We start from the raw sequence: 69,177 nt of genomic DNA on the forward strand, positions 1-69,177 counted from the left end.
GATGGCTTAGACCAGGGGTGCCCAATACGTCGATCGCGATCGACCGGTCGATCGCGGAGGTAGTGCGAGTAGATCGCATACCATTAAAAAAAAAGAAGAGATGTCCTCATGGCATTTGCCACTTGATTTTCTAACACACGGGTCACCACGTATGCGCGGTCAACCGCGCGAGCTACTGCAAAACTCCGGCGAGCTAATTAGTCAGCCTTCCAATTTATTTCCACTAAAGAAGCTAAATCTGCAGCGCCATGATTTGGGAAACGTCCAAAACCTGGCGTCAGAACTGGAGACTCAGCGGAAGGCGTGTGTGTAACTTGACAGTGCGCGCTACACAGAGCAGATTGACAAGTGTCTGTCAGGGTTTGACAAACGCTTTCCAGACTTTGCTTTACTCGAGCCAGTTGCTACACTTATGTGCTGCACATTTCGGGAAGATATTGAGGTTGATTCACTCGCATCAAAAATTGCAACATTGTTTCACCTGAACTCGTCTGGAGTGGAGGATGAGATTCTGACACTGAAGTCCAGGGCTCATGGACAGTTTCCTCACAGAGGAAAAGTATCCAAACATGAGGAAATATGATACCTTCTTGACTGCATTATTCGGCTCTACTCATTTATGTGAGTCAGCCTTTTCATACATGAAGAACATTAAGTCCATACACCGTTCCACCATGACTGATGATCATTTGAAGTCTGCTTGAGGCGGCTACCAGCAGCTACTGTCCGGACTATGCAACTCTGGCCAATCCCATTCAGTGCAAGTCATCAGAGTAAGGGAACGACCAAAAATATACAGAATATATGTATATATATATATATAAATAGATATTCGGCATTTTTAATGTAGGTAGATCATTTTGACTTGGTCATTTTAAAAGTAGCTCGCAAGCCGAAAAAGTGTGGGCACTCCTGGCTTAGACTGACGCGAAACAACTGTACTATGTCAGTTGATTTAAGTTGGGCAAACAGTTAATATACAAACAGTGGTCCCCAAATACATTGTATCTATTTTGCGCTCTCGGATGTTGACAGTGATTTGCCTTCATAGGTAAACTGCTTTATAGACCCGCCTCCTGTGGGCGATTTCTGCAGCGCTGCTGAGACATGCAGACAGGCGGAGGGGACGTGCAGGAAAAGCATATCTTTTGGGCACATATCATATTTTACACATATTACTGGGTGCATTCCATATTTCAAAAATAAAAATATTGACAATTGGTATAATTTATGATTATTTTTAATTTTTTAATTTTGTGGCTCAAGGGGGGGGGGGGGGGGGGGGGTGCGGCGCCCTCTATTGACCAGCCGCCACTGGTAGAATCGTCTCTCTCTGTATGTCCTTTATCAGTACAGCCTTGATGTGGCCAAACATTAGCCATTATAACCAGCTGTAACCTCACACCCGGATGCCTAAAACTCTGGGTTATTCAGGGTTATTCAACTGACACAACTGGTCCCACAGAGCAGACAACAAGAAAACAACCTAGTTGCATGACTGGACAAACTGAGTTTGCATCTGGGAGGCCAATCAGATTTCAAGGCTGGAACTCTTTAGACACACCCAAGTCTCAAACAGCAAAGTCCACAGGCACTGAACACTCAACACAAGTCAAAGGGTCAGTCACAGCTGAGAGAGAGGTGAGTCATTCATTAGTTATACGGAACTAAATATTGGCATTAAAAATGTTGTAAATAAAATATATTCATTCAATGTTAAATAATATGCGCTATACTTGTAAGCTTATATTGCGGAGTTGTGAGGTCACTGTAAGTCGGTCAAATACTCCGAGCAGGGCATTCCTGCGCCTGTTCGCACGATAGAAACAGATACAGTGGCCCTGAAAGAAACACTTGCTTAAACCACCAGATTAGGGTGGAAACTGCCATCTTAGAGTAGGAGAAGAGCTCTCTTTATCTATTCACACAGAGACTTCGAAATATCTTAGAACTGCACCCTTTCCGGCACCTTGAGTGTTAACAACATGCACACACACTGATGAGCCAGAGAAGTGTGGGTGGAGATGCCCAGTGCTCCAACCAGGCTGCTGTTCTGCTAAACACAGCCCGGCCTGCAACTTTGCTTTAACCAATAGGCTTCCATCAGAAGAACCTACAACACGCATGCACACTCTGCTTAAGCGCCTTTTAGCTTTCACTTTTCTAGGTCCGTGCACGTTGAACTGCTGGACATAATACTTCTGTTACAAACAAATGTTATTGCTTGAATTGAGCTAAACGCCTCGATCTCAGTCTGTTCACTCGAGTTACATCCTCAACAATGTGCAAAGTAAAAATTACATTTAAATAAAAGGAGGTATTTTATTCTGAAAGGGTCAAGCAGCTTTATTGCATTTATGTAAGAATATGGCATGATGATATCTATGAAGGTATATTTGTGTGGCTGTTTGGGAGGAAGGCCTTCTGCCTTCAAACACACACACACACACACACACACACAAGTTATTTTATTTATGTCACAGAAATACGCCTGTACATATCAAAACTATCATCTTATGACCACATTCATGAGACCTTGTTCTATAAATCTATAAAGAATGTTTAAGTTTGTGGTTAACACCGTTTATATTTCGGTGATGTTTTTTTCCCACCGGGACGGAAACGCAACATCAGAACAGCGAAGGCGGCTGTTGAATTGCGTGTTTGTGCGTGCGTGCGGAAATGCGTGTGCGCGCGCTTGTTTGCGTGCGTGTGTGTGTGTGTGCGTGTGTGCGTGTGTGTGAGAGCGAGAGAAGAGAGAGACCGGACTTCCTTGTCTCTCACGAGGAGCGCCCTGCGCGTTCATGAAGCCGAGAGGGATTTGCGTGCCCGCGTCTGAGTACCGGTTAGAGCCGGTAAAGAGCTGTGAAACCAGACCGAAAACAATCCGGTGGAGACAAATCATGCGGCTGGCTGTAGCAACATCGGCTTTACTATTGGTCTTTTTTATTTATTCATTATACTGAGCAACAGGGTTAGTTTTTAAATTAATATTTAAAAATAGATGTTGGCTTTGTGAATTGTCACGTTACATCAGCGTATGACTTTAAAGACACAACGGAATAAGGACGAGAGAGGCTGCTCCGGTCAGCTGCCGGTAAGTACCGTTAACGTGACGGTAGCCTCACCTTACAGCGGAGCGCAGCGGCACACTGACAGCCCTCCTCTGCATTGCGGTCCACAGTGTCTACGTGTATTTAATCACCCTGGCAAAGAGGAGTCACAATAAAACCCTTCCGTGTCAAAATGAGAGTGTATCTCATTCTAAAGTTAGCCGGAGGCCACATGTTCTGCGGGTTTTAACAAGTAAGAGGTTAAAAAGCATACAACTTAATAAATATCTAGCAGAACCTGTTCTCCAGCTGAGAGGAACAGATCATGTAGTTTGTGGGCGGGTCAATGACATGACGTTCATATTTTAGTGTCCAAGTCCATTATTTCCTTTTAAAATAATTTGATCAATTTATGACGTGCCATTTCATTCAATAAAAGATATTGAGTTTGAATACATTTTCAGTACATTCAAATAATATTCATTCTTTTATGTTTTGGCATCTCAAACCATGAAAATATCTAGAAATGTGCAGACTAAGAAAACATTTTTATTTTATTGATAATAAATTCAAAATGAAGTGCGAAGATGGGACTTTTATTATAAAATGAAAGTGCAGAACAGTAAACAGGATATTGCATCATCAAGAAGACCTCAACTGACCTTTATGGCAGAGTACACACTGTGTACAGTGTAGCTTTATGATTGTTCATGAATAAACACTGTGCAGTGTAGCTTTATGATTGTTCATGAATAAACACTTCAGTGTAGCTTTATGATTGTTCATGAATAAACACTGTACAGTGTAGCTTTATGATTGTTCATGAATAATCAATGTGTGCAGTGTAGCTTTATGATTGTTCATGAATAATCACTGTACAGTGTAGCTTTATGATTGTTCATGAATAAACACTGTGCAGTGTAGCTTTATGATTGTTCATGAATAAACACTTCAGTGTAGCTTTATGATTGTTCATGAATAAACACTTCAGTGTAGCTTTATGATTGTTCATGAATAAACACTGTGTACAGTGTAGCTTTTTATGATTGTTCATGAATAAACACTGTGTGCAGTGTAACTTTATGATTGTTCATGAATAATCAATGTGTGCAGTGTAGCTTTATGATTGGTCATGAATAAACACTGTGCAGTGTAGCTTTATGATTGTTCATGAATCATGAATAAACACTGTACATTGTAGCTTTATCATTGTTCATGAATAAACACTGTACATTGTAGCTTTATGATTGTTCATGAATAAACACTGTGTACAGTGTAGCTTTATGATTGTTCATGAATAAACACTGCAGTGTAGCTTTATGATTGTTCATGAATAATCACTGTGCAGTGTAGCTTTATGATTGTTCATGAATAAACACTGCAGTGTAGCTTTATGATTGTTCATGAATAATCACTGTGTGCAGTGTAGCTTTATGATTGTTCATGAATAATCAATGTGTGCACTGTAGCTTTATGATTGTTCATGAATAAACACTGTGCAGTGTAGCTTTATGATTGTTCATGAATAAACACTGTGTACAGTGTAGCTTTATGATTGTTCATGAATAAACACTGTACAGTGTAGCTTTATGATTGTTCATGAATAATCAATGTGTGCAGTGTAACTTTATGATTGCTCATGAATAAACACTGTGTACAGTGTAGCTTTATGATTGTTCATGAATAAACACTGTGCAGTGTAGCTTTATGATTGTTCATGAATAAACACTGTACAGTGTAGCTTTATGATTGTTCATGAATAAACACTGTGTACAGTGTAGCTTTATGATTGTTCATGAATAAACACTGTGTGCAGTGTAGCTTTATGATTGTTCATGAATGAACACTGTGCAGTGTAGCTTCATGATTGTTCATGAATAAACACTGTACACAGTAGCTTTATGATTGTTCATGAATAAACACTGTACACAGTAGCTTTATGATTGTTCATGAATAAACACTGTACACAGTAGCTTTATGATTGTCTATAAATAAACAATGTGTACAGTGTAGCTTTATAATTGTTCATGAATAAACACTGCAGTGTAGCTTTATGATTGTCCATAAATAAACACTGTGTACAGTGTAGCTTTATGATTGTTCATGAATAATCAATGTGTGCAGTGTAACTTTATGATTGCTCATGAATAAACACTGTGCAGTGTAGCTTTATGATTGTTCATGAATAAACACTGTGTGCAGTGTAGCTTTATGATTGTCCATAAATAAACACTGTGTACAGTGTAGCTTTATGATTGTTCATGAATAAACACTGTGTGCAGTGTAGCTTTATGATTGTCCATAAATAAACACTGTGTACAGTGTAGCTTTATGATTGTTCATGAATAAACACTGTGTGCAGTGTAGCTTTATGATTGTCCATGAATAAACACTGCAGTGTAGCTTTATGATTGTTCATGAATAATCACTGTGTGCAGTGTAGCTTTATGATTGTTCATGAATAATCATTGTGTGCAGTGTAGCTTTATGATTGTTCATGAATAAACACTGTGCAGTGTAGCTTTATGATTGTTCATGAATAAACACTGTGTACAGTGTAGCTTTATGATTGTTCATGAATAAACACTGTACAGTGTAGCTTTATGATTGTTCATGAATAATCAATGTGTGCAGTGTAACTTTATGATTGCTCATGAATAAACACTGTGTACAGTGTAGCTTTATGATTGTTCATGAATAAACACTGTGCAGTGTAGCTTTATGATTGTTCATGAATAAACACTGTACAGTGTAGCTTTATGATTGTTCATGAATAAACACTGTGTACAGTGTAGCTTTATGATTGTTCATGAATAAACACTGTACAGTGTAGCTTTATGATTGTTCATGAATAAACACTGTGTACAGTGTAGCTTTATGATTGTTCATGAATAAACACTGTGTGCAGTGTAGCTTTATGATTGTTCATGAATGAACACTGTGCAGTGTAGCTTCATGATTGTTCATGAATAAACACTGTACACAGTAGCTTTATGATTGTTCATGAATAAACACTGTACACAGTAGCTTTATGATTGTCTATAAATAAACAATGTGTACAGTGTAGCTTTATAATTGTTCATGAATAAACACTGCAGTGTAGCTTTATGATTGTCCATAAATAAACACTGTGTACAGTGTAGCTTTATGATTGTTCATGAATAAACAGTGTACAGTGTAGCTTTATGATTGTTCATGAATAAACACTGTGCAGTGTAGCTTTATGATTGTTCATGAATAAACACTGTGCAGTGTAGCTTTATGATTGTTCATGAATAAACACTGTGCAGTGTAGCTTTATCATTGTCCATAAATAAACACTGTGTACAGTGTAGCTTTATGATTGTTCATGAATAAACACTGTGTGCAGTGTAGCTTTATGATTGTCCATAAATAAACACTGTGTACAGTGTAGCTTTATGATTGTTTATGAATAAACACTGCAGCCTCTAAAGAGCCAAGTCAACTTCTTGTGTTTGCAGCTGAAGCAGGAACCGGCTTTGTTTCTACGTTGCAATTCACTTTTGAAAATAAAGCCACGCCTCCTTCTACTTGATTCAACATTGTCTTTAACAACGTTTTCATTAAGTTGGCCTACACAACCCTTTTAGAACAAGCTATTTAAAATGGATCTGTGCAGCAGAAAGAGACGTGAAACATTGTGTCAATGGACAATCCTTAATATGGCGTAAAGCAGAAAACCAAACTATTCTATCAAATTTCAGTCCCAACTCTGTTTCCAGCCGCAAAGAGCTGTTTCCACAGACAGAAGTGTGTGTCTGTCAGTGAGGGCTGGAGTTCTTCTGCCCCCAGATATCATAAATTCATGGTCAAGTAGGACTTCAGAATGAGCTCACTGATGACATCTGTTTCTTCCTCCAGGTGGCCTGCTGCAGCCATGAGGACGCCCAATTTCCAGCGGTGTTTGGGTCCAAATGTTTACCCAGAGGTGCCCGAAGGCGGCTGGGGCTGGGCTGTGGCTGCGGCCTTCTTCTGGGTGGAGGTCTGTACCTATGGGACCCTCAAGAGTCTGGGTGTCTTCCTCCAGGACCTGATGGAAGAGTTTGGGGAGAGCAACAGCCGAGTGTCATGGGTTTTCTCCATCTGTGTCTTCATCTTTAGCTTCACAGGTCAGTCACTCGGCCTCTACTCATCTGTTTCTCCTTTGTCTGTAATCGTCCTGTTACAGTGTGACAGACATGGAGGACGTCACGCTGTGGCAGCAGAGCAGCAAGAGGAGAGGAGAGACTATTATACATAGAACGAGTTGTAGGGCTGCAGCTAATGATTGTCTATTAAATATTATAGACTAAACAATGAATGCATACATGTCGTTTTACAGAGTCCCAAGTCGCTTCTTCCAGTTGTGTTTTTTTTTCAAGCAGTCCAAAACACAAAAATGTTGAGTTTACTAAAACATTAAACGATAAACAAAACCAAAAATGCCTTGAAATGTTGGAAACATCATTTTTTTTGTGAACGGCCGTATAGTATATAGCTTTAAATGTTGCCGCCGTAAGGAATTGTGGGGCGGAATTATGGTAAAGGAAGGCCCAGGTTTTCCTATGCTAAAGGAGCTGATAAAGGAAGCATCGAAGCACCTTTCCTTCGCATTTAGAGAGTTCGAACAGCTCTCATCATGGAGGACACTGAGATACTTCCGGTTCATTTCACGCAGTGAGGAACCTTCCGCAGCCCATCTCTTTGTTGGTATACAAACAAAGGTGACTCGTTAAAGATTTGGGCCAACTCAAATATATATAATTTACTTATTATTTCTTTCACCCCCACTCCAGCCCCCCTGTCCACGATGCTGAGCAACCGCTTCGGCTTTCGACCAGTGGTGATGATGGGAGGCTTCCTCATGAGCCTGGGAACCATCACCTCCGCCTTCAGCAGCTCCATCAACGACATGTACATCACCATGGGTATTGTCTCAGGTACTTATCATTTATCATACTCACACTACCAGCTATATATCTGTCAGTCGGTCTGTCTGTCTGTGTCTTTGTGTGTGTCTTCGTGTGTGTCTGTCTGTTTGTGTGTGTCTGTCTGTCTGTCTTTGTGTGTGTCTGTCTTTGTGTGTGTGTCTGTCTTTGTGTGTGTCTGTGTGTGTGTCTGTCCATCTGTCCGTCTGTGTCTGTGTGTGTGTCTGTCTTTGTGTGTGTCTGTCTTTGTGTGTGTGTGTCTGTCTGTCTGTGTGTGTGTGTGTGTGTGTCTGTCCATCTGTCCGTCTGTGTCTGTGTGTCTGTGTGTGTGTCTGTCTGTCTGTGTGTCCGTCTGTCTGTGTGTGTCTGTGTGTGTGTCCGTCTGTCCGGCTGTCTGTCTTTGTGTGTGTGTCCGTCTGTCTGTGTGTGTCTGTGTGTGTGTCTGTGTGTCTGTGTGTGTGTCCGGCTGTCTGTCTTTGTGTGTGTGTAATAGTAACCTGCTGTTCACAGAGTGACTGTATACCTCTTGTAGATGTGTTTGTCTTGTTTACAGTCCCATCCTGTAATGAATGAACTCCAGCAGTGTCAACAACAGAATCTCAATCAGTTTGTTTCTTCCAGAAGAGGCCGATGACTGAGAGGTGATCAGCCTCTAAACACCATACAGCTGTGTTTAGTCTCTAGGAAGGAGCAGAGCAGGGAAACCGGAGCAGCCAAATAGTCCACAAAAAACACTCAATTCTCTTTCAGAGCAAGATTGACAGAACAGGAAGTAGAGGAAGGAATAAATGGACTGAATGAAAGTAATGAATTGTATGATGATGATGATGACGATGATGACGATGATGATGACATTGGTGAAATATGTTTTGGTTAGCTCTCTTACTGGGATTACCATGTGTGCCTCTCAGATGGACCACAGCTAACTGGACAACCCCTCCCCTCTCTCCCCCTGTCTCTTCATTTTGTCTTTACATGCCTTTTGACAGGAGTGACCTGACGCCTTGATCTTTGACCCAGCCCACTAGCCATGCGGTGCTCCTACCATGTGAGCCAGTGGCGGTCATGTCCCCCTTTTCTCCTCTCCTTTGTTTACAGGCCTGGGCTACAGCTTCACCTTCCTGCCCACCGTCACCATCCTAGCCCAGTACTTCTCCAGACGGCGAGCCCTCGTTACCTCTGTCGCTTCCTCCGGAGAATCTTTCGCCATGTTTGCATTTGCTCCAGGTGAGTGTTCAGTCTCAGAGGGGCAGTTAGCTAAAGTGGAACTATTTTCACCTACTCGTTTTTTCCCCAGTGGATGGAGTTTTCTCGGTTGTCATGGTGATGGCTCAGCTGTCACTGTGTTGGTCATGTGATATTGGTAGAACGGGTTAGCTTGCTGACTGTTCCCTGACTCCTTCAGCATCTACAGCTGGGCGTCTGTCAATAAATGACTTGTAGACCCATCTTTGGAGAATGATGGTGACCCAGACGTCTCTGAGAACGCTCTAAACGCTAGGAAAGGTGCTTCAATGCTTCCTTTCTGAGCTCCTTTAGCATAGGATACACTGGACCATCCTTTATGAAAGGGAAGGAGATAATGCCACCCCACAATTCCTTGCGACAGCAACATTTAAAGCTGTATACTACGGTCGTTCATAAAAAAGTGATATGACTATCATGCACTGATTCAACAATTATTGTCATACAGTCATATACTAATAGGATTCATGTTAAATACGAGTGGACAACCATTTCAACATGACAAATACAAGGAGAAAAAATAAAGTGTAAACATTTGTTATGTAACGTCACTGCCTGCCATATTTAATGTAGTAATCTCCTTTTTTACTGTAAGGTTTTTATTTATGTGAATTCTTCAGCACATTTAAATATAAAAATAACTATCTCTGTTAATGACCAAAGACATTTGATTTATTTTAATCGAACCATTCGACAGTACCAGCGTGTCCCCCTAGATGGCGCTCTGAGGCCCTCCAGTGGTTGACAATAAGTGGTTTCGGTGAAACTCCTGTCAAGTATGAAGTACTGAGAACAGTGAGTGGACCTTGAGTATTGAATAGCAATATAACGGCTGCTGTCCTCTCTCCACAGCGCTCTCTACACTGAAGGAACACATCGGCTGGCGCTACTGTCTGGTTGTCCTCGGCATCTTTCAGGCTTCTGCGATTGGCTGTGGGCTTCTCCTCCGTCCAATCATTATTGATACGGAGCCTGTGAAGGAGGGCAAAGAATCAGAGTCTCTGCATTTGAAACAGCTGCAGACTGCTTTGGAGCTGGAGAACGAACAAACCGGGATCTCCATCAGTTCAGAGGACTCGGGTGTCACCTCCCTCTCTACTTCCAACAGAGACCTGAGGACTGCAGGAGCTGAAAACAAGGCTCTGATGGAGTGGGGGGTGCAGGACAAACAGAGCATGTCCACCCCCCCCAGCCCAGTCAAGGTAGAGGCGGGTCCTCTCCATGCGTCCAGCTCTAAACTTCTGGACTTTTCTGTGCTCAAAGACGGTGCCTTCATCTGGTACTCCCTCTTTGGCTTGTTCGCCACGCTGGGCTTCTTCGCCCCGCAGCTCTACATCATCGAACTGAGCAAGAGCCGGGGCGTGGAGCCCAGCTGGGCCTCCTACATGCTCTCTGTGATGGCTGCGGCCGAGATCTTCGGCCGCTTGTCCATCGGAGTGGTGTTGAATAAAGTCCACTGCAGGAAGACCCTGGTGCTGCTGGGCTGTGTGGTTCTGCTGTGCCTGGTGCTGGTGGCCTTCACTGTTGTGTGGGAGTTCTGGGGCCTAGTGGTCTGCTGCGCCCTCTACGGCTACTTCATGGGCACCGTCGGCTCTACTCACATCCCAATGCTGGCTGAGGAGGACGTTGTGGGCATCCAGAAGATGGCATCGTCTGTGGGAGTTTACATCTTCATCCAGAGCTTTGCTGGTCTGGCAGGGCCACCACTAGGAGGTACAGGATCTCTGCTTCTTTTACTGCTGGCCTTCTCTCTGCTTGCACTCATCAGTTAACCTCTCTGTAGCACATTCTAATCGCTGTCTCTTCTTTTAGGTGTGTTGGTAGATGTCACGCAGAACTACGGCGCTGCCTTCTACTCATGTGCCGTGGGAATGGGCCTCAGTGCCATTTGCCTGGCTCTGGTTGGCCCGACCAAGTCCGGCATGTGCCAGAGACAGAGCAGACACGAAGAGGCAGGCAGGAGTGCAGAGGAAGAGGAGGAAATGTCTGAGGATAGCGGCCAGTCTGACTTTTTGGAGGTGGACTTGGTCAGACAGGCTGCGGACCAGGACAACGTCTCTGTAATATGAAACCGACTCCAGCATGACATCACCAGTGTCACTAACACACCAGCAGCATCTTTGAAGATGCCGCCCACAGAGAGCATCTCTGTGGGCGGCATCTTCAAAGATGCTGCTGGTGTCTTTGGTCTCACAGCCGTCCCTTCTGTGAGACCAAAGACGTATCCATGTTGAGCACACGGAGTCACACCTTTAGCTGCTTCACTACATCTCTGCTCCAGCTGCTCAGGGCAAGAGCTCGCTCTCACAATCCTCTGTGCATCAGTCTCACTCCCTTTATCTCAGGAAAGAAGTGTTGTTGTCATGTATACGGAAGCACGAGGTGGACAAAACAGTCATGATGTCTGTGAGAAGCCTCTGTGACATCACCCCTGTGTTGAGCTTGTTGATTGGAGCTCATGTCCTCATGAGAGCTCTGCTGAACACCTGCATGTTGTGTTTGTCACCCCATGATGGCAGCACGCTGAGCAGCCGCTGCTTCACGCTGTAATGTAATTCTTCTTGCAAAATGAACCTGAATCAATCTAGCTGTATACATGTGATGCACGGACGAGGATTTAACTGCTGCTAAAGCTGGACGAGAGATGTTCATACAGTTTGTCCGTTTACGCACATTCATGGAGTGGACGTTGATGTTCTATCACCATGGTAACTGAAGCCATATTGCAGCAGTGTATTCTACAGAGTGGAGTTTGTGGGATTCACTGTGCATGAGCCTCAGAACCTTTTTATCCTTCATTGTGTCGGCTCTGTTATCACGCTCTGATGCACTGGAGGACAGAGAAGAACTCGTGGTTCACAGGGAGTTATTATCAGTTAGCCATCGCTGACTGTTGTACGTCATACAGCATGTTTAAGTGTACAACTAGAGGCGGTCACATACAGTATAGCCAGTGGTGTTTTGACAGATGAAAAACCTAGAAATATATACAACTTCACATTTTGTACACATTTAACACAGGTGATAATGAGAGGGTATTTCAGCTGCTCTTCCTCTTTTGTTCTCCACACGGACCATTTACCTGCATTCAACCAAAGTCTGCTCCAACGTGTTGGTCAACACGACTCAGAACGTGAACCAGGACACTTCAGATACCAAAGCCTTCTGCATGTGACTGCAGGATCTGTGTGTAGAGACCAGAATGCTCTTGACCAGGCACCATCCCTCCGACTAACACACACAGAGGAGGCACAAACGTTTCTTCTTTGACAAGCTAGTGAGGCTTTTTGCTGGAGAACCACTCCATTCAACACAACATCCCGCGGTTGCTGGGCGTTGTAGTTTTCCCACACTTGATGCAAACTTCATACATTTAAATATCACCTTTCTAGTCTTCCACTCAGAGCACTGCCCGTCATTCACCCATCCACTCACATCCACACACTGATGGCAGAGGCTGCCATACGAGGTACCACCATCTGAACTAATTCTCTCTCTCTCACACACACACACACACACACACACACACACACACACACACACACGAGAAGCTGAGCTGGTATGTGGTGCTGACTGTTTGGAATGTCAAACAGTTTCTTTAAGTGTCTCTCAAATGCTTGAGACGAACATGTGGAATGATATGAGGCAGATGGAACTAAAACACGAAGTGATTGATCATGTAGGACTCATACATATGTTCCTATAATGCAACATTTCATACATACATTATATTTAACATCAGCAAAGTTAATGTTACCATGCAAACATACAATAATAACAAACACTAATACATTTTTGAAAGTTCTGGAAACATGCTAGTCAGTGGCGCATATAGGAAGTTTCACACTTTACATTTCAAAAATTAAATCAGATGTTCTGCCTCCAGAAGATCAATAACTAGATGATTTTCTCTCTTGTACTATATTTGGTATGTTTCTTTAAAAAGACACAAAAATTGATTTAAATTAATGTGGAATACTATTCAGCCTGAAAGCAGCTGTACAATGTCTGCTGTGGCTCTGGAGGAGATCATGACGTCATCAGGATAAGTTAACCTTGAGACTTCAAAAATATAAGAAGGGGGGGGGGGGGGGGGTATGGAGTTGGGCATTCAACATGTAGAGAAGTTGTGACGAAATAAACTGTTGCATTGCATTATGGGAAACGCAGGATTCTGCGTTTTTGAAGTTTTGTGGAGGGATTAAAGTCAGGATATCTATTTTGACCGACCCTTTTAAAAGTGTTGCTTAAGTCTCCATACCCTTAAGGATGTAATACTGAATCACTGGAGCAGCCTTTCAAGCTCCCCAGCTGTAGTGGAACAGCATCCTCTGCTGGCTGAACAGCAGCTGTGTCTCTCTATCAACACATACCATGATGTCTGAATAATAAGCAGCACCTCAAACAATGACCAAAAGGCTCAACGTATGTCGACTCCTGAACTTTTACCTGGTGTGATAGTATAACACGTGAATCCAAAAGTTCTGAGAGGGGAGTCTTCTATGTTTGCCAGTAGAATGTCATCATATAATCAAAGACATTGGAAGCTCTCTTGACGCTGCTCATCAGAAGGACACAAGTTGACTTCATACCTCAGTAAGATTCAATTATAGTATAGAGAACATGGAACATCATAAACTCATAACCACTAATGAAACAGATATTATCTATCTGTGCGGTCAGAGGAAGAACCAAAAGACTTTCCGCTTGTTGGAGTGAACGCAGTGACGCACTGGTGGAGGCATCGACATGGTCTCTGACATCATTGGGGTTCAGACGCCGTGTCTCCCAAACACTGGATTGCTGAATGATGATTCATCTCTTAATTGATCTAATAACAGGAAAAGAAATGTGGCTTAACTACAGCCAACCGCAAGCAGGACACCCCCCACACTCCTGTATCAATCAATAGATGTCTTGCATCATGTAGTATTCCTCCGTCAGAACGCTGAGAGGAACATTAGAGGCCATTAAAGAGCTGCTATGGAGCTCCTTGCTTTTCTCATTATGTTACATAACATTGTTAATGCTTGCGACGGCCCCTGCTTGAGTGACGGAGTAAAAAACGGATAAAAAGTTTGTCTTAAAACTAAAAAAGTAAAGCTTATCGTTACCAAAGTCTTCTCTGGCTCGTGTCTATATCACTCAAATCCTCACAGCTTTCCTATGCTGTTGTGTACTACTACCTGCACACCTGAGACCCCTCCACTCATCAGCTGCTGGGTATCTGAAGCGCCTCTACACTCCAGTTCTTTTCCTAGTTTGTCTCTAATCCTTGTGATCCCGAGGACTCCTGTGTCTCAGGTACTCTGCCTTCCAGCTCCAGCTGTGCTCCTCTGCATCTGCTCCACCATTTACACTCTGTTCAAACCTGCATCCAAGATCTGCTCGAAAGACAAAATAAGAAACGTCCTAATCAGGGCTGCAACTCCATCATTACAAATGTTTCTATGAGAAATCAGAAACATGGCAATCCTCCCCATGAGTCATAGATCATCAATACAAATATTGTCACAGAATTTAATTTTTGCTCGAAAAATGACTGAATGTTTTACTGATCAAAATAGTTGCGTATTTCTCAAGAAGCAGAAATTCAATAAGACGGACAGAGACAGAGATGTTCTTTAGAAACACTTTATTTAGGTTTGATTTGTTTAAGAGTAGAAGAGTAAGACAGCATGAGTTAGACTGCACATTGAGAGCTGGTCGATCTGAAGTAGGAGAGGCTTCATCTGAATGACGTGATGCGAGGGCTTCATGAAAAACAGCTAGAGCAGTATAAAAGCTGTGACGGTGATCGGACAGTAGAGGCACTAAACGTCAGATGTTTCTCCTGACATTACACTTAGATTTCTATAAGACACTGGCATTAAGAGAATCAGGATTATTGAACCAATGATACCAAGTCATGGCTGTGCATAGCTGTTGCATAGCTTGGACTATGTAAGGTGACACTGGTGTCCTCTCACAGCGGTTCACAACCAAACACGTAAGAAAAGAGCAGAAACACGACATACGTTAGTCAGAGGTCATTCTGAAACACATGCAGCTCCGGGAGCAACACTCAAACCAGGTCCTCTCTGCTCCCAGATCACCACCAGGTCCCTGGGCAGGATGCCACCATCCAGCTCTGGGGGATTAAATCATGCGACTGCACTGACTGATACGAAACAATAAGTGTCCTCCATCAAAGCTGCACCACAAGAGCTCATCAGATCAGCATGTGAAACCCTTTCAGACGGCACCATTAGAAGACACATCCAACGGGCGTGTGGAGGTGCAAGTTATCACGGCTCTCTCTTTACGCTCACTTAGTTCATAGTGTTGAGACCGCAAAGACACAGAACACAGAGCTCTTGGCTCTCCAGCTGGAGGAGGTGTGATGAGGCTTTACCCCGACTCTGTATTCGAGAGCACTTTTGCTTTGACATGTTGTACAAGCCTGTCTGTTAAAAGCCTACTGACCGTCTGAGGTTCTGACCTTTTCTTTACAAATGAAAATCTACACTCGAATGAAGCCTTTCTAGCCGCTTGTAGCTAATTTCGCAGGAGGGCTTCTCATACAAGGAATTTTCTTTCAAGTGCATCTCCTCCTCAGCAAATAGAGCCGGCTCAGGTGTGAGCTGGGTCCCACGTTAGCAGGTGCTCTGTCTTCAGCGTCACACCTCAAGGACACCCTGAGCTCGCTCCACCAGCAGAACACTGTGATGAGCAGCTGAGAGCTCTGAAACAGGCGTACCTTTGAGCTCACATTAGGCTGCAGATACTGTTCCACAAGGTCTAAAATGTACTAATGCAGACTTTCTCTTGAGAACTCTGATAAATGTCAGAAGTGATTTCTTCTGCCTCCTCTCTGCTGCAGGATACAACTGTACTGTGAGAGCCTGACAGACTGTGGAGCCCTGCTCTCATATGATGGTGAAACGTGACATCACAGAGGCTCCATTAAAGAGCTGAGGCAGTGGGGCACATCTGTCCATGCAACCCAAACCAAGTAGACAGAGGCCACGCCAGAGAACAGGGCGTCATCACATGACAGCAGTCTGGATCCAGACGAGGCCTCTGCTGGGCTTTAGGACACGTTAGTGTCACACACTCACACACACACTCACACGCACACAGAGCTTCATCCAGATGGACAGACGAAGGGAGAATCATGCCGACTTCACTGAGCTTTTGTGTGTCTCGTTGGTCGTCTTCCTTTACGAGTAGGGAACACACACTGTTAGCCGCTTCATACTAACACACACGTTGAGTGACAGGAAGGACTACACTGATGCAGCTTGGGGACACAAATGAGGTCCATTACCCTTCACGCCACCCATGAAAGCAATCACTGATTCTAATCTAAATCCTGAACAAATATCAGAGCTCAGTCTCAAACTCACTCATCCCGCAAATCAAAAAGAAAGTAAGAAGCCGAGTGAACAGAAGTAGTGACCCAACGAGGCCGCTAGTCCTGGACCGAGGGTGTCATGGAGGAACAGAACAGCAGCGGATACATTTGGCTTCTTTGACTTCTACCTGATGAGCTGCAGTAAATAAAGTGATCAGCAAGTTGTAGTCCAAATACTGCAAGCCGTGCATCGGAGACTCTTCAAGCTAACCGTGACAGATGACATCACTTCGGCCAGTTCATGTCATAGTATACACAGCTGGATGGAAACCAACGCATGTCTGAAACATTCCTAGAAACCTATTCTTTTCTATCGTGCATTAACTGAACACAAGTAGAAATGATTTGTAGTTAAGGAGTTACAACTTACGATACTGCGTTCTTTAAAACAAGAGTTTCTAACACTACAGAGTTTATAAATCACAAGTAGTCACTTCATTGGAGATCCAGGTATTACATACCATTCAGAATCCATAGAACCAGAGTTACATGAAAGGTGATTCGGAAGAGTAGTTCGGTTGCTGATGGTCACCAGATGGTTTATAGTTTTCACTGAGAACGTCAGCTGTTAGACAGCTGTTCTCATGAAAGTGGAGACAGAAGACCAAAAAGGTAGGCAGAAACATCCAGTGTAGACAAGGGGGGGGGGGGGGGGGGGGCAGGGTGTTATTCAGTCACGATAGTGATTAGCTGCCAGTAGCAATTACAACACAACTATAGAGACAGGAGTACAAAAAGAATGCAATACGCTGATGTGTGTTGGATGTCTGTGTTCACACTCAAACACAAGATGTTGCTTTCTGTAAATCTGGTTTGAAGTCTGGGAATTGTAACGCCTCAATAAAAAGGCCATTACTTTTGAAATGTGTTTATCCTGCGATAGTGTGAAGCAGTGGAGCCAGTTGTCTGCTGGGGCCTCCACACATCTGGAGGAAGCAGAGTAATGTGACGTCTGCTGTCGTTTTGAAATAAACACCATCCACAATAAAACAACACCCGTAGTCACACATACTAATCTGTGTGGGAGGTTACATCAGCTGGAATGAGAGCGAGGTTGGATACTGATACATTAGACACTAAAGTGAGATGGGCCAGCAGACATCATCTGCTCCGGTCCCTCCAGTGACATACAGGCTGGCTATGTCCCTTTAGAACTAAAGATGAAACAGGAAGACACACTGAAGGAGGTGAGAAAAGAAGAACATTCCCTTCTTTCCAGTCTCTCATAAAGAGAAGAACCCTGCAGGTGTAGATGACACAGGGACCACAGCATAGTCTCCTACTAAGACCACTTGAAGAGTTCACTGTGTACGACTGAAACAATAGTTCCTACACTAAAGCTCCATGATGGCTACACTGAAGGACAAGCTCAAACTACAGCCAGCGTTTTCTGTGCAGTGTTTTACACATTCACTCAGGCACATCTGCTATTTTTGGAAATATTTTTTGGCAATGATCGCTTCATCAGGATTGAAGAGATTAAGGGTCTTTCCTACCGCAGCGTGCAGCTTTGCACTGCTGCACAGCGGACATGGCCATGGCTTCTGTTGACTGTTTGTTTGCACGGCTAACACTACGGGCTGCTGGGAACTTTTCATGGACGTCTTTCTGCTGTTTTGGAGGGTTGATTTTTGATAAGAGTAAAATAAGAATAAAAAAATGAAATAAGATAAAAACATGATGAATAGAAGCCCATCATGGACCCAATGCACCCTTGGTATTGACCTGTGGTAAGTATCTGGATTATGTCATCAGCATACAGGAAACCTTCCTGGTCTGGAGAGGTGTGCATCTGGTTCACAGTTGCAGCGCTGCTTTCACCTGTTTCAGGTCTGGTCTGCATATTGAGATCCAACGGTGATGTCGGCAGAAGTGAGATAGCAACAGGTGGTATTAATACCAAGTGGAGATGTTATTATCCAGATAAGGAATCTAGGCACAGATCACATGTCAATACCAGGCTGCAATCAGGTCACGTGGTTTGTTTGTGCAGACCCTGATGGTAAAATATGGTCCTGGTTGAAGATGGCAGGACTTCTACTTTTGAGACATAAAGAGTCTTCTCTGCAGACGGACAGAGAAAAGACACCATGGAATCTGTCATATGAGTCAGAGGCAGGAGAGTTGTGGTTGAGAAGTGGGTTCACAATGTGTCCTGAGAAACAGAAGAATACAACGTGGCACGATTAACCCAGCACGCATGGTGTTTCATTTTACAAGTGGTCTACGTATCCAGTTAAATGTAACAGAGTCCATCAGCAAGGGAGTGTAAACCCCTATAAAATATAAGTTAAAGAAAAATGCATAGGTACATACAGTATATTCATATATTAGAAAAAGAAACAAAGTGATTAGAAAACTAGAATTAAGTGGACTTTGGAACAGGAATTCCTCTCTCTCTCTCTTTCTGTGTGTGTTAGTTCCACTGCTCTCAGAGGAAACCCCCACCGTGATGTCATCACCAAGCGCCAGTGGAGAACAGATGTTAAACCAGAGAAACAACAAAGAAGTTCTGAAAGAAAAGGCAACAGCGGTCAACGGTCGCTGATGACGGCTTGTCACTCATTTAAAGCAAGCCCCGCCCCCTCTGGTCAGAGCAGCATAGAGAGAAGTATGTGGATTAGAGCAACACATGGTGAGGACATGAAGGATGGGCTTAGGGGTCATTTAGAGTGGTTTGAAGGGTCAGAGGGTGGGTGGGGCTCAGAGCTACAGCCACTGTTAGAAGTCATAATGAGCAAGTTCAATAAGGCAGAGAGCAGGCGTGGGGGGGGGTAGTAGTGGTGGCTTTAATACACAGTCAAAGTTCAAAGTGAGGAACCGGTCAAAGTCAAGCAGGGCGGGTTAGTGGGTAGAGGGACGTCCTCCACCCATCACCCATTCCTCACTGCAGCATCAGCTGTTTGAGGTTGTCGTGCAGGATGGTGTCCTTCACGTCGCGGAACACCAGCCGGATGTTCTCGGTGTTGATGGCTGTGGTGAAGTGGTGGTACAGCGGCTTCTGTTGCTGTTCTCTGCGCTTTTTGCGAAAGCATTCCACCAGGAAGCGCTGGACGTCCGCCAGGCTCGAGGGGTCACCCAAGAACTCAGGGAAGTAGTCTTTGATGGAGACCTGCTTCACCTTCTCCTCCAGCAGGTCCGTCTTGTTCAGGAACAGGATGATGGAGACGTTGCTGAACACCCGGTTGTTGACGATGGTCTCAAAGATATTGAGGGACTCGCTCAGCCGGTTGGTCTGCCGGTCCTCCATCAGCACCTGGAGGTGTTAGAGTGCAGACATGTGTGCTGGGGTTAAAGCGGATCGTCACAGTGGCACCTGAACCAACCCTTCAAATCCCTGCAGTGAAAGGGCACTCCTGATGCCTCAGCTCACAGCCCACTCACCTGATCGTATTCAGAGGAGGAGACGAGGAAGAGGATAGAAGTGACGGAGTCAAAGCATTCGAACCAGCGCCGTCTTTCGGAGCGCTGACCGCCTACGTCCACCATCTTGAAGGGCACGTTCTTAATCTCAAAGTTGTACTCGTGGATGCCTTTAGTGGGCTTCCTGGCCAGGAGGATGTCCTGTTGGCTAGGGAGGTAGTCCTGCAAGCACATTATCAGATCGATTGTTATCTTATAAAAACGTGCCTAATTAACAGTGCTACCTCCACCTGATCGATCAGCATTAGGAATATAGTGTGACCAACGATTGAAGTTCTTGCGATGCTCTCTGTGTCTTCCTGCATCCAGTGATGAGACTACAGAGTGCTACTTCAGCTTTGGGGCACAATGCCACTCAACACGCGTGTTACGTTTACAGCAGTGAACATCCCAAAACACGACAGTAGATTCTTTACATGGAACAGTTTTCTGTGTTTTGTCTGACTCCAATGTTGAGTGCAGGCTGCTGCTGCTGCCAGCCGGATCCTCCAGAACTGTGACTGGTGAAGCCTTTGCTCAAACTGCTCTCCGATGCCGACACAAACATTCTGTCATCAGATTCTGTATTACAAGCAAATATCTCTTGTGGAGCAGTAAATGTAGGTCATTTTGGTTATGTCCTGAAACTGTACTGGGGAAATGTCCATGTGGTTCAAAGTTCTGGGCTATGATACACTTAAGTCATGTATGTTACTCTACTTCGGTAACATGACAGCAGATATTGTGACGGGTATCTGCTGAACATGTTGCTAGCAGCTTGTAAGAAGGCTATTATGAAGAGATGGCACAACCGTCACAAGATGGACGGCTGATAAGTGTGAATGAAATATATGATATGGAACTGTTAACTCACAGAACAAGAGCTCAAGAGGAGCGATGTCGTGAGAAATGGACGATGTTTCCATGTCGACGATTAGACAGGATGAGAACCCCTGAATGTCTCAGAATGGATTGAGCTTTTGAGGGGACAGAGCAATCCGGATCCTTTTTGTGTTTTTCCCTTTTTCTCTGTGTGTTCTGATGAAAAGGCAACAAAAAGAAAGTGTGAAAAAAAGAAATGGAATCATGCAGCTGCATTGAACCTTGAATTGAACATTGAATTGTTGGAAGGGTGGAAAGACGAGTTTGGTGTGTTTTATTTAGTTTTTGTCCAGTTTGAAATGAGTGTATTTTACGTTACGTTAACTAGGCAATTAAGTCGTATTCAGATGCCGTACAGTTGTGTTTTTCCGTTTAGGTGTTATTAATAATAACAAGTCATTTTTTAAAATCAGACGTAGCGAACTCGCCCCTCGTGTGCAATGTATGCTGGTACATGTAGGCCCGGCTCTGCATCACAGATCTCTCTCTGTCAATATAGCAGCACCGGGGAATGTATTTCTCCTGTGGACTAAACTTACCATCCACATAGAAGGAGGCACACTTTCCTGTTGAGCTGCGTCGGTACATTTTAAGGTCTTCAGATTTGACAAGGATATTTTTCATGCTACATAACTTTGAGAGAAACACATTAAGCATATAAAATAATCTCCAACTTCTCTCACGCACGCAAACATGAGCGTTAGGGAGAGAAGCAGAGATCTTTGTGTTCCAGATAAAAACCAGTGGTGCTTTGGGGACTTCTCTGTTTAACACTGCATTCCTGAAATACCTCAGCGCATAAACAAATGTGGAGCTTCAGGAAGAGTGTCTGTGATGGGGGTGGGGCATCTTTAACGACTCAGGATCAAATATGATGCTTCACTATTCCCAATCATGATGTGAGTGTGTGTGTGTGTGTGTGTGTGTGCCCTGGTTACATCAGACCCTAATTCATGACATTCCAGAGGTGATGACTCATCGCTGGCATGTCCACACACAAACACACCAACAAATAACGCATCTGGTCTAACGGTCTGGGGAAAACCTCTCATGCAGTGTTCATGTTCGCACACAGCAAAGTCAGCAGCTTGGGTGGTTACTAGTACAGCTCAGTGTGGCACATAATATTGATGAATAGAATAAGGGACCCATGAATTTGACCCATCCCTGTATATAGGGAGCAGTGGGCTGCCAATGACAGGTGCCCGGGGAGCAGTTAGGGGAGCAGTGTATTGCTCAGGTACACTTAGACACGTCCCAGTCGGGGATTGAACCGTTGACCTTCCGGGTCCCAGATGACCTCTTAACCCAGTGCGCCACGGTGCCCCAACAATTATTATAATATTTATAACAAGAGGGACTTGGAGAATATCTGAGGAGGCGTTCAGGCCTGTCGCAGAGTGCCTTTGTTGAGGCTGAGGGAAAATGATCCGGTGTAGCTTATTGTTTGGATGCATTACATATGAACTTACATTCTCTGAAACGTCTGTGTTCATGAGAAATAATAAAAGCTTGGAGAAACGTTTACTGTCCCAACTGTTCTTCAGGGTTAATACATGGTAATGCAGAGATCTATTTGGCTGTTTGGAGTATAACAACATTGTTATGGAGAGCAGGATTACCGATGACATCACATATCACTCTTTGCTTGATGATATAAATGTGTATGAATGAAGAAAATAACTTTTTTTTTTTTTTTTTACTGACTCAGATTCATGTTACCATGGTTACAGTAGGGTTGGGTACTAAAAACCGGTGCCAGTATGGTACCGGTTCCTATACGACCGGTATCTACCGGACCGAAATGTTACGCAGATTTCGGTGCTTCCTTTTGGTGCCTGAGCCGATTGAAATACTTTTTTACACTACTCGTTAGCTCTAGGTTAGCTCGTCCTAGGACCGATGCTAACGATAGCATCTGTCATACGGCTGGCAGGCTACTGACTTCCTCCATCGACATCCGTTGCCGTTCATAACAAGCACAACATCCGGCACGCAAAACCTGAATTGGCGCATTAGCACCACCAACTGGTTAAATTAAATAAGTCATGAGACGTGTCGTATTTTGCCAGAGAATGCAAATATGCTCATATTTCTGCAAAATAATTGCTGAAGTTTGAAGCTGTAGTGTGTGTACTGAGTGTGTGTGTGTTTTGTATTTATTTTTATTTATTTAAGTATACTGTAAACTGTTAACAGTTAACATATTGTTCGTAGTTTGAAGTTAAAAAGTTTGAAGCTGTAGTTTGAATCCAAGTGTTTTGTATTTATTTATATTTATCGTATACTTTAACAGTTAATATATTGTTAAATTTGAAGAAAAAAGTATCGGTTCAGGCACCGTTTAGGCACCGGTATCGTTTTAAAAGTATCGCTTTAGTATCGCTTTAGTATCGCTTTAGTATCGGAAAAAACCCAAACGACACCCAACCCTAGGTTACAGCGTTTGATTCAGCGAGCGGAGCTAGCATGCAGCTACATGGAGGAGTAGTGAGTGTAAAGTGGCAGGAGGACAGGAAGACAACGGTTCACTGCTCTGAACAAACGAGCTGCTCTCACAGCACTGCTCCATCAGCCTGCTGGGGCCTCAGATTAATCACACGGTTTAACAGTGACCATCACAGTTTACGTTGTACACAACCGATCAGTGTTTACATCAAGAGAGCTGGTAACCGTGGTAGCACCAATGATGGTCAACCAAAGAAGGTTCCATTCAGTTACATTATGATGCGTTCAGGCTCTGATCAGTGAAAATGAGAATTAAGCAAAGGTAAATCACAACATTATATCATTATATCATGATGTGTTGGTTTGAAGGAGATGTTTTCACATTAATATAAACAGTAACTAACAACAAGATTTGTTTTAATCCATAAAAATATAATATTGTATTTGCTTATCGTTTGAATTGTGTGAATTGTGTGTATTGTATGAAGAAATTAAAACTCTATAGATGACTATAACAAAGTAAAAAGAACATTTCGAAAGTTTGATGGTTTACTGACTTTAGAGCGGCTCAAATGATTTTTGAGACGGTGGCAAAAGTACTAATAGTAATAGGATCTTTGTAGACCAGCTGTATTATCAAACAACAGAGATCTGGATCTGTTAAGATGGATCATCAATGATCAATAATTAGTATCAGCGCTAAAGAAACATGATCAGGGATCTAAAAGTTCTATTTGCTCTGTGATCAGTGAGTCTGATCTGTGATACGATCCGAACCGTGAGGTTCATGATCTGTACCACTACTGGTGTCTGTGATTAGTGGAGCCTCTGCAGTGTGGGTGGGACTTACCGAGTGTCCAAGCTTTTCCAAATTGTCCAGGAAATACTTGACTGACTCACCCTGAGAGGCAGAGAGAGAGAGAGACAGACAGACAGATGCAGAGAGAGATATAAAGAGAGAGAGACACACAGAGAGAGGTTTTAGTGACTGTGTTTAGAGCTGTGATAGTATATATAGTATATATGCAGCCACCAGTCCATCACAATAACAAATGTTACAATAAACAGCTGCCTCATCACACTCCACCATATATTCTACTAGTCTGTACAGGGGGCCAACATTAATTATTTCTTAATTATTAATTGTTTGACAAACAATGAAACATTCCCACCTCAAGTTCCCTTTATCCTGAAAGTAGTACATGAGACAGATAACGAGGTTCCTGTGCCTCCTCTCAGTGCTCTTCATGACATTTGAAAGACTCCACCAGAAGAAAAACAACCAATCAGAGCCGAGGATATAGAAAAACAACCAATCAGAGCCGAGGATACTCCCTGCTGGGGATTTCTGATCAAAGTGTAAAACTAGGCAGTGCTGATCGAATATCAATCAAGAATTTTGATTGTAAAACTATCCTGCATGTGTAAATGTGACCAGCAAAATATCGGAAATATGAGACCGCAAATCTCAAATTGATGTCGAATTTATCAAATGAAAACATGGAATAAATGAAATGTTGCTCCCATATTTGGAGCCAATTCCTCCAGAGAAGCCGACAGCATTACATTTGTTTTCAGCCATGCTTGCTGCTGCTGTACATTGCCATGACATAAATACATAGCAATATGAGTAAAGTCTTAATTACATGCATTGTTTTCACATTAAATATGCCACATTAATTTAATATCATAACAGTATGAATTTATTGTTATTGGCAAATATAATGTGAGCGCATGCTGGCAGATGCTGACAAGTGTTTGCCTGTTGGGGAAGAAAGCATAGTGACTTTGGTCACATGCATTCTTTCTACAGACCATAATACCACTTGTTTTATTTGAGGGAAAACAAAACGTATCGGTAGTGAAGTGGCAGGTATAGGGCATCCCAGAATGATAATACCTGTACAACCACAGTAACATTACAAAGAGCAACGCACAGCGAGCTAACTGCTCTTTGGATCTCAGCGGCTCCATGAAGAAGCTTGGCAGGCTAGTGTCACTGCAGGACAGTTGAAGATCACTACCCTGAGAGAAAGGCTCTGTTAGAGCACAGTCTACACTGGTGGAGCAGGAAGGGCGTGGGGAGGGGGAGGGGGAGAGAGAGAGAGAGAGAGAGCGAGAGAAGCAGCTCTTCATAGCTCGTCTGTGTGCGCTCAGCAGCTGCAGCTCTACCATCGACTGAGGCCGAGCCTTTATCTGAGGCCGTCAATGCTCGTCTGTACACTGAAGCCCTTAGACCAGGGGTGTCCAAACTTTTTTCACTGAGGGCCACATACAGAAAAATATACCAAGGGCTGGGCCACTCAGGTCCGATCGCCTCACCCCTAGTGTGTTAAAATGAGCAAAATCAATCAAATTTGGTTCTCAATGTGCTTTTGTTCAGATTTAACAGAGATGTTTGCTCACGTATGTTGAGCCGAACAGACTCATTATTCAAATAGAAGGGAGTTGAGAACAGCTCGATGTCTCTCTCAATGAGAGAAACATATTGAAAGCCATGGCAGCTGGTGGAACATGTTCTAGGTCGGGCTGTGCCACATCCAATCAATTTCAGCAAACATCCCAGTATGATTTAATGCTAAATAAATGAAGGTATCAAACACGTATTGCTACTTTGCAGTTAAATATTTAACATTTATTCCAACATGAAAAAAAGCAGAAAATAACACTTTGACAAACACGTCAGGACATCTTATTTACAGCTGGTAGCTAGTCTGCTGTCTGATTGTGAGGTCAGGCTGATCTGATATCAGCACTGCAGTTTCTCCTCTCAAACGGGTCTTGGAGGAGTAGTGCTCGCGCTGGAGCTCGCGCCCGCCTGTAGAGACTCGTCCGGACGGGAACGCGCAGCTTGGGGCAGAACCCCAAATGATCGTCAACTCCCCGAATTGATTCTGCCCCAAGCTGAATCTATTTGAGGGCGCTGATTGGCTAAATTGTATGTCACACATTTATATCTTTAATCAGCAATTGGCTAAACTGCGTCACTGCTCTTTTGGGCAGTTTCTCCAGCGCTGCTGAGACGTGCACATGCAGAGAGGACATGCAGGAAAAGCATATATTTACCGCAGATATCATATTTTACACATATTACTGGGTGATTCCATATTTCAAAAACACAAATATTGACAATTTGTATCGTTTATTATTGTTATTATTATTCATTTTATTTGTTGTGGCTCAAGGTGGGGCGGCGCCCTATCGCCCTCTATTGACCAGCCGCCACGTAAGCACTGACTGAGTTCTGTCATGAGAGACGTTATCACGGACACGTATTTCCCCCTTTTAGCAGAAAGGTTGGCCTTTGGAAAAGCACATTTGACTTCGGACTGCGTGGGGAAATGCGCAACATTGAAGTTGCGTAGAGTGCCCTCGTGCTCGAATTATGTTGACAGTTTTCACAACCGTGTTCATCACATCGCCACGCTGGACTGTGTTAGCACAGAGGGCTTCTTGGTGGGTGATACACTGCATTTTAACAGCCTCACCTCCGCTCTCTTGCGCTCGCCTTTAGTAGCTGGAGCCCTATCTGTTATAACTCCACACAGCTTGTCTGTTCTCGCTCGGCATCAGTGTAGGACGTGTCATCATCCGGGGCTAAACGTTTCTTTGATTGCTCTTATTTTGTGGAGAAGCTGCCTTGTTCAACACAGTATCTCCACCTAGTGGTGAAACTAAGAAGTACAATACAGTCAAGCGCAAGTTTCAAGTGTGGGCCATATTACATTATATTTTTAGAAGTTGCTGCGGGCCAATTAAAAATGGACCGCGGGCCGTACTTGGCCCGCGGGCCGTAGTTTGGACACCCCTGCCTTAGACCTACTCACGAGTAATCACTGGACATGCTACTAGAGGCAAAAGGAACAATCATCGATGTCAACCCAGGGAACCACTGAGGGACATGGGTCATGGCTTAATCAGTGCACAACACCAGAACCACAATCGATGGGACCCACCACTGCCCTTAACCCTTTGAATGTGTACAGCTTTAAACCACATTGCTCGTAATGTGGACGCTGGTTAACACTAACTCACCAGCTGGAACTCTCTGCGGCGGTCGTAGGCGTGCTGAACGCCCTGGTCAGCCCACAGGGCCCGGATGGACGGCAGGTAGTGCTGGAAAACCTTGGGCTCCACCATGCCGTGACCGTGGGCCATCACCGACCGGGTGTCAAACGCCATCATTGTGTCTCCGTGCCGCTGGTTGGACCGGTTGCCCCATGGGATGTGTAGCTTCTCTCGAGCATCCACCAACACTCGAATACCTGAAGCAGGAGGGAGACATGTCAGACTGGTATTCTAGTCAGGATCATCGTTTCTTTGCAGATCACATTACAGCCTATGCTTCCTTGGAAAGGAACCATATACGGCACATATGTGGTTCTTTTAGAAAAAAAACAGAACTGCAAAAAAATTTCCACCTTACATACAGACACGGTTATTGACATTTTGGATGTGGCTCCACCAACAGAAGCTAAAGATCATACCTGCTTCCAAACAGAGTAAAGGCTAAAGCAGCTCACTGCAGGATCAATCTTCTCTGGCCCATGGACCAATGTTTAAGTTTCAAAATTCACTGTTGTCACATGACAGCTCAGGTCACATGAAAAGTCTGTTTATTACTGACCAAATAGCGACATATAAAACATGAATACACCACTGGAACACCAACGATAATACAGGTCTGCCTAGTTTTACATCTGCAACACTGAAAACAATATTGCATTGTATCTGGTGATTTATTATTATTTAGAGGTGCACCAATTGCAATCTTCCAATTCAGTTTCCAATTTTCTTTCTAAGACCTATAATTATCAGCAATACTCCAGACTAAATTATTATTTCTAAATTATAGAGCGTGGGCCTATCACGCCGTCCCTCGTGCTGCACTGGGACTGTCTGACCACGTCGTGGTCCATCCGATTCCTGCATACAGGCAGAAATGAAAGATCTGTAAACCTGTGGTGAGGAAATTCAAGAAGTGGACCAGTGAAACTCTGGAGGATCTTCGGTGTGTTTAGACTGTACAGACTGGGATGTTTTCAGGACTGCTACCAACAGTCTGGATGAGTACACAGGCTGTAACGTCATACATCAGCTTCTGTGAGGACAGCTGTGTTCCATCAAGCACCAGGTTAGTTATAACAATGACAAAGAGATGGTTGTGGATTTCCAGAAGAATGGAGCCATACCTGCCCCTATCACCCTGTGTGACTCCCCCGTCGACGCTGTGGAGTCCTTCCGCTTCCTGGGCTCCACCATAACCCAGGACCTCAAGTGGGAGCTGAACATTAGCTCCATCACCAAGAAGGCTCAGCAGAGGATGTACTTCCTGAGGCAGCTGAAGAAATTCAACCTGCCAAAGACAATGATGGTGCACTTCACTGCCATCATTGAGTCCATCCTCTGCTCCTCCATCACGGTCTGGTACGCTGCAGCCACTGCCACGGACAAGGGCAGACTGCAGCGCATCATTCGCTCTGCTGAGAGGGTGATTGGCTGCAATCTGCCGTCCCTCCAGGCCTCGTTTGCTTCAAGAACCCTGAAGCGAGCAAGAAAGATTGTAGCTGACCCCTCTCACCCTGGACATAAACGGTTCGTGCCCCTTCCATCTGGTAGGAGGCTGTGGTGCATCAGGACCAAGACCTCACACCACATGAACAGTTTCTTCCCCTAGGCAGTCGGGCTCATCAACAAAGCCCGGGACCCCCACTGACTGTCATCCCCAGGACAATTTCTTACCGGTCACTGCCCTGCACATCCCCTCTATGTTTCTTTATTTAAACACACGTGACACTTTTAGCATTACACCTCATCATACTTGTTGGCTGATCCATCGGTGCATCTCTTGTAAATAGTGTCATTAATACCAGTGTGCAGTGAAAGTATCACCAACAATTATAGTCAGCCATAATAAAAACTAGGGCTGGGAATGTTAACGCATTAATTAATTAACGCAGACAATTAATTAATTTTTAACACAAGAACTGGGCAGCAAGCGGTGAACAGCTGTGTTTGTGTGGAGTCTCTTCCTGTTTCCTTCAGCTACATTCCCCTGGGTCCTAAGTCCCTACATGTACAGCTTCTTATCACCCTCTATGTTCCAACGTACATTTATAACAAACACCACATATTACACAGTAATCAGTGTTGCATATGTGTCTGACCAAAATACAAAAAAAACAAAAAAGAAATGATTCATTTAAATTATTTTTTTCGAGTTTTTAAAGTGTTTGGAATATGTATAATAAGCATGTCATTTAGTTATCGTTACTGAGAATTTAACAAACATAAAAAAACATGACGTAGATAGGTTTGCAGTTTTCAAGGTGTATATTTCAAATTGCATCTATTACACACATGAAGATAAAGTTGTGAACACCGGCTGAATATCTATTATCAGAATCATTACTGTTGAATTTATACGTCTAAAAAACTGTTCAAACCAACATTAGAACCTTCATGAAAGTAGGGTTAATGGCAGAACTGTTGGGGTACACTGCATTAGTTTGAGCTTGACCGACCTTGTTCACTGGCAACTGTGACTAAACCAGTGATTCACGGGTGTCTGTTAACCAGGGGAACAGTAACTCCTGCACTCGGATGCCATTCTCTTTCTGAATGAGGCAATGCAGCGCTCAGAGAGGAGTGAGCTGAAGCATTGGGTTTACATTACTGCTCTGTGAACTGTGCTTCACCCCTTCAAACAGGCCTGCTCTGACAATGGCTGTGTTCCTTGGCTGTTGGCAACACCTGGGTTAATCCAGCTGTCTGCAGATGTGTGTATGTGCGTCGACAGCTGAAGGACGAGTGCTTTAAATCTGTCTACATATCTTGGGTTGCTGTGCCGAGAGCTTCAGTTTTCGTGTACAAAGACAGGAGGGTTTGCTGAGCAGTCAACGTTTTGGTATTTCACAGTTGGGAACAGAAAACAGGATGAAAGATTTAACCTATTCGTTACAATTTATACTGATGTCCAACAACTGTATATACTGCAATACGGCAACAGGCTACAGGTCATTTGCTTGGGCCACGCTATGAAATCCCCTCACGCACCCACTTCAGTAAGAAGCTCATCCTCTATGAAAAGGAAAAGACTGACTGCTCACTTCATCACAAAGGAGATTCATAGTCCGGTGCTGCAGACATGCCCCCTCTGTGAGAGTCACAAAGACACATATCGGCGCTACCCTCTCCCCAGACAATGTAGATATTCTCATCTGTTTGAAAAAAATACATGTTAGATATTGTGGTTTTCATCTATAACTATAACCCAAAGTGTCCTTGAAGTTCTTTAATTAACAAATGGAAAGCAAAGTTATATTTGTCCACCCGCCCTAATCTTTGCTGATCAGAAAAATGATCCAACCCTTGACTCAAAAAACGCGGTACGATCCGAATCGTGAGGTTTGTGATCCGTTGCGCCCCTAATCATAGGGCATGTGTGTAAATATGACCAACTGATACATGAGCCACTGATCAATCAGCGACCGGTGGCTGATTGATCAGTGGCTCTCTACACCTGGACTGATATGAATATCAACATATCACATCAGTGTCAGGATGCAATGACAACTGCCTGATAGCCTAAATGGAAAATGGTGCTGATACACAATCATTTAGTCAATCAATAGGAAATACACAACAGTTCTTATGATCAATTAGTGCTGGGCGGTATACCGGTTCATCCGGTATACCGGTTTTAATTTCCCGCATGATATTCATATTTCATACACCGCCATACCGGTGCATAGCCAAAACAACTGCTGCAACTCTTCAACAGGCAGCTAAATATATTGTTCGCCGCCAAGAGCGCTATGGTCAGAGCTACTTGTGTAGAGTGTATTGAGACTGACCCCTAATCATGGTTATAACAAAACAATTAATAATTAATGACAAAGAGAGGAGCTGGGTCTGCTGTTTGGAAGTGTTTTGATTAAAATAAATCCGATGTAGACCAAAAGACGATATATTGCAAAGTTTGTCGAGCCACTGTTGTTGCCGCTGGTGGTAACACAAGCTACTTACTCAGCACTATGATCAATCCACTGATCGTTTGAGTCATTCATCAAGCAGAAATGCCAAAAAACATTCTTTGCTTTGAGCTTCTAAGAGCTGAGGATTTGAGTTATATTTTTAATAAATCAAAGACCTTCGGTATCGATTCTGTTGACCAGACAAAACCAGCAATTTAAAGACATCACCTTCTGGGTACTTGAGGTATTTTTTATTTAATGGACAAAATGATTAATCAGTTAATCAAGAAAATGAACTGATAATGAAAATAACTTAGTCTGATGAGACCTCTTCTCTTTTTTTATGTTTTGGAGGCCTGTCATGTTTCTCACTATCTCATAAAGGCACTTTTCTTACGATCTTATTAGCTTTGTTGCATCTGTTTGGCTTAATATTAATGTACATATGAATATATTTTACACTGGCAAAACCCTAACATGATGATCAGGTTGAGTAATTTGTAGTACACTTCACCCAAACACAGGCTCACACCAACACTGTGGCTTCAGTGAGCCGCTTGCGTCTCTGAGGAAAGCCCAGTGAGCAGCACCCACCAGGGAAACACCCCGAGGGGGCTTCTCACGCTCATCTGCATACACACGTCCTTTAACATGACATCAAACTTCCTCACTTCAGTAAGAATTGCACATATACATCACCCAGTCATTCACTCTCACACACACACACACACACACACACACACACAATAAAACTGTGCGTCACAATAGAGAGGCACAATAGGAAGTGAGCTCTGTTATGCGCCTCAGTTCACATCCTCTTCATACAGTTCTGGTTTGACATCAGTGAGTCAAACTGTTTTCGTCAAAAACACTGAATTCAACCACACAAAACAGTAGCCAACAGAAAACTGCAGGTCAGGTAAACCTGAAACTGGAGGTCTCCTGAAGGGGTGTGATCTGTGATTGACTGGTGACACCAGGGTAGAAAATTTACATATTTTTTGGGGGCGATTTTTGCCCCCACTGACTGAAATCCAGGGGCATTTTCAAAAAATTGGGGTCACTTTTTGAAACTTGTGAAATAACATTTAACCTTTGTTCAAAATAATAAATGTACTTATCTAGGCGTACAATAGATAAGCAATTGTCATCAAATGGCAATAATAAGACTATTAGGCAGTAGTCTACAGATTCAAAGTGTTTTCTTTGATTTTTTAACAAATAACAGACATAAATCAGACAATCATATTCAATTTTATTCTTATTAGTTTGTGGTTATTTATTGTTATTATTAAATGTTTTAAACAACTATTAACAATTCTTAAGTCAACGATGCCTTCATTACATATACATCAGTCATTGTATGGAATTATTGAGAAAAAATATTTTTGTCGCAACTCAAATATTGTGATATTACCCATTTCTGTCCTGAACTTATGCATGAGTCATTGTGTGGAATTTTTGAGAAAAATATTTTTATAGCACCGTAAAATTTTTTTAGTTGTGCCATTTGAAGTTACAAATTCAGTTCATAGTTTTTACTTAGTAAAATATCTTAATTGACTGTCAGTCAGGTATTATTCATTTCCAGCAACCCTCAAATCAAAGAATAAAGACACTTTATGCACAATTTAGGTATATTTTACCTTTAACTCACGAGATGCAGGTAGCATGTTTTATACTCAATGTGAATATAATTCATTTAATCTAATTTCCATTATGCAATATGTATACTTTGTTGGCATCTTATTCTGAAAACCGGATGTTCGTCTGTAGAAAACCGGAAGTTGTCTCACGTTAATCTTTCCGTTAACTTTCAAAGTCCTTCGCTCGCTCCCGATCTGCGCCGTTTGAATGAGTTTACCGTGAATTTCAGGATATAGGTGCACTAACATGTAAGTGTCTGCTGAGTTGACCGCAGTCTCGCAGTCACAGGTCTGATTAAGAAGCGCTCCATGTTTTTATTCGTTTAGAAAGTTCGGGGGCATTTTTTGCCCCTCTCCTAATGATATCAGGGGCAAAATTATATTTCTTGGGGGCAGTTTTGCCCTTTGCCCTCGTGTATTTCCGACGCTGGGTGACACCTAGCCATGAACCGCTGGTGTCTCATTATGTAAGAGGAGCATGCATGTGTTGCTTCTGGCTACGTCACATTAAGCTTATCGCATTGGTTGTGCGTCGAAGGTCAGCAACCACCAAGGTCAAAGTTGAAATAAGAACAGTGCTCGGCCACGCCAAAGGTAGCGCTTCCCCATAGCAAAACAATGGTGCAGTCAACGCAGAGCGGTTCATCTCTGATCATGTGTGGGCAGCTTTAGTCAGAGAAAAAGGATACAGACTTTTTTTTTTAAACAAACAGGGGTGCCCCCTTTCCCCCCCAGCATACCACACAGCCTGGAAGTGATTGGGACTATTCGAAAGTTCGACAATATTGCTGTGGCACTTGAAAAGTCTGTGGCCCCATGTGAGTGAATGAATGTATCAGATCATGGAAATACTGGATTTTACCACGACAGTGATGAATAAACTGAATTGAATGTGTCTTTCAAAAGTGTCTGTATTGGTCGGCCTGTAAATCCTGATCCAAGCACACTTATTTTTCAGTATATGCATAACTGCAAAGAATGATCCGTTTGTATCAGATCAAATTTAGTAGGTGTGCAATGGATCACAAACCTCACGGTTCGGATCACGGTTCGGATAATTTTTCGGATCAGCAAAGAAAAGGGGAGGAGACAAATATAACTTTGCTTTCTATTTATTAATTAACTTCTATAGCCCAAGCCCTATTTTTAGGCCTCTGCTCGAAAATTGCATACCCATACTCAAGAGAGTCCAGAACTCTAACTACAAGGTCTATTTTAATAATTTTGATGGTGTAATACAGGTAACACTTGTGAGATGTGTTCAATTGTGTAAATGTTACAGTTAATAACTGATACACTTATGGCACAGCTCAAATTGAAAACGTTCCAGGTTCGTCTGGAAAAAAAGCACTTTTATTGAACTTTTTTTTAAATAATGCCTAATGAACCCTAAAAATACTCCAGTTTCACAGCACAACAGGTTTGTGGTCTGTCCAAGCTAATTTTACTAAGCAGGCCAGCATAAAATGAGGTCAGAGTACAGAATTTCAAGCAAAATTCAGATTTTCGGAACCAGATTTTGCACTGCTCTATTCTCATTCTATATACTATACGACTACATATTAACTATATAATCACTTGCTTTATCACTAAGAGTGTTCAATACATCGTAATAAAGCAGTTTGCATTAATTTTCAGTCATGTTTAGTTATTTACAGATGTCATATGTCTCATCCTTAAAAAGAATCTGCTGTGACTCAATATCTATGTGGGATTTTTAAGGCCTGTGATTGGTGGATTTATTCATATGACACGTTGCTAGGTCCGTTAATAGTCCATTGAAAGCAGTCAGGGGTGTTATTTGGAACGTTGAGGGCGATTAGTCAGTAAAAATCTTGATAAGGTTGGCTCAACCACCATGCGAAAATTTGGTTGGTCCAGGCGAAAAATCCGCCCCGTTTTCGCATGGAAGGTCTCAGCGCATTGATTTCAATGCAGGCAGGGAGACCAGGAAATGGAGTACAGCGCTGCAGCAACTTTCAATAGAGTAACTGTTTTTTTCCGGATGAAAATCGACAAAATGTATGGAGATTTTCAATTTGTTTTTATGGAGAGCAGTGTGAGGTTTCTCAGGGTTTGTGCTGTGACTTTTGAGCGCTTTGTCGGAGGTCAGTTTGGACACGCTGGGTCGCCGCCGTATTGAGCCCTCATGCGAAATCATTTATCCTTCCGCCATTTTCGCTGCCAGCTTTGTGATAAAAGATGATTTTCGCTTACATATTTGGCTGATTTTCTGGAGAAAAATCCTGATATTGTGATAAATCTTCTAGTGTATTTAATTAGTTTGTGTATAACTGTGTATAATTGCGTAAAATGGCTTGCATGATGATTTTGCCCGGACTATTTTTTCTCCCGATATTTTACATGCCTGGACCATTTTTCATATTTCTTGATGAAAAGTCCATTCGGAACCTCGGAACCGGTACCAGTGCCCATTTGGGCATGCTCGGGCTATAGAGAACTTCAAGAACACTTAAAGCAAAGTACTTTGGGCTATCGTCTTAGACCATGTCCACACTAGTCCAGTTTTGCTACGTTTACACTGAGCAGCCACACCACGCCGGAGTTTTGGAGGACCCTAAACGGAGGAACCTGAAAACTCCGCGGAATTTGGAGGTATTTGAAAACTCCGGGGTTTTGGTTGAGTGTAGACGTCGGATACGGATGTCTGTTAGAAAAAATGAGCCCACAACCCGTGCTCGCTGCTGGATTGGTTATTACTAGCCATGATGTCTCCGTCCCTGATTCGTCACACTCACTATCACGTGACCCGTACCCGTACCCGGAAGAAAACAAACAGCAGCGATTCATTGCAAAATTGCAAAATGGCTCCATTCTGGTGGAGCCTGAGGGTGGATCGTCAGCTAATTATTTTTAGTGAAGGAAAAATAATTATTCTATGAATTAAGATAAAATATGAAGTGAAAATATCAAACTCACTATGCAAGTAAATTAAGCATTGTTTATCCACCCACTCCCAGACAGTCAGACAGATGCCAGCTGAGTCAGCAGCGATCATGGCACCATGCCATTTGTTAAGTGTTCAAAAAGCTGGGCAGGAACAAGCTGGTAAAAAAGGGAACCGTACAGATGTTTTATTTATGACTATTATATATAAATATACCAGTATCGTATCGAATTCTGGTATCGTATCGTAAGTATCTGTATCATGATACTTATGGCAGGTATTGTATCGAAGTCATAATTTTGGTATCGTGACAACCCTAGCTGCCACACAATAACCCATGTGTCAGTCGTATGTCAATTGTGCATCAAAGAGAGACTCCCCTGCTGTTAAGAAAACTCCCTGGACTGATTGAGCTAACTTTTATCCTGAGATGACACGCACCGTTTCCTTCTCAGTGGAACCACGTCACGCGTCAGTCACTTCGCCCTGACTGCAGCTGAGCAAGCCTTTCCAGCCTTCCACTTCCCTGTTTGCACACTATTCAAAGGGAGTTTACGTGCAACTGCCCCCCCACAACCCTTCTGACATCATGGAAGCACAAATAGAAGCTTATTGGTACTCACACACTCCGCAGGCCCAATCACCTCTGGTGATTCTGTGCTAGCTGCATATGCATATACATACATTTATTTTCATTTGTTGCCAAGTGATGTCACATTGTGATTGTACTCGAGCCAGGTTCAACTTTTTTGTGCCATATGATCCTGCATTGTTGACAATGACCAGACAAATTAGGTCATGCATGATATCGAATAACTAACTAAGTCCTCATGCACTAGATACTGTAAATCTACACATGCAGCAGGTCCCCCTGCTACTTCTACTGACCTTGTTCTAAACCCATGACTGGAGTAGTGTGCTGTCACTACCCTGTGGTGAGAGCACACATTGTGTACACACTTTATAAACAGTCAGGTGTTTATTATACTACTAGCTCAGCGTCGGAAATACACGAGGGCAAAGGGCAAAAATGCCCCTAAGAAATATCATTTTGCCCCAGATATCACTAGGAGAGGGGAAAAAAATGACCCCGACCTTTCTAAACGAATAAAAAAAATGGAGCGCTTCTTAATCAGACCTGAGACTGCGGTCAACTCAGCAGACACTTACATGTTAGTGCACCTATATCCTGAAATTCACGGTAAACTCATTCAAACGGCGCAGATCGGGAGCGAGCGAAGGACTTTGAAAGTTAACGGAAAGATTAACGTGAGACAACATCCGGTTTCTTCAGACGAAACAGCCGTTTTTCAGAATAAGATGCCAACAAAGTATACATATTGCATAATAGAAATGAGATTAAATGAATTATATTCACATGAAGTATAAAACATGCTACCTGCATCTCGTGAGCTAAAGGGAAAATATACCTAAATTGTGCGTAAAGTGTCTTTATTCTTTGATTTGAGGGTTGCTGGAAATGAATAATACCTGACTGACAGTCAATTAAGATATTTTACTAAGTAAAAACTATGAACTGAATTTGTAACTTCAAATGGCACATTTTTTTAAGGTGCTGTAAAATAGTTTTTCTCAAAAATTCCACACAATGACTCATGCATAAGTTCAGGACAAAAATGGGTAATATCACAATATTTGAGGTGCTACAAAAATATTTTTTCTCAATAATTCCATACAATGACTGATATATGTAATCAAGGCATCGTTGACTTAATAATTGTTAATAGTTGTTTAAAACATTTAATAATAACAATAAATAACCACAAACAAATAAGAATAAAATTGAATATGATTGTCTGATTTGTTTGTTTTTTGTTAAATAACACTTTGAATCTGTAGGCTACTGCCTAATGGTCTTATTATTGCCATTTTGATGACAATTGCTCATATATTGTAAGCCTAAATAAGTATATGTATTATTTTGAACAAAGGTTAAATGTTATTTCACAAGTTTCAAAAAAATGCCCCCAATTTTTTGAAAATGCCCCTGGATTTCAGTCAGTGGGGGCAAAAATTTCCCCCGAAAGAATATGTGAATTTCCTACCCTGTACTAGCTGCTATATGTATTTGATTCAAACTTTGGAACAAGGATGCACGTAGCGATGAAGGTATAGATACACCTAGTGGAATGATCCAGATGGCTCTGCTCTACCACTGTGACAGTGTTACTGTCACAGTGGTAGAGCAGAGCCATCCTTCAATCAGAGGATCGCTCTGATCACCTAACCTGGCAGCCCTGTCATCAGTGCAGGGCTGCACAATTAATCAAATTTTAAACCGCGATCACGATTTTGGCTGCCACGATTAAATGAGCATGATCGTCAGCGATATTGACGTTTAAAATGCGTGCTCTGCTACATATCAAATCAAGCTCTTCCTCAACTAACAGTCAGCCGACCACCAGGGGGAGAACGAGATGGGAGGTGTCATGCGCGCACCCTGCAGACTCCGGTATTAGTAGAAGAGTAGAGAGACAGACAACAGAACAGAGAGCAGACGGTCACGGGTGTCGTGTGAAAGCTAAATCTAATGTCAGGAGCAGAAGGCGAGGAGCTAGCCCAGGCATGGGCAAACTACGGCCCGCGGGCCGGATACTGCCCGCTGGGCCTTTTAATCCGGCCCGTCAGATATTGGTACAAAATTGCCCAAAGTATAATAAAGACTAGGGCTGGGCACTATACCGGCTTTTTTATTTCCAGTATGATATGAATTCTTCACACACCATTATACCGGTGCATAGCCGAAACAACTGCTGTCTGCTTTCAACAGGCAGCTAAATGTATTCTTTGCTGCTGTCAGCGCTAGTTCTCTTATTTGTATTGAGAGGGAACTCTAGTCATGGTCATAACTTTATAACACAACAATTAACAACCCACAACTCACGCTCTTTAACAGAGAAAAACACCACAGCACACAACAGTCTGTGATACATAAACAATTTGTAACACTAATACTTGTACATTTATAAAATTTCACCACCGAACTGCATGCTGGGTACAGCTCACGAGCGAGCCTGCTTGCTAGCACAACAGTCTGCTAACAGCTGGGAGAGGCGCCGTCGCTCCAGTTACGTTACATTAAAGAACAGAACAGAGCGATGCAGGATGAACAAAGACAGACCGGAGATGCACCGATAGAGTTTGACACATATGCAACGCTGATTACCGTAATATGCGTGGTATTTGTTATAAATGTACGTTGGTGCAAAGAGGGTGATAAGAAGCTGTACAGCAGCGGTTCCCAAACTTTTTAGGCCGCGCACCCCCTTCTACATCCCGACTGGGTTCGCGCACCCCCCCCCCCCCCCTTAATAAAAAAAAAAAAAAGAAAGAAGCAACAGAGCCTTTTAAGCCTTCATAGCCGCATAAGAATCGGACCAATGAGAGAACAGTTTGCTCGCGCGTGGCATTTGTTTACAAGATTTAGTCCGCTGTTAAATGTTGCAGTGTGAACACAAACCGAACAAAGGAGCAACTGCAACATTGTATCATATTAATCCCTGAATCAGAACAAAGCAAACGAACTGAAGGTGTGAAAACGCCCTGAAACACTGCAACAAAGTTTCAATAACTTTCAGTGACACAAGGCGTCACTTTTAAAGAGCAATACGGATGCGAGCACACACGCACAGGCTCAGAGGCAGATTATCACATTTAATTTACAATTAATGAGCGACTAATGCAGCCAGGATGTCTTCGGACAAAGCATCGATGCGGCGCGACACAGTGTTGTTGGACACCGGGATCATGTCCAACTTTTTTGCTTCTTTCTCCCCAATCATACATTCCACCATCTCTCTGGCAGCTGGCAAGCTCACGTCTTCAGTGATTGTGTGCGGTAGCCCCTTTCTCGCTATTCTGTAACCAGATATGAAGCCCGTAGTGCGTCATTTATAGACCAACACATGAATGAGACTCCAGTTGTTTTTGGCTGTTTTGTAACTCCTCCAATTTCGATATAAAGAATGTAAGGGGCTTTTGACTTGCACTGGCATGCTTGGTGTTCAGGTGGCGACGTAAATAAGAGCTTCAGACTGTTAGCCAGAACCTCACTGCACACCACGCACTGTGGCTTTGGGCAATCTGCGTTGCCAATCCAAGTGAAGCCCAGACACAGATACTTTTCATCATATTTCCTCTTTTTTTCCCAGTCTGATGCTCTCTCTCGTTTCCTCTTTTTCACCTTGACTCCGATGCGCCGATGTGCTCCCGATTTGTCTGTGCTGCACCTCTCCGTTCCCCTCGCCTCCGATTCCTCTCTCTCTCTCTGTCCCTCTCCTCTTTTACGACTGATAGCTTCAGATGTCCCACCTGACAGTTTTTAAATTAAAATTACATTTTTTTTTTATATTTAATTAGGGCTGGGCGATATGGCCTAAAAAAAAAATCTCCGATTGTTTTACAAAAAATCCGATTCACGATTTAAATCGATTTTTTTCCCCCACAATTTTTTGCAGATGACAGAAGCTGTTGAAAACAATTTTTTATTTTATTTTGTGATGATTTTCCCTCGTAGGTTGATAAAAATAAAGTGCAAACAAAACCTGAACATTGTAGAAAGGTGCCTGTAGTATACAAAAAGTATTTGGTCACTCTTTTGTTTCCCTGAATCATTTAAATATACAATTTAATTAAACATAACATTAAATGGCATTAAATAGTAGCCTTCCATTGTAAACAACTGTGCAAATGTAACTTTTTACAGTAAGCTTTTCTAACTGAATACACTGATACAAACACAGCATGAAATAAAATGTATGTGACCCTTTAACATTCACATTTTCAAAAGTGCAACATCTGTTCTAACATCAACATAACATATTTTGCACAGTAAATAAGTGCATGTAAACAAAATCAAGTGCATTCACAACATAACCAACAGTATTAAACAGTAGTGCATGTTTTTTCTAAATATTTTTTGCCAGGAAGACAAGCCTGTCTACTACCTCTGGCTTCAGGCATGCACGGTGGCATGTAACAATGCCCCCCCACACACTGAAAAGCCTCTCAGAGGGGGCACTTGTAGCTGGCACAGAGAGGTATTTCTTTGCTAAAGTACTTAGCCTTGGAAAGTTACGTTGGTGACGCTTCCACCAGTCAAGTGGATCGGTGTCTGGGTCAACCTGCTGGACCACAGGTCAGTTGTTGCGGAGTAGAATGACATCCCCTCCAGCTCCGCAGAGATCCTTTGGCGTGTACAGCCGAGGCAAGGCAACGTCAGAAAAATGTTTACGGCTTGGTAGCACGTACCTGGGGTCCAAAGCTTTGAGAAGGTGAATAAACCCCGGCTTTTCCACGGTGTATATGGGCACCATATCTTTTGCGATATACATCGCGACTGCATCCGTGATGGCTTTCCACCGGGCACTCTTCTTCTCATGCGGAGTACAGTTGGTGAATGTCTCCAAAATGCTGGGTTGTTGTTGTGAGGTGGCGGCGGCGGCGGCGTCGCTTGTGCTCCCGCGGTCCTGCGCCCTCCTCAGGGCAACAACACTTCTCCCTGCATTAAACTTCTCCGTGCTGCATTAAATTAGTTGTGCTGCTTGATTTTGTAGCAATAGCTTTTAGACAGACCTTACATCGTGGTGCTGTTTGTTCTGTGTCAGATGACACGAACCCGAACCATTTCCAGACCACCGAAGACACATTCTTGCCTCTCTTAAGAACGAGAGCTTCACTGCTAGCCGCCATTGTTTTCGTTTGTAAACAATGCGCGCGCACTCTACTACGGGAACCCAACGGGGGGGAGGGGTGGGGGCGATTTTCTCGATTTTCAATAAAACACATCGCCTTAAAGCACACATTCGAATTAATCGATTAAATCGATTTATCGCCCAGCCCTATATTTAATATTATTACACCATCAGACCGCCCTTACACTTTTCCTCTCGCGCACCCCCTAGAGGCAGCTCGCGCACCCCCAGGGGTGCGCGCACCCCACTTTGGGAATCCCTGCTATACAGGGAGGGGCTTAGGACCCAGGGGAATGTAGGTGAATGAAACAGGAAGACACGCCACACAAACAGCTGTTCACCGCTCGTCACGATCCTGCAGACCACTGATTCTCAAATGGTGGTTCGTCGAGGACCCGTTTTCAGTGGGTCACGGGCCTTTGCTTTATGCGGCGGAGTTATTCACGCTCCTTTCCCGCATTTACGGCACTTGTTCAGCTGTGCAGGAAAAACAGACCAATGCGTTGTAAATCACGTCACATGATGCAGTTTAACCAATAAAATAAGGGTATTCTGATACGTTTCCTGACGCCAGTGAGACGTACCCACACCGTGACACAGGGGGGAGAGACAAGGAAAGACTTTACAGAGCAGAGCTCTGATCATGTTACATGTGACAGTTAAATATTTGTATGATCCCTTCAAAGAATCAAACTGCTAAAAAGACCACAGTCATTAACCTTTACACTGAAAACTCTGTGTAAAAAATGACTGCTTAAATAAGTAAGTGCATGATAAAATATGCATTTATGCAATAAAAAAAATTCCTGCTACGAGATGCACTGTGATCAGGACCAGTCTGATGCAAAGATTTGTACATTAGCCAGAATGTAGCACAACAATGGAAGTGGAAGCAGTGTTCTTGTTCATTTAAATGTGAAAGTGCAATAAAAAGATGTCCCTAAAATGAATGAATAATCGTGAGAAATAATCGTGATCGCAATATTGATCAAAAATAATCGCGATTATGATTTTGGCCATAATCGTGCAGCCTTACATCAGTGGATGAATGGATGAATGATGACATGTAGTGTTAAAGAGCTTTGAGTGGTCAGAAGACTAGAAAAGAGAGAAACAAGTACAGTCCACTTACTATATCTGTCTTAAGTCTTTGACCTTCACACGCTCACATTTAAGAAGCCGATTAGAAACACACTTGCGTTATTTAAACACGGTCAAGAAATCAACTTTCTCCAGGAGAAATCTAACTGGGAAATTCACTCACTACTGTTAAAACTAAATGAGCATTGTGTTCTATTAATGACATTCATTTGATGCGTGGAAGGCTAAAATATTTTGTACAATACTATTTTTTACTTCTGTAGGCTATACCGAGTATGAATCCATCTGGACCAGGTAACTAACTATGACAATAATATTCTATTTTTTAAATGATTTACATCCGCTATATGGATCACACCACCAACACCACCGTGCAGCCCTGTTCAGATGTAATCTTGTGAAATGAGAGAATAGTGAGCAACTTGAATGAATCCAGTTGTTTAAAAGACAATTTCAAAGCAATATAAGATAAATATTAGAGCGCGAATTATGACCTGTTTAACTCCCTAACACTAGCTCGAAGCAGCTAATAAATATATATTTAGAACGACCGATGCCAAAAAATTTATTTATCAAAGCAAATATCTAAATAAAAATACAAGCATTTTTTCAATCATTTTAATTGAGTTTTATACAGATAACTACTATAACTGTCAATAACAAAGTAACAGGATAACAGTTAGAATTTTAAGTTAAAACTGACTTCGAAATAGTTTCATTTATTTTTTGCATCGTTGGTAAAACATAGTTAGTCAAGAGCCTTGCTGTCAACAACAGTTCTTAGAAAGAAAATCAGTATTGGTAGGTCAGACTTCTAAAATATTGTAATTGGCCAACAAAATTGCAATCGATGGATCACTAACCAATAGTAACCCATAACGTGTTAAGATCATCATGAGAACAGCTGGAAGAGGATGATGCTGAAGAGTCGCGGCACCATTTTCACCCTATGTGAACAGTAACTATACGATCGGAGTTCATTCCGTCTTTTGTTTGGGTGCCACAGTATGTGGTCTCTAAGCCATGTTGGAGATAATCATGTGATTGATAACACTGTTTCCACTTGAGCATCAGACTCTTTATGGTGACTCAATATGTTCCCACCAACAGACTTCCAGCATGCAGCTGACTCAAAGTATATGTCTAGAAATAAATCATGTTGAATATGAATGTGCCATGTAAATAGACATTTATTTACCAACCTGATCAGATACCATCTGATCAGTAATCTGCCACTAACAAGTTCCCCGCAGACAGTTATTACCAAGCTGTTGAGCTGCTGTAGACACCGTCAGACAAAATCAACTCAGATATAGGTCATTGACAGCTGCTGTGCAGTGCGATCAGCTATATTGACATTTTAAACGATTCACAAATAAAGTCAAAAGCAACAAAAGGTCGTCATGATCAAGTATTGAGGCCACAAATCATCAGTTACGACATCTAAATTAGCTGAAAACACACAAACTGCTACATAGAATTTTCTCATACGATTCTGATTCCCGATTGCAGATTTTTATTCAAACATCTGTAATTAATTGTTCAAGCTGAAAAACTGCTGATCAATCGAGGCATCTCTGCTTCAAACAGAAACAAATGTTTAGAAAAACAATTCTAAACTATACTATAAATGTCATATTATTAATACGTTATTTTTCAAAAAATACATGCGTGTGTAAAAACGACTTTTCTGCTTGTATTTGTAAGTTCAGAGAGTCGTCTTGAGCCTCCCTAACCATGACCAATGGGCAGGGCACTCCTCAGAATAGTTCTCACCTGCCTAAAATGACAAATTAAAAAGTGGACCTCAAGCATCATGAGCTGAAAACAAACGAGCATAGGACAAACTGTTAGTTAGATTGCATAACAAACACATAGCAAACACTTCCTGAAGCTAACTTTTCACAATAAAAGCTTTCCTGGGAAGTATACTGTCGTTAAGTGCCAAGTGGCCACAGGAAACCGTGCACAAGTCTACATTTGAACCACATTTACACAGTTATGAGGCTAAGAGAACAACAGCAGGCACTTACTTTACACATAAAAAGGTAAGCAATGTTGTTTTCTGCGAGCCTGTGACAGACAAGCCACTCATACTCTCTGTGGCAATGTCTTAAGACAAACAACACAACAACATACTGTCCGTGTCAATGTCTTAAGACAGACAACACAACAACATACTGTCCGTGTCAATGTCTTAAGACAGACAACACAACAACATACTGTCCGTGTCAATGTCTTAAGACAGACAACACAACAACATACTGTCCGTGTCAATGTCTTAAGACAAACAACACAACAACATACTGTCCGTGTCAATGTCTTAAGACAAACAACACAACAACATACTGTCCGTGTCAATGTCTTAAGACAAACAACACAACAACATACTGTCCGTGTCAATGTCTTAAGACAAACAACACAACAACATACTGTCCGTGTCAATGTCTTAAGACAAACAACACAACAACATACTCTCCGTGTCAATGTCTTAAGACAAACAACACAACAACATACTGTCCGTGTTAATGTCTTAAGACAGACAACACAACAACATACTGTCCGTGTCAATGTCTTAAGACAGACAACACAACAACATACTGTCCGTGTCAATGTCTTAAGACAGACAACACAACAACATACTGTCCGTGTCAATGTCTTAAGACAGACAACACAACAACATACTGTCCGTGTCAATGTCTTAAGACAGACAACACAACAACATACTCTCCGTGTCAATGTCTTAAGACAAACAACACAACAACATACTCTCCGTGTCAATGTCTTAAGACAAACAACACAACAACATACTCTCCGTGTCAATGTCTTAAGACAAACAACACAACAACATACTCTCCGTGTCAATGTCTTAAGACAAACAACACAACATACTGTCCGTGTCAATGTCTTAAGACAGACAACACAACAACATACTGTCCGTGTCAATGTCTTAAGACAAACAACACAACAACATACTGTCCGTGTCAATGTCTTAAGACAAACAACACAACAACATACTCTCCGTGTCAATGTCTTAAGACAAACAACACAACAACATACTCTCCGTGTCAATGTCTTAAGACAAACAACACAACAACATACTCTCCGTGTCAATGTCTTAAGACAAACAACACAACAACATACTCTCCGTGTCAATGTCTTAAGACAAACAACACAACATACTCTCCGTGTCAATGTCTTAAGACAAACAACACAACAACATACTGTCCGTGTCAATGTCTTAAGACAAACAACACAACAACATACTGTCCGTGTCAATGTCTTAAGACAAACAACACAACAACATACTGTCCGTGTCAATGTCTTAAGACAAACAACATACTGTCCGTGTCAATGTCTTAAGACAAACAACACAACAACATACTGTCCGTGTCAATGTCTTAAGACAAACAACACAACAACATACTGTCCGTGTCAATGTCTTAAGACAAACAACACAACAACATACTGTCCGTGTCAATGTCTTAAGACAAACAACATACTGTCCGTGTCAATGTCTTAAGACAAACAACACAACAACATACTGTCCGTGTCAATGTCTTAAGACAAACAACACAACAACATACTGTCCGTGTCAATGTCTTAAGACAAACAACACAACAACATACTCTCCGTGTCAATGTCTTAAGACAAACAACACAACAACATACTCTCCGTGTCAATGTCTTAAGACAAACAACACAACAACATACTCTCCGTGTCAATGTCTTAAGACAAACAACACAACAACATACTCTCCGTGTCAATGTCTTAAGACAAACAACACAACATACTCTCCGTGTCAATGTCTTAAGACAAACAACACAACAACATACTGTCCGTGTCAATGTCTTAAGACAAACAACACAACAACATACTGTCCGTGTCAATGTCTTAAGACAAACAACACAACAACATACTGTCCGTGTCAATGTCTTAAGACAAACAACATACTGTCCGTGTCAATGTCTTAAGACAAACAACACAACAACATACTGTCCGTGTCAATGTCTTAAGACAAACAACATACTGTCCGTGTCAATGTCTTAAGACAAACAACACAACAACATACTGTCCGTGTCAATGTCTTAAGACAAACGCATACTCTCAGTGAACAGTCATTTCTGGGATTCAGCTCGATACTGGGAGAAACTAGTCAGCCACAACAATGTTGCAAAGGCTGCACAACCACCAGATTTCTCCAGCAGAGCAAAGTCATATCTGAAACATGACAACTGATCGGGGACATCCTACTTTAAGTGGTCTGATTCACAAACTAGGTTCACAAGTGTCTGTATGTGCTTTCCCTCCCCAATTACGCAGGTTAAACACAAAAGTCAACTGCCCCATCATGGAACTTTTGCATTACTGCTCAAAGCAATGCAAAACTTCATTGGCTCATTAATGAAGCCAGTTAGCAGAAGACACAACAGACTGTTCAGTGTTTCTGTGGAGTTCTAGCAAAGCTACACATTTAGTGAAGTGGTTCTAGAACGTTTAGAAGACCGCTGTCTGTCTGTGCTAGATAACTGTCACAACATGTCACACTCTTCATACCATTTAGACTGAGTTCAAAAATAGTAATATTTTAAATGTCAGCATCAATGTACGCCCAACAATCTGCAAACAATTACAGCTTTACCGTTATATCTTGAGAAAAATTATTGTAAAATGACGCATGTCTTTTACTGCAGATTTCATATCAGACGTATTGATGGTACTGTTGTATTTGTCAATGACTCCACGTTGAGAAAAGGTCCAGTGTTCAGTCCTGAGGTAGTTCAGTCAGACAGCGTCTTATTTAAGCTTCCAGAGACGACGATCACCATGATTTAGTGCTATGTTCCGGTGACAACAGCAGCCACGAGGAAAACACTCGGACGATGTCAACCCATTGTGTACGTTGTGTGTGACTTGAACATTAACTAAGGAGAAAATGGATATGTGGGAAGCTCTGAATAAAGACAAACAATGAGCCCCACTACAAGCGCCACCGTCTCACCGTGCGGACCAACACAAATAACATGGGCGTTTCTTTTTGGCTTAACAAGCTAACCACACTAGCTTTGTCAAACACCGAGAAGTGTCCCCCCAGTCGGCTCAGCTGCAGCTAGCATGGCTACCAACTTCCCACTCGTTACTCTCCCCACTCTTAAACACAAGACCAACACAGAGGTCAAAACAAGCCCGCTTCAACACGTGAAATACAATGGCTTCTCAGTGTACACTTACCTTTTATAACGTTACTAAAAATCGTGGCTCTGAAGTCTTCTTTGGCCTTCTGATCGAAGTCCTGCCCGTGGATAATGCGCATCTGCTTGAGGAAAGTGGACTTGCCGCTCTCGCCTGCCCCAAGTAATAGGATCTTTACTAACCTTTTTACATACGTCTTATCTCGATGAATACACTTATCTATCTCTTTAGACTTCCGCAACTGTTCTGCTTCGCCGCTTGTGAGGAGACAGTTCGGGAAACATGCAGATAAAACGGAGCGGGACGGCAGGAAATCCGCCATCTTTGAAACAACTTCATCGATACAGACAGCGAGGAAGGCTGAGCCCAGAGCTTCACCACAGTCCGCTGTTGCGTTCACGTGTCGTGGGAAACCACTAACTCAACCTCAACAGAGTGGTTTAACCACCGCTAGACGTTAAAACGTTTCGGTGGGCGACTGTGGCTTAATGGAGAGCAGGGTCGTCCTTCAATCAAAGGACAAGACACTTAACCCCAAAATTGCTCCCGAGCTGTGCCTACGGCATGTGTGTGAATGTTAGTTGGTGCTGATGGCGTGGTAGCCCCGACCATCAGCGTATGAATGGGTGAATGATGAGTGGTCGGAAAGACTAGAAAAGCGCTATACAAGTACAGTCAACAGTCCATTAAATTGAATTATGGCTGCACATATTCACAAAAAACGTGTCAAATAGCGGGCGAGGCGCGCTCATGCTTCAATGTTTGGGCGGGTCGCACAGATCGCTGTAGCAACATTTCTCTCAGCATTGCTTCTGACTCAGTTGGACATATATTTCAGGACCCCTTCTGCTGGCCGAATGGGCTTTCTATCAGTAGTCCTGACATTGAAATGTGTTGTGTGTCGTATGCTTGTGCCTCATGCACAGCTCTTCAACACAGCAGGATAGGACAACGCGTTGACACGGTCAAAACTCATCACCAGGCACTTACCTCTATGCACGTTTAGGTCGATGCGCCACCCTGTGTTCAATGTCAGAACTGCATGTAAAATTCACCTTGTGTTTCCCTCAAAAATAAAATAAAACGACATTATGGCTCCAACATAAAGTATTCTTTTAAATTGTACATTTGATGATCATTTTACTTTTTTACTCAATTGTCTTTTTATATTGTATGCTTTATGTGCAAAATAACAATACATTGATTATTAATCTATTAACTATTAATCAGACATACTGCACCTCCATTTGCCCTATTTGCACTGTTACCACCATTCTGCACTAATATCCCGAATCTATTGTCCATGGTCATTGTTGTTGTTCTTTATGCAAATATATATCATTCGACATATATTTATATTGTACATAGTAGTTCAATGTGTATGCTTAGTTTCTCTCTTCTACTTTGTTGTCTTTGTCCTTGTTTTTATATTTCTCTTGTTTATTTGTATATTCTATGTATGTACGATGAGTGCAATGTGAAAACCGGAGTCAAATTCCATGTATGCGTATGCATACGGCCAATAAAGCTGATTCTGATAAATCAAACCACCCAGAAGTATTTGGTGTTTAGCTTCCATACAGAGCCACCTGAATTGAATGTTAAAGCTCTGACGAGAAGATTGTCTTTCGCAGTTTAAGAACCACCCGACAGGCTTTTCTCTGTAACTGCTGGGGGCAGAGGCGTCCTCCAGCTGATGAGATGAATCCATCCTTCCCACCCTGTCCTATAATCCCCAGACAGGGGGAGTGTGTTTAAGTCCACTACGTGCACACACTTGTCTGTCAGCAAATGTATATATTACAACTGGAATATTTCACATCAGGATTTTATTTAAACACCTGATTTGGTCTTCATCCGTCTGCAAATATGACAATTAGAACAGTCCGTCCAAACCGGGTACAACATTTCCGGCCTCGCACGCACTGCTTCAAAAAGGTGGGTGGATATCATCATCATCATCATCATCATCGGTATTATTTCGTACTCGCTGCTGGTATTTTATTTGTAATATTTTATCCCTAAAGTAATCAGAAATGTAGACAACTTTTAAACATTACGAATATTTCATTTGTTTAAGATATTCTAAAGTTGAGTTGCACTTAAGTTCTTCAGAGGCAAACCATTGAATTAGATTATTCAGAAATGAATGAAAAAAACAACCGGCGATATCGGCTATTCAGCCAATCATGTTGTCAAAGTAAACTGCAGTTCACAGTGTAACACTTCATGTCGCCTCTTTAACGCCTCCTCTCAACCCAATATGTCCTGCTGTGATTAGTTATGTTAGCTTTTAGCTTTGTTAGCTGTATTAGCCCCATTAGCTGTTAGCGCTGTTAGCCAAACACACATCAATACACACACACACAGACACACACGCCTACAGTTTTCTTACCTAGGTGTGCAAATCAAGAGAGCAACAATTGGTAATCCACATGGAAACAAGAGTCCAAGTGGAAGCAGTTGTTGATCACTTGTGGTGAGAGGAGTCAGCAGTCAATGGCGGTGCAAAATAGTCAATCCAATAATGTTGTCAATAAAATGTTTTAAGAAAGTTAGAATCACTGCAACCACAAGAGGTGCTTGAGCATAAATGAAGACATATATCAGGCTGTGGGGTCCAGTAGTATGCAAGTGTTGTCGTGGACAGACAGACACAGAGATGCACACACACTAACGCATAAACACCTAACCCAATACATAATCTCCTTGCTGAGATAAACAATTGGTGCCTTGTTGAATTTAAAAGCACGTGGTGCTGGGGGTTATGTGGCACTGTATTGTGCCTTATTTGCTATAACATCATGCAAATAACTTGAAACACGACTGAGTCCCACATGAGCAAAAGTCTCGAGCTTGTCACTAAAACACACTTCTACTGCCCTTTACATCTCGGCATAGATATTTCATTTATTTTTGGATATATATGTATTACCTGTCATGTACCTACTAACTACATTAAGGTTACCACAGTCCATGACTCTATCGTGTGAATTATTCAAACTTTAGCGGAACATAATTTGATCACAAGGACCATATTAGTAGCTGATTGATTAAATAGGGTTTCAGGGCCTTTAATACTTTAATCTTTCAGCAGTATTATATTTACAAACAAAGTGAGTAGACTACGCCCTTACCCCAATGTCAACCAAGATGTTGAACCGGAGTGTCTGTGTGTTTAGGACCTTCCTGTCCCCGGTGCCCCCCCCCCCCCCCGCTGGATCAGCATTGATGGCAGGACAATGGGTCTGACAGTGAAAGGCCTGGACCATCCTCACCGCTACATGCTGGAAGCAGCCCAGACACACGTGTTCCTGCTCATGAAAAAGGTGCGTCTGTGTACTTGTTTTTTTTTACCTTGTAACTAATAATGCCTATAATTCATCTTTACCAATAAGGGTTTAAGGACTAATGTGGGGATCATCTGAGATCTCTTGTGTAGATACATTACAGAAAATGTATTGAAGTCACTGCCAAAGTGTGTCCACAGAACAGCATAGTTGGAGGGGACGGGGGTTCTACTTTTACTGGGTCTACAGCGGTTACCAGATCAGACATTGTTCCTTTAAGTTCAGGCTATGGCATATAATATATTATTCATCCTATAATTTGTGATCCAATTAAAAACGTGCATATAAATGAAATGCACCTTTTCAGATAAAAGGCGCTCTTGTTGTGAATCTGAGGTCACCTGCAGTCTTGTGTGCTTTCATTGGTACGGGATACTTTCTTCCGTTACCTCAAGTCACCGGCGTACAAAGACATCCAGAAGAAGGCACTGAGCCCTGAGTCTCAGCTTCAGGTTGGTGGCTGATTCCTTCCATACCTTTGTTGACCACACATGTTCAATGTTACTTTTGGCATCCGAATATATGTACAAAAGGGCTTTAAAATATGTGTGATTGTACCTGTTGTTCTTCCTACAGTCATGTCACTTCTACCCCACAGTTGGATACTCACTTGTGCAAACACATGATAACCTAAAGTTGCACAACAGCAGCTACTAACCAGGTCAGACAGGTTGATTAGAAAAATGCTGACAAGTTAAACATGAAAGTTGTTGCTGGAACTCTGGAGCTAGAGATAAAATAACATGCATGTCAATGGAATTTGCTGCCCAGAAAGATACTGAATGAGCCTCCAAACACTTGAGCTCTGTGGAGTATCCAGAATAATGTGCACAGTGCTTGTTGAAAGAAAGGTTGCTGTTAAACATGTCATCTTTCGAAGCACCACAAATGAAATTCTATTCATCTCTATTGAATTGGTGTGGCGTCAAAGTGTTTATCTCCCCGGCTCCGCTCGTCGCATGTCGGTGTGTCCTTGAGCAAGACACTTATCCCCAACAACTGCTCCCGTAGCTGTGCCTACGGTGTATGAATGTGATAGAATCTGAATTGTGAGTTGCTTTGGATAAAAGCGTCTGCTAAATGACTGGAATGTAATGTAATGAAATCTCAAAACCTGGACGAATGAATAGAAACTGTATGGCTAGATATCAGAAAATAGGTTCCATAGTTTGGAGGAACTGAACCGGTAACCCTTTAAGGCTGCACAGAGAACATAAGGCACTATGGCCTGGTCACGCCAAAAAATAAATCTGAACGACTGAACAACTACACCACCGGTTTCAAGAAGCCTGAACCTGCTTCTTCAATCCAACTGAAAGCCACTGAAAAACGGTCCCTTCCCACGAAGAGAGGCTTTCCAATCATCTTGACTTGATCATGTTTCTGTTTCCACCTTAGTCCAGACCAGCTGGAGCAAAATGCTCAGAACCGAAGCCTAGGCATCCATCCCATCATCCTCTGGCAGCAGGAGGAGGAGGAAAAAGGCCACGGCTGCATGTTGCCTCCGCGCCTGTCGCCGTCAAGGCCATGATGAGCAAAATAGACAGGAAGAAGTAGATATGCATTTGTGGTTGTGTGATTCGACATGTCATGTCACACGAAGTAGGGATGGGACCATATCGGATTTTATATTGAATCGCAATAAAAACGCGCTCCCAATAAGTTGATGGTGGTGAATTTCTATTATCGGCATAATCACAAATATCGTCACACGAGTAAAACTGAGAAGTAAAAAATTGTCTGATTTAAAAGATACAGGAATTATTATGTAAGAAAGCGCAAACTCACGATGTTGCAATTGTATTTATTTATTCATCCATGCTACTGGAGGGGGGACATTATGACTTACGATTACCTTATTCACGGTTGTTTGGTTGCTTTTCACTTAAAAAACATGTCACATCTGTGATGCAATAGAAATATTTGTTTAACAAAATGTAGGTAAAAGTGATTTTGTATGTTTTACTGATGATTGTTGGGAAAATATTGTGAATCACAATTATTTTCCTGGATAATCGTGACGAAATAATTTGATATGGTCCATGCTTGCACAGTGCCAACACAGGAACAAGACCTCCTGTTCGGATGTATACACCGTACGGAATAATCTGCTGTAGTATTCATTAGGGAGGCTTACTGAACAGGCCTATAGGCACAGGCCCAGCGCCCTCTGACCCCATGTTTGATCTGACTCCTTACAAAAAGATACTATGGAAGGCCCACTGGTGGAAATCCCTTTCCTCCACATCCAAATTCACACAGTACGCAAACTACTATGAGAGCAAGGCTGCTCGTTTAAGTATATGATGAACCTAAGAGTGCAAACATTGAAAACACTCAGTACTAATTAACTGCTTGCTCGCTGGCACATATGAATTACACCTCACTCATTTCCATTAAGGGGCCATTTGCATCAATTGATCAAGTTAATTAATTCACACAAGACGCATTTCTGGAAAGACCAAATCATTTTTACTGTACATTTTATTTTTTACAAAGTTTCTGCAAGGTCAAATAAAACAGCTTGAGCAATAAAGGCTTATTTGGCCATGCCAGACAGCCAGCTGAGCTTGAATAAAGACGGAGCGGCGGTGTCTTCGTCCTGATCAGCCAGCTGTCTGAACAGGCTGCCCGGCCGGAAGCTGCTCTCGCTGTCTGCTGCGGAGGATGGAGGTGCCTGCTGGAGGAAGGAGAAGACGTCAGGCTGTCCCGTTTGTCTCATTGGTATTTGATGACAAGACGATTTGGTCAATGACAAAGAGTCCTGATCCAGGAGTATCAAGCTCTCCTGGGATGTGGACATCTCGGTTACTCAAAGACCCATGAAAGTAATTGGTGATTAGTAATGACAGTGACATAAATATTTGGGGTTTGTTGTCACCAGAAGCTTTCACAACATTTGACAGTAAAATGGTAGCCCAGTACAATCGAGCACTCTGACACGTAGCATGACATTCCTGGATCAGGGCTCGGTAGATCCTGGCTGTGGTGCTCCATGCTAACACGTCAGTATTTCACATATTGACTGATAGTCGTGGATCCAAAAGGTCAAATAGCTAAAGGTTAAAAAAAAGTTAAAAGATTAAGGCATACATAACAGGCTACAGCATGCTAAATGTCGAGTGAGTGCACTCTGAGCATTATGTCTCATCAATAAAAAAAACGGAGAACTTGTGGGGACTACTTTCTCGGTTTCCAGAGGAATGGTTAAACGGTGTCACAGTCTCTGATCAAGGAACTCCTGACCCAACGACTCACACAACACCTGGATTATTCTGGTGTCTATGGACTACACTGAACAGTCGGAGCATTTCGAAACACTGGTTGTTGGAAATATTTGCAAGTCTTTATTCAAGAGTCAGATCAAAAGAATAGAAATGGATTCCCCTCGGTGTACCCCGTACAGAGACGAGACATGGTTAGCCTATCATAGCACAAAGAATGACAGCATGGGAAACCGCTGGCCATTCAGCTTCTACTAGCAAAGCCAACTGATATTGGTATCATGTGACCATTAAAGACTATTTCTCACAATGTCAGTCTGTTGTGTCAGAGTTTCGTAATACGGAAGCTTCAAATGTGACGGTTTTGGACGAATCCCAACTTCAGCTGAATAGAAACAACTGCTTTTTATATTTCTGCTGACCTTAACACAAACTTTACTAATAATGCATGCATCTAAAGATGAGATTGGTCCATTTAAAACAGGTAAGAATAGCCCAGAGTCTCTGCTGCCCCATGGAACTCTCCAGCTAATAGTCTGATCCTGAGCTACAGTATGAGCCCCAGCAGAGAGTGGGAGATTAGTGAGAAACATTTGAATCAGTTAATAATGCCTGTCACACTGCAAATGCACCAAAGGTAAACCCAAGACACGACTGAAAATACAACCAAACACACACGCACCCACACTGAGCAACTTGCCTGTGTGTCTCGCACTCAAAAACGCTGGGAGGGCAGGTGTAGTAACAGAAACATTTTTTCCAGGGTGGAACAAAACAAGAAACAGAGAAATGAAGACATCCTGTGGTAGTCAGCACATGAAAGAACAACACTGAGGCAGCTTCAGTAATCTGATCCCAGCTCTGTTACTCACCAGCTGGTGAGCAGCAGCAGAGCTCCGGGTGGCTGACTTAGATTTACGCACATTGGACATGCTGAGAGGCAGCAACCCGAACCTGCAGAACATTGAAATGATTCAAATACAGATATACATAACCGAGAGAGAGCGAGGGGAAAACAGTGCCCTCTTCCTGGTTCACACTCGTAGGACCGGGTACTGAAAGCTCAATACTTCTGAAGCACTGACCTAAACCAGGCATTACATTATTGCTCAGATTCATACTCTCGACTTGTTTTTTTGATCAGACAATTTGGAATTTGAATAAAATGTAACCAATTTCAGATTTTATGTGTTTTTAATATAACTTCACTGTCCAATAAAAACCATGTAGCTCCAAATATGGTTATTTTTGGCTTTTTCAGATAAACTGAATGATGAAGTGTTCCTTTATGGATTAAGATATTCAGACTTAATAAAACCTTTAAAAACCTACTGGATTCTCTGTAAAGTCATTGTGACAAAGCTGAACGTGAGATTATATGATTATATATATTATATGACATGCGTGGTTTCCACACAAGTTTGTATTCAGGCAACATTTTAGGAGTTCAGCTTCTTTTGATTATTAAAAGAGTCTAAAAGTAAGGAATTTAAAAATTGATTGAGGAATCAGAGCTGAGGTCCAGATATCAGCCAGCCCTCAGGATGCATGGCTCTCATGTCATGCATCATCTTGGATGCATTGTTCTATGCACCTGTTTGCATTGAGTTTTAAGAAATGAATCTGAAATTCACACACATTTTGAACAAATATGCACCTAGCACGTGTTCAATCATTTGTATGTATTTATACATTTTAGTGATGTTCCATGCGTCATTATAAGTGAAATTAGCCACAGAACATAAAGACAATATTATTTGAATCTCAGCTACAATCGGACACATTCGTACTTAATGTAAGAAAATAAGGTGTGGATAACCAGCTTAATAAATTGCCATATCTGTTAGTCTGTACCTGATCTGGCTGCTGGCCAGTGGCAGGATGTTGAAAGGCTCCTGGGAGCTCACACTGCTGCTCCGCAAGGCAAACTGCTTCTCTGAGCCCGTCAGCAGCCCCAGCAGCACCTGAGACACACCGTCAGCAAGCAGAGCAGCCCCATTTATTATGTTTGCTGTTACTTCATATTCTATCATGACATAATCTGGACAACAGAGGCATCATGAGCTCATTGTAGTCACTCATCTCTGGGCTAATGTCAAAGCTGGTTCTAAATATCATCAAGCTACGGCTACACTGCGTTTTTCTGTGTGGTCGGGGCTGAAAGTACCGAGGTCCTCTGGGACAGGCGGTTGAGGTTGGTATTGAGCGGAGGTGTGAACACGTCCAGGTCAAACGGGTCGATGTAGCCCTCCAGCCAATCACAGACCTCGTGGAATCTGGAAGACACACGGCACAATGTTTACAGCTTTCAGAGCCCTTTTTAATGCTGTCAGGCCTTTACATTTAAGACAAATTTAACCACCAAATATTGAAAGAAAGATATCATATGAAAAATGCTAAAATGCTCATGTTTGCTGAAAGTTTGAACAGGTCTATGAAGCGCTTTTTGTCCTAACGAGCTTCGGTTCTTACAAATGAGATCCAAAGTGTCACAAACCACAAACATCCAGCTTCTCGAGAGAAATACCTGCTGGAGCCTCAGGTTCTTTGCATGTGTGCACTTGTGTGTAAACAGACTGAAGACCCATATGTCCTGAAATACAGAGCCCTTCTCCAAACTTGAATCATACTACCGTGCAACCCCGAGGAAGAGCTCCGGGCTTTGAAGAAAATGTGACACAGGACACAGTTTGTTCATGGAGTACAGAGAGAACACACCGCTACAGTGGTGATTACTGTGTGTCTTTATTTGTATTATTAGTTACTATTATTAAGTACAGTGATCATGTGAACAGACACAAACTCATCAAAAGTCTCTCCAGCTGTTAAAGCCGACTGACAGCTGATCCAGCTGTGATCAGCTGGTCCTCCGTCATCAGAAACAGACGTCACTTCACGTGAGGCAACTGAGGAAAGGACGTCTCATGTCTCTTAAAACATATTCCCTCGTTTCCTCTCATGGTTTCCTCCATGCATCCCTGGTGGGAGGGACTAAGAAACAGGGATGCAATAAGAGACTTGAGAAGTACGCTAAGACGCAAGGAAAGGACCCAAGTGAGGGAAACGGGGATGCAATAAGAGACTTGAGAAGTACCCTAAGACGCAAGGAAAGGACCCAAGTGAGGGAAACGGGGATGCAATAAGAGACTTGAGATGTACCCTAAGACGCAAGGAAAGGACCCAAGTGAGGGAAACGGGGATGCAATAAGAGACTTGAGAAGTACCCTAAGACGCAAGGAAAGGACGCAAGTGAGGGAAACGGGGATGCAATAAGAGACTTGAGAAGTACCCTAAGACGCAAGGAAAGGACCCAAGTGAGGGAAACGGGGATGCAATAAGAGACTTGGGATGTACCCTAAGACGCAAGGAAAGGACCCAAGTGAGGGAAACGGGGATGCAATAAGAGACTTGGGATGTACCCGTCGTGTCCAAACGGTAGAATTACAACTTCTGGGTCAGTCACGTGATCCCATTGGGCCCAGTAGAGATACATTGGGTCGGAGACGTTTGTAACTCAGCTAATAATAATCATGATTATTTTTGGAGGTGAATCAACTTCCCTGTACAAACGCATGAATATCCCTCATTGAAATCATTCGGTTCTAAAAGTTGTAAAATGCACCATAACTGAATCCAGAGCTATTTTCCTTTTACAAGCCTACGCAGAGCCCCATAATGTGGACAATCACTGGAAGATCTGGTTCAATTTAATCTGAATTCTTTACTTGAGTCAAACTTTTTTGCTTAATGTGCCACTGAGCGTAGCCTCCAATGCTGTATCCTGTTCTCCACATATATCCATGGTTTCAGCTCGTCATTCTGTCCGCTGCCATCTTGCAACCAGAAGTGACAGGAGAGGGTGGAGCTTAGTACAACCAAATCCTGAATAACACATTTTTGAGCGACCAAAATTTTACAATTAACTTTGATGAACTGAAAACACACCGTGAAAGGGTTAAAGTTTTAAAGACGAAAACACAGACAACTCTCAGACTGGACGACGCCGTAGTAGCGACCCGTCAACCACAAGGTAGCCACTTCCCTAAAGGAGGTTCCCATTTCACACCCGACGTTAAACATCATGGATACCTTTTCTAAACAGGGGGAGGGGAACGCGAACTGGAGCCTTTCTATTCTTCCGACCACTCAAAGCACGAACACTTCAATGTCATCATTCACCCATTCACACCCATTCACACACTGAAGACAGGGGATACCATGTATATTGCCACCGCCGAAGAAAACCTGCTCTACCTCTGAGCCACAGCAGTCTTCAGAAAAACAGCTACAAAAAAAGAGCCATGGTTCCAAAATAAGGTCTGTGTTTCTACATTGAGTCATGGGTCGGGTGTAATTCTCCGTTGGCCTAGTGGAATGGGTCCGACTACGTGGGTTTATGCGGGTCCTCGTGGATCTCTGAAGACCTAACTCAGCCTGCATGGAGCTTAGGAGCCAGGTTGGTAATCTACCCTTGATGATCTGGGACAGAGGATGTTACCTGGGGTCCTGGTGGGATCGGGAGCTCTTTCCTTCCTCCACTCTGCTGCTCAGTGTGGTGTTGAGGTAACGAAGGTCAAACAACAGCTGCAAGGCTCTGTTCTGAGTCATGGGAAACACACCCTCCTGGATGGAGGAACAGAACCAAACAATCAGAGAAACTGTGGTTCCTAGTGAATGACAAGAACACTTTCCTCCACAATCCTCTTCATACCAGGGGTCAAATGCAAACCACATTAGACCAGCACCGATATCACATGTCCACAGTATGTTATCGGATTACCTGAAAGCTAAAAAACAAGGTTACCCACTATTTCACTACTTTTGAGGCAAAATAATATGATATGCAAATGAGGTGACATTTTCTTCATTTTCAAAACCGTGTAAACTCTGTTTTTCTTCAGTATATGTTACGGGTAGTTTACATCTCCCAGCCGAGACCAGCTTATCGGGGACAGACCCAGATCCGGCTTCACTTCAGCCTCGGACCTGCTCCGGAGGGAGGAGGAGAGCTCAGCTCCCGACAGCAGCAGCAGCAGCAGCATCTGCTGCTCCTCCTCCTCCTCCTCTCTAGGAGTCAACGCCGACACCTCTCTGCTGGAGTCCCAGGCTGTATTGTTGGACCCGCTGGAGGGACGGGAGGCACGGGACAACCAGAACCAGGACTGAGAGGGGCAGACTGTCAGACCTGCTGCAGTAAAATGAGAGGCTTTCTAAAGGGACTCTGGTGATCAAACACTACCACTTTAGTCCACAGGGAGCGGCAAAAGAAAGTTCCTTGTCGTAACTTTAAATAGATAACGTAATGTGTGCACTACAAACAGAAAATAATGTACTCCCAACAATATAACATGAACCGAGTATAGCGTATGAAACAAAAGCCACACGTCATCATTTATGTACAATGGTAACGTAATGTGCATGAGGTCAGCAAACTCCATGAGGACAAAATACCCAACAAGTCTCAACTGTCATTACCAACATTTAGCTAGTAAATATGAGGAAACATCCGCTGAGGAAGATTGTGTGATACGATCATAAGCTCCTTATTGAGTAAACTGCTGATCATGAACATGCTTACAAAGGTTATAGAATCTGAAGACCAAATCATCTCACTGTACCTTAAAGACGTTTCTCACCTCACAATACAAACTTCCCTCATTTCCATTGTGTGTGTGTGTGTGTGTGTGTGTGTGTGTGTGTGTGTGTGTGTGTGTGTTACTCTGCTGAAGGACTGCTGTGTGAGGCTGTGGTAGTGGTGCAGGACCTGAGCCAGACAGGTCTGCAGCAGCTCCTGCAGGGTGGGCCGGGGCAGAGCGTGGCCCCCCACCCTGTTCACCTCCACACACAGCTGGAATAGCAGCGACTGCACGAACCAAGATGGCTGCAGAGGAGACAAACTTCACATCAGATCACTGAATGGAATCAGAAATGGTTGTGCTTCCTGAGGTCGTGCTGGCTGACCTGGACTGGAAGACGGATTTTGGATGTGACACTGCTCCCCGACTCTGCTTCTTCTTGGATCTCCAGATCCTCCCAGTTTGTTGCTGTTGTGAGGATGGCACCGGCAGACTCAGCGTGCAGCGTTGTGGCAAACTTATCCAGCAGAACCTGGAACAACACCACACACAATTCACCATAAGAGCCAGTCTCCTCTTTGCTCTGGGACTCCTCTAAATATCGGACTCTTAAGCTGCTAAATGCTCCACAATCTTCACCAGCGAGTCTCTGACTGTGTCGGCGGGTAGAGTACAGTGGAAACAGATGCTGCTGCTGGAAATGAAGTTGATAAGAACAGCATTGTGTCCTGTCAAACCAAAACTGTGAGCTAAAGCCTCTACAAGCCTCTGTAGAGCTGAGGGAACGACAGCAGAAACCTTTCACATTACACATTTAATACGATGTCAATAGAATTATGTTGATTTATGCAGTTCTAACTTTTTACTCAATTCCTGAAATCCCATTTCTACGGTCACATTATTGTCACATGATGACACCAGAGACATGTTAAGAGATCCAGAAGTGGGTAAGTGGACTTTGAGCATGGATCGTTTGTTACATATAATGCTGTTTACATTTACTAAAACATCAGCCAACATGTTATAAGGCCATTTCAGTAGACGTCAGATGTTTACAGCTGGTCCTGCTGCCTCAAAGTGAGCAAAACAATCAATGTAGCTTTAAAGCATTAAGGAGCTCAAAGGCCTTTTCACATTGTGAAACAAATAATGATGTGAGGTTAAGGCCTTCTTTGAGTGGAGAGGCATTTGCTATCAAGCCTTCTGTTGACTGAATTAGAAGTCCACAGAGAAGAAGGGTTGGAAAGCAGAAAACACTAAAAAGGTGGACAACTACCCTAAATTGAAGTGATGTTTAGAACCTAAGCTGGGCTTACCCAACATTCTTTTTTATTACACAATTCTAAAGTTTGTCAGCTTTTGGAGTTTCAACTGCATTGAAGTCATAACCAACCAATCGAGCTACAGGACATCATGTAACCGGAATGTTGACGAGCGCCGGCTATCTTAGCCTCTCCTAAGAGTCCTCAACACAAACAGACTTCGTACAACTTTCAACAAATAAAGCGTCACATAAATGCATTGGACAGTGTCTGACTTTGGAGAGGGCGGAGCTCCAGATGCGGTACGCCTCCATGCTGCAAACGAGGAGCTCCTCCTTCAGACATGCCCACTTGGCCTGGGTGGGGCTGACCTCCGTGGTGGCCCTGGCTTTGCCCAGCTTCTTGCCTTGTCTGGGGGTCTCCTTCGCTGTGGCCTCAGAACCCCTCTGTTTTCCCAGGATGCAATGCTTCAGGTTGGGGCAGAGTTCACCCATGGACTGGCACAGCCTGGCCATGAAAAGGACTGAACTGAGGCAGGCGGGGCTGGGGTCAGGTGAGGCTGAGGCCAGTTCAGAGCGGATGGAAGACAGGATGTGGCGGACACAGGCCACGCAGCCTTCACGTAAAGCGTCCTCCACTGCTGGAGAGTCTGTGAAGCGGTTAAAAGAGGACGCTGACGAGCTCTCGCTGGGACCAGAGGAGGTGACTGAGCTGGAGTGAGGCCCTACAGAGCACAGCAGGAAAGGTGAATATTAGCATTATTCAGGATGTGATAACACTGGCGTCTGTCTGAACGCTGACGCTGAACGCTAACACTGGTTTGAACTGCCATCACCTGTGTCTTGGGAGGGCAGGTAGTACTGCAGGTCCTCCAGCCTGGCCTTTAGCTTAGCATCCAGAGAGGAGCAGAAGTTTTGAACGCAGGGCGTCAGGGCCTGGGTCTTCATGGCCAGGCTACTCCTATGGTGCTGCTGCCCCCGCTGGGTCACGCTGACCCATCCTGCATCGCTCAGCAGGTCCCCCGGAGACTCCGACCACAGGAAGGACGCCACATCTACCTCGTACTGGCCCCCGCGGCCTGAGCCAGGGTTGGTAGCTGAAGAAGTATGGATGGTCTGGCCCTCAAGATCCCTCACAGCTGAGGCGAGGAGCTGGACGGAGCTCGTTGAGATGGCTTCAGTTTCTTCTTTGGTGATGGCCTTGGGGAACGGGAGGATGGATCATTGGCATATTACCATATGTCAAATTTGATCAATTTTGCAAGTCTGTCGCTACTGTAAAATTCAACATGAATCCTTAAGATGTCAATGGAGAGACGTGTTTAGATGCTGAACGCCGCTAACAGCTCCGAGTGTGAAGCTAGCAGAGCACTAACCTGCAGGCGCTGAAGGAAGAGTTGCTGCAGGAAGTCATCCCAGACAACCAGGGGGCACTCCAGCAGTCGCTGACACACAGTGCTCCAGTGCTGACTGATGGACTCGGTGGACAGGAGGTCCCATACAGAGTCTCTAATGGCTGCCAACCCCTTCAGGCTCTTCACATAGACCAGGAGGCTGCTAACGCCACGGCAGATGTCCTCCTTACAGCTAAGAGTCGAGGAAAGATTCAAAAGGCATCGATTACATAGCAATAGCTGACTTCCTGAGCCACACCCAACATGCTGACGCTGCCACCACTCCTTCACCACAGCCACATGGGAATGAGCCAACACGTTACCGTCCTGCTGCCTGCTGAGAGACACATCGGCTCAAGCCACGCAACCATGTGTGCAGCCAACCCCAGAACTTGAGACTAATTAATTCATGAATTATTCCTTTTTGAAGGGTGGGTAATAAAATTCTGCTATTTTTATTTATTAGAAAACCGATTATTGATGTTAATGGCCAAAGTTGACTGCAAACACTTTCATCCATCTTTTGTACCAATTCATGTGTTTACAATGCATATTTTGGGGCCCTTTGAGCATCATATACAACGGTTACATCATTTGGTGTCAATACATGCATTTATGGGCCAGCCCTCAACTGTAAGGCTCTACAGAGGGTGGTGCAAACTGCTGAGCACCATATGCATTCACGACATTGTTGCACAATCTGTTTTCTCTGGAGTTTTTACATTTTCCTCTTACTCACCTGTCTACTGTGACAGACAGGTGAGTAAACGTGAAATTGTTATTATTTATTCGAATGATTTCATATTATATTCCTATATTTACTGCTGCAGCACTATTTCATGTCTACCGTTTAAACCTTTAAAATCCTTCAAGCACTCCCTGAGGTTGTGTGTTATAATAATTAGACGTGCACGTCAAAGGTTAAGAACACCAGCATCCTGATTGGCTGGTACTTACGTATCGATCCACTGCTGCAGGGTGTCCCGGAGCTGCTCTCTCTGGATTGGCTGAGCCAGAGTGCGAAGGGCTGGCTGGAACTCCGTGATGGAGGGAGGCAGGTATTTGAACCAGCTGCCTGTACTCGTCTCTTCCTGCAACACCCTCCTGTCTTTAGCTGAGGACAGAGATGGGATTGATGGTGTCACCGTTTCTTTATCATGGATATTTGTGCTTCATAACACATCTGTGTCCGTTGACTTTGGACTTTCTTACTTTACACTTAATGCTTTTAAGATATACTGCATCTAAAGCCTTTTCTTCAGTCAAATCGGAACACACACGTCATATACATAACGGAAAGAGCTCAGTCTAAATATCCACACCTCTGCTTAGAAACCACACAAATTGTATTCATTTTGCCCATGAACAGGAACAGCTGGCAGCTGATGTAGCATGACCCATCATGATTTGGATTCATAAATATAGCTTAATAAATTGTGGGCTGCTTTTTGTTCTATCGCAACATTAAACTTTCTGTTTACATCTCCTAATGTCTGGAACACAGATATCATCATCTTCTGTCTCTGCAAATACAAATAACTGCTGTTGTGTTGTAAAATCCACGGACATAAGACAAGTAAAAGAACACACACAATTTGTAAGCTTTAAAAAAAACTGTCCTCGAGCAGCTGACAAGCTAAATCATTTTGGAGTTGCCTTACTAAAACAACAACATATGACATCATGTAGTGCCTATGCCCAAACCTGTTAACAAAGGGAGCGCAAACCGAGCTTAAACAGCCGAGGGTTTAAAGTAAGCTGATGAATAACAGCTGTCAGTCGGGAAATCACAAGTGTCCTGACATCCGAGCGGTTTACCTGCGTATGTGGTGGAGGTGACGTTCTCCAGGGTAGTAAAGAGCATGCCATAGCTCAGGGCTCCCTCCCCCGGCCTGGGGCCTCCCTCTGGGGGCAGGTAGAAGACGGCGTAGGCCTGGAACAGAGTGGTGACCAGCAGCTCCACCAGGCTGCACACCTGGGCCTTGATCCCTGCACCTGGACCAAACACACGTCCGTATGAACACACACTTCTGACCGTCACTAAATATTCATACTGTAAACAACATTTCCTGCTCTGCTTCACAGTAAAAGCCTTTAAGCAATACTTCCTGCTTCGTGTCTTGTGAATGTGTTATGGCACACTTGGATATGAAAATGCATATATGTTGGCAGGTGTTACAAATGGTAGAATACCGTGCTGTGGTTGGTTGAGAAGCTGATGGATAGAAGCCTTCCGAGCCAGCAAGAAGTCAGCCAGGGCCTGGCGTGGTGAGCTGTCCTCCAGCAGCATGGTGGACACCAGGGCCTCAGCGATGGCCTGGTCCGACACGGCGCGGCCCCGCAGCAAAGACCTGCTGTCCAGCAGAATGCTGGATCTGCAGGAGGACAGACTAGTTACTGACCTACGACTAGGTGGTCACTAACTAGTTGGGTCTACTGCATGTGGATCCACCACTAATTCTTTCACTTCTGAGGCGTGGGGTTTTCCCATTACAATCTCTGACTAAAACATCCAGTACCTGAAGTGTCCCGTGGTGGCTACCTGCCGGACCAAGATGGGGAAGCGGGCCAGGACGGGGCTGTAGTGGCCCCCTGTAGCAACCTGCAGCTGCAGCAAACTGTGCAGGTGGCAACAAAGCAGGTAGAGCTGGGTGGCCCGGAGGTACTGGGACGCCTCCATGGCGCTCCAGATGCGCTCTGGGATCTCCAAGAGGAGCTTGATCTGGGAGGCCATGATGTAGAACTTCTCCTGCCACTGCCTCTGGTCCTACGACAGGATGACACACACATGCAGCATATTAGACTTTGGATAACGTGTGTATAGAATTTAAATTGAGAGAGAAAAAGCAAGTGTAGAAGGATAAGAAGTACAAACACCAGACAATGTAGAGATTTACAGTATGATGATCACACAGTCAAGAACCATCTTAAACTTCCATTACATATGTCAACATATGTCACAAATAGAATGTAATGAGCTCCATATGACAGCAGGAATACACACAGAAGATGTGTTTGGGCAGTTAACAATTGTCCTCAGGTAAATTCGGTATTCAAGTGATCCACCAGCAACACTTCATTTGAATTAGGTTTTGCATTTCTTCTCTGGCTCGTGCAGCTCTACTGAGTCAGGGTTGGACACACATCAGCTCCATGCAGCCATCGTTCCATGCCGAATCGGTCAGCACGTTTCATTGAGCCGTACAGAGTGTTCATTCTTAAAATAGTTGGGGGGGGGGGGTATGCATACAGCTGATATGATAATGATGGCCACAGTTTGGTGTTCCTATAACGACAGTACGACTGTAGTGCCGTTGGCGTTCACCTCCTGTCTGCAGCTGCTCGTGCTGGGTGTGCCTTGCTTCAGCTTGTGGCAGTACTGGTGCATGTCCTGGATGGACAGGACGACGCTCTCCGAGCACTGCCTCATCTCTCCGATGGTGTCGGCGGCATCGATCAGGTCCCGGTAGCGCTCCCCCACCATCTGCCTCAGCTCCTCCTTCTTCTGCTCGATCTCCCCGCGGACTTTGCCTTCGACCCGGCGGATCTCCGCGGTGTTGTAACGTTCGAAGAGAACCGCCGGGTCCTTGATGTCAGAGACCCGGAGAGACAGTGCAGGATCTTCGGCCATCGCACTTCTAAAACAACTTCAGCTGTTCCAGGAAGTGTCACCCGGAAGACCGGGGAAGAGCCCTTCCTGCCGCCACGTCAGCAAAAATATGACGACGACTTATTGGTCAATTACGCTGTCCGTCAGGGAACACAGGGTAGCTTAGGGCCGTTGAGCCAATCAAATCGTCCCAACGTGCATCGTGATGATAATAATAATAATAATAATAATAAAGGAACGTTGTTATCATAATCATAATGTCAATGCAGTTCCCCATGTATCCCGTTAGAACCCCCCCAGTTGTCACACACGTGTCTTGTGTAGTCCACCTCCCTCCGAACCTTTCCTCCGCCCTCATATGTTTTAAGACACATTAAATACTTCACTGTCAACAATAACTTGTGTCTGAAATGTTTGTTCCACATGCAAGTCTTAAAATGACATCCTCCTTTTCTCATTGAATAATTCCCAACATGGAGATTTTTCAAATCTTATATTCAAATGTTAAAGTTTAACAGAGTGCACGGTGAAGCTCAGACATCATCGCGAGGAACAAATCACAGTTTTGTGTGGAAAGGGATTCACAATCAAAAATGAGTGGCTGCTGTTTTATCCTTGATGGTCACATCATACGTAACATGTGGCGGTTGTGACTCCTCATGATCTCACTTTAAACACATGTGCATGCCTCCAGCACGGGCCAGCCGCTGAGTGAACCTCACAGTCCTGCATTATACTTTGATTTATGTATTTATTGCCTCAAATCTATCCAAGAAAGTACCTAATTATGGATTCAAATAAATGTTTGTGACAAAATGCATAAATAGCGTGTCATGTGGAGTATACTGGTAAAATGAGATTAAGTATCAGAATTGTGACTAATTAAGTCAGAAGTTGAGATGAAAGAAATTGTTTGACTTATCTTATAATTTTGACTTTTTATTACATAAGTACAACTGAAACAATTCTAATTATGTTAGTAAATCTAAAAATGTGACTTGCTATGCGTATTGTATTTGTATCATAACTAACTTCTCATTTAAACCGAAGTCAAATTCCTTGTATGCGTACCATACATGGCCAATAAAGCTGATTCTGATTGATTGACGATGTTTTCTTTGCGGAAATGATCTCTCACACAAAGCGAAGCAGCCTGTGCTGTCTCGTGGTCACTGTGTCTGCTGAGGAAACCCCCCCCCCCCCCCACACACACTGTTAAAGACACGGCGCGTCAGCGTGACCGGCAGGTGAGTCAGGGAGACCTTTGGACCCGGAAGGAAAGGCTGAAACTAGAGACTCCGTTCACAGGTAAGAAATAACATCGAAATAACTCACCAATACTTTTAGACTTATTGTACATTGAAATATTATCCGTTTGATCAAATTCCATCTTGAAAAGCTTCTGGAGAATGAAGTAGTGAACGCCTAGTTACCAGTGAACACAACATGTAGTTCAGGGGTGTCAAGCTCATCTTCTCTGGGCCACATCAGCATCACGCTCGCCCTCAAAGGGCCGGTTGTAACTGTAAGACTGTACAACTAACTTCTCCTAACATATTGTTAAATAACTCTCTCTGCATTTGATTATTGTTTATTCAAGTGTAAACATATTGTACATGCAGTTATATAAATGAAAAATGATATTTAAACACATTTCTGTTATTATAACATAAATCATTTTAATTGAGGGTTCAGAAACCCACATGACTCTATCAAAGATCAAACTATGAAAGAAAATAACAAAGACAAATATCAAACACAAGTTCTGACATTAACTTTGTTCAAAGCTGTTTGTTCACCTCTCTGCATCACTAATGTTCCTCCCTGTCGTCGTCCTGTGCATGCAGCTACATCCAAGAGCTGCTCACTGAGAGTCAGGTCTGATGAACATGATAGATGATGTATCCGTGTTGTCTGTGCTTTCATCAACAGTTAATTAAAAACACAAGTACCTGCTCGTCTCTTAGCTGCTGTGTTGTTAGATTGCTGCTAGTTCATCAACTCGGTCTGCGATGGTGTTTCTTCACAAACTGACATTTGTAAAAGTCTGTATCTGGTCGGAGCTCTGCTCACATACCTTCAGCATGCACTGGGCTGTAGCTGTGTACATATATTCTGCTGTGATTGCAGTCTGCCTTTTAATTCTTGGACAGTTTGATGTTTTTCTTGGAGGCTAAATTTAGCTCCGTGTTTGGTGTCAAAATGCCGACGTGAATTGTATCCTTCATCACCGACACGCCTCATAACACAGAAGACAGACCCGTTGTTCTCCTTGAAGCACAAACATGTGTTCACTTTCACATCTTTCATTACATTTTCTTCCCTCTGCATCAATTTCTCTCTTCGTGGACATTTTGGGATTATTTGTCGATCTTTTTCAATCGTTGGAAAACCTCTTTTCGGGCTGTTGCCTCTCCTGTCCACCTGTTGTGATAGTTTTAATGTCGGTACACAGACAACATGCTATCTCATCATTTCAACTTTCTATCTCATCATTTCGACCATGGGGATACTTTTATTTTCAAGTCTAACTTTTAATTATTTAAAAAAAAAAAAAACATTTTTTATTTATTTTGTTTGCTGGCGGATTCGCGGGCCACATAAAATGACGTGGCGGCCGGATTCGGCCCGCGGGCCTTGAGTTTGACACATGTGATGTAGTGCATCGCTGTATTGGGGTATAGTAACAAATAAGAGAGTTCACAGTGTATTCTCACTGTGTTATAACAGAGCTGTAGCTTCGGCTATTTAAATAATGCTAAGTATGTTTCCTAATATATCAGGTATGTTAAAAACCTATTTCAATGGGCCTATGGCCACCAAGGCGGGATAATTGTGAACCTTATTCTTTTAATCACACAGAATACATG

At 43.1% G+C, this 69,177-nt stretch overlaps 3 protein-coding genes across 7 annotated transcripts; 1 reads left to right on the forward strand and 2 right to left on the reverse strand.

Annotated features, from left to right (window-relative positions):
* Positions 1-6,951: 6,951 nt before the first annotated feature.
* Positions 6,952-11,314, forward strand: slc16a6b (solute carrier family 16 member 6b; the record flags this gene model as incomplete). The annotated part of the gene is made up of 5 exons (XM_079282097.1): positions 6,952-7,183; positions 7,850-7,993; positions 9,080-9,208; positions 10,079-10,939; positions 11,039-11,314. 5 exons carry the CDS (start codon positions 6,952-6,954, stop codon positions 11,293-11,295), a joined length of 1,623 nt encoding a protein of 540 aa, XP_079138223.1. The 3' UTR covers positions 11,296-11,314.
* Positions 11,315-14,844: 3,530 nt separating this feature from the next.
* On the reverse strand, positions 14,845-48,229 carry gna13b (guanine nucleotide binding protein (G protein), alpha 13b). Its single transcript, XM_079281991.1, has 5 exons — positions 47,932-48,229; positions 27,390-27,619; positions 24,205-24,255; positions 20,007-20,207; positions 14,845-19,878 (listed from the first exon to the last, which is right to left on the reverse strand). The coding sequence occupies exons 1-5, from the start codon at positions 48,212-48,214 to the stop codon at positions 19,507-19,509; spliced, it is 1,137 nt and encodes a 378-aa protein (XP_079138117.1). The 5' UTR covers positions 48,215-48,229; the 3' UTR covers positions 14,845-19,506.
* Positions 48,230-53,683: 5,454 nt separating this feature from the next.
* cog1 (component of oligomeric golgi complex 1) lies at positions 53,684-66,358 on the reverse strand. 5 transcript variants are annotated; one of them, XM_079281952.1, is made up of 15 exons: positions 66,023-66,358; positions 65,217-65,464; positions 64,891-65,072; positions 64,516-64,686; positions 63,655-63,811; positions 62,680-62,890; positions 62,140-62,503; positions 61,580-62,028; positions 60,428-60,574; positions 60,186-60,347; positions 58,965-59,089; positions 56,634-56,742; positions 56,321-56,430; positions 55,339-55,420; positions 53,684-53,946 (listed from the first exon to the last, which is right to left on the reverse strand). In XM_079281952.1, the coding sequence occupies exons 1-15, from the start codon at positions 66,326-66,328 to the stop codon at positions 53,782-53,784; spliced, it is 2,988 nt and encodes a 995-aa protein (XP_079138078.1). In that variant the 5' UTR covers positions 66,329-66,358; the 3' UTR covers positions 53,684-53,781. The 5 variants fall into 5 exon arrangements, with proteins under 5 accessions (XP_079138078.1, XP_079138080.1, XP_079138079.1 ...); XM_079281954.1 differs by having other exon boundaries at positions 53,684-53,919; positions 64,516-64,692; XM_079281953.1 differs by having other exon boundaries at positions 53,684-53,922; positions 64,516-64,692.
* Between the last annotated feature and the right edge of the window lie 2,819 nt (positions 66,359-69,177).

The sequence above is a fragment of the Melanostigma gelatinosum genome, assembly GCF_949748355.1.
Source record: "Melanostigma gelatinosum genome assembly, chromosome: 13".
NCBI classification, from domain to species: Eukaryota; Metazoa; Chordata; class Actinopteri; order Perciformes; family Zoarcidae; genus Melanostigma; species Melanostigma gelatinosum.

What these genes read in the sequence shown, in the direction of transcription:
- gna13b (XM_079281991.1), bottom strand. Translation starts at nt 48,214, where the DNA reads ATGGCGGATTTCCTGCCGTCCCGCTCCGTTTTATCTGCATGTTTCCCG. An exon ending in TGGAAAAGCTTGGACACTCG is followed by an intron (nt 20,208 to 24,204) that starts GTAAGTCCCACC and finishes ATGTGCTTGCAG; the next exon opens with GACTACCTCCCTAGCCAACA. An exon ending in CCTCCTCTGAATACGATCAG is followed by an intron (nt 19,879 to 20,006) that starts GTGAGTGGGCTG and finishes TAACACCTCCAG; the next exon opens with GTGCTGATGGAGGACCGGCA.
- cog1 (XM_079281951.1), bottom strand. Translation starts at nt 66,328, where the DNA reads ATGGCCGAAGATCCTGCACTGTCTCTCCGGGTCTCTGACATCAAGGAC. An exon ending in TCTCAACCAACCACAGCACG is followed by an intron (nt 64,693 to 64,890) that starts GTATTCTACCAT and finishes TGTTTGGTCCAG; the next exon opens with GTGCAGGGATCAAGGCCCAG. An exon ending in CCTGCCCTCCCAAGACACAG is followed by an intron (nt 62,029 to 62,139) that starts GTGATGGCAGTT and finishes TGTGCTCTGTAG; the next exon opens with GGCCTCACTCCAGCTCAGTC.